The sequence below is a fragment of the Pelodiscus sinensis genome, chromosome 32 (assembly GCF_052426305.1).
Source record: "Pelodiscus sinensis isolate ZL-2025 chromosome 32, ASM5242630v1, whole genome shotgun sequence".
Classification (NCBI taxonomy): domain Eukaryota; kingdom Metazoa; phylum Chordata; order Testudines; family Trionychidae; genus Pelodiscus; species Pelodiscus sinensis.
The window spans coordinates 5,310,351-5,382,439 of record NC_143083.1 but is presented as its reverse complement, the minus strand read 5'-3'; the positions used below and the strand labels follow the sequence as shown (position 1 = coordinate 5,382,439).

Genomic DNA, 72,089 nt, shown 5'->3' with positions numbered 1-72,089 from the left:
GGAGAACGTCTCCCAAACACTCGCTTCAGACGACAGCAGATTGTTTTTGGGGAAAAATCCAGCCTTGACTTACAAACGGGCAGGTCCCTGCGTGCCCCCTGTTGCCAGGAGCCAATTTAAAAACAGGCAACAAGCTACAAGCCAAAAAAAACTGACATGCAACTCACAAGCCAACTTCCCCTCCTGCCTCTTCCACCCAAGGCCCCGGCCACGCTCCATGCTCACTCCACCCCGGCCCAGCCCCCTTTCCCCTCACCTTCCCTCATCTCTGTTGGCCAGGGGAGGGGGAGAATCCCTCCTCCCACCAGAGCGCTACAATTCCCCCTCTGCCTCCTGCACTGCTCCATCTTCCATGCAGCACACCCATTGTCCACAACCCCATCCCATCCTGCCCCCCGTCCCTGTTTCTCCTTCAGCCCCCTTTTGTCCACACCCCTGAAATGGCTGATATGCAGATTGTCCCAGCGATAGGTACCCTGGGCTCCCTTTATTGTAGATCAAGAGCCAGTGTGGACTTTACTGATTGTTTTGTGGAGAGAGCTGGATTCTGCCAGTATCCCACAATACCTACCCTGACGGCTGTGCTCAGTATTTTGTGATCTCTGCTGCCCTGCTGGCCTGTGCCCCTCCTCTTCCAAAGTTCTGGGAAGTGTCTGACTGCTAAGTGAGCAGCACTTAATCCTATGCTCTAATCCAACCCTAACACTAACCCGCTAATCCTAAACCCTAAAACAGGGCTGCGCTATTCCCTCGGGGGGTGCAGGCCCCGGGGGCCCAGAGCGAGGGGACTCCCCGAGGGGGGCCATGGCAGAGACAGACCTGCTGACGGCCTAGGCGGTGCGATCCCAGGAGGTGGAAAGGGAAAGAGTGGACTCCCCGAGAAGCGGTTGTTGCACTGGAGGGGGGGTCCAGCCCAAACGTGGACACTGCCTGTGAGTCCACGACACAGCCTGTCAGTCCGGCTCATTCTTTCCAGCTTTCTGGGGACTGGCTGCCTCAGCACACGGCTAACGAGCTACAGATCCTCCCAGTGTGACATTGTGAAGGCAGGCCATCTCAGGTGAGCTGTTCTCCCGTCCAATGGCTGCACGGTGGCCCTGACAGAAATGAGCCGGGTGGGTCTCTGCACTAATGGGAAAACTCAGCAGACAGGTCAAGAGCTGCCTCAGCCATGGAGACGGAACTACCCTGATGCCACCACGGCAGGGGGGCAGCCGGCTGGGTGAATGAAGCCCTGGGCTCGGCCACACAGCAGCAAGAGGGCAAACAGCTGCCACGGCAGCCAGCAATGGCTAGGCAGATAAAGTGAGTTCCAGCTGCAGGCCTCAAATGGCTGGGACATCGCTAAACCCACCTCACCTGCTGTTCTGTGCAACTTGTGAGCCCCTCGCACAATGGAGTCCGGACCCCGATGGGTAGGCTTAGACTCAGCCATAGTACAAATAAAGAGCTCTGCCCAGTAAATACCCTCTTGGGAATCTAGGAGCTTACCCCAGCTGTTTGCCCAAATTATTCCTTCAGCATAACAGCTATTCCTCAATAGCCACCTCACTCCGCCCCAGAGCTGGCTGCATTTCTGTGCTGTGGCGAACACCGTGTGTTTGGAAGGTCCTCAGAAGGCAAACAAAGGGAGCAGGGATGGAGACCAATGTTCCCTCTAGTTGTTTTCCATCCATGCAAGTCACAGAATCATAGAACCACAGAGCTGGAAGAGACCTCAGGAGCCATCGAGTCCAGCCCCCTGCTCTAGGCAGGACCAATCCCAACTAGATCAACCCGGCCAGGGCTTTGTCAAGCCGAAACTGAAACACCTCTAGGGATGGAGACTCCACCACTTCCCTAGGTAACCCATTCCAGTGCTTCACCACCCTCCTAGTGAAATAGTTTTTCCTAATATCCAACCTGGACCTCTCCCACCACAACCTGAGCCCATCGCTCCTTGTTCTGCCACCTGTCACTACTGAGAACAGCCTCTCTCCAGCCTCTTTGGAATCCCCCTTCAGGACGTTGCAGGCTGCTCTCAAATCCCCCCTCACTCTTTGCTCTGCAGACTAAACAGACCCAAATCCCGCAGCCTTTCCTCGTCAGTCATGTGCTTCAGCCCCCCACCTTTTGGTCAGTGCACCGACACGTGTGGATGTCTCACCACTAGAACACCGGCTGCAGGCCGTGGGCACTGAGGGCGCTCTGCTAATCAGCAGGGCGGCACGGGAATCACTCCTAGGTGGCCACGCCAGGGCTCAGCGGCTGACAACAGCGTCACTCCTGCTCCCGCCTGGACTCGCTTCGTTTCTGTTCTCTTGAAAGAGCAGTTTGCCTTGGAGCTCCCTGTCCAAACCCTGCCCTCTGGTGGGCAAGAGCCGAGCAGCCGCTTGGTTCCTCACGGACCCTAAACACCCTCGCAGCAGCCTGAGCTTCGAACCGGAACCCGGCGGGGCAACGTGGCCGGGCTGGGGGTCTGCGCTCCAAGCCCATGGGCTGACAGGCAACCCCTTCCCTTCTTCAGGATTTAAGCCCAGCCACCGTGTCCACCTCTCCCCACACAGACTGCCTCAGCCCCAGGCTGGCATGACAGGGCAGGGAGACCAGGGTTACCGAAGCCCTGCCAGGGGCCTTCTCAGGGCTGCAGACCCGCAGTGCCCAGGGCCCTTCTGAGCTTTGTGCCTGCGCAGGGCCTGGAGAAAGCATCCAGAGCGGCCCTACATGTGGTGCTGGCCACAAGGTAGAGGACTCAGTGCAGCTGAGACCTGCGTTCCAAGCGCTAAGGAAGCAGGATGCTAGTCCCAGCTCCTGCTTTTGGGAGTAACGTAGCGCGTGGAAGAAGGCATGTGCCTGGGAGTCCTGAGAGCTCTCCTGGCTCTGCTACTGACTTGCTGTGAGACCTTGGGAAAGTCTGTTTCCCTGCCTGGCTCTAACCTCTACCACACAGGGACTGCCCCTCAACATATCAGTACAGCACCCACCACCGGGCTGCTATTGTACCACAATAGCATGAGGAGAGGATAGCTCTGTTCCCAGCAGGCCTGTGGTAGCCTTGCATGCCGTATTAGCCACAGAAAAGTCTGGCTATGGAAAACCGCTGCAACACTGGATTAAACCGGGGGGGAGAGCAGATTTAGGTGGAGATGATCAGAAAGTGACTTGGGCGGTGTTGGCGTCGTACGGAGTGGATAACAGACTGATACGGTTGTTGAAGGGTATCAACTATAATGTGGAGGCAGCAGTGAGAACATGCGGAGAGTTGAGAAGCTGATTTAGAACGAGTAGAGGTCCGAGACAAGGAGAGCCGATATCACCGAGTATCTTCATCACACATCTAGAGAGAGCGATGGACAAGATCAAGGAAGAGGTAGAAGGGATATCGGTGCACAGGATGAGAACTAACAACTTGAGGTCCGTGGATGGTACAGTTATCATTGAGGAAGATGAAGAGAAGCTAGCAAGAACAGTGCAGGTGCTAAATGAGGAAGGGAAGCAGCATGGTCTGATTATGAATATTGATAAAATGAAGACAATGGTATCTGGAGATAAGGAAATAGGAAGGAAGATCAGTGGAGATGGGATCAAACTAGAGAACATAGAGAAGTTCACGTATTTGGGGAGCAACATGACATATGATCTAGACTGTAAGAAGGAAATAGTGAAAGCAAAAGCGAGTTTGAAGGTGATGGATAAGATCTGGAAAAGTAAAGTGATTAGCTTAGGAACGAAGCTGAGCATCTTGAAAATGTGTGTATTTAGCAGCATGTTGTACGGATGTGAGACATGGGTGATAATGAAAGATTCGAAGAGAAGGATATTGGCGTTCGAGAGGAGTTGTTATAGAAAAATTCTGAGAATAGGATGGCTGCAGGTGGTCACCAACGAGGAATTCTATAGGAAGATACAGCCGACAGAGAACCTACTGCAGAGGGTTATACAACAGAAGTTACAGCTATTTGGGCGTATCTGCAGAATGAATGACAAGCGAAAAGTGAAGACCTTGGTGTTGGGCATAATGGCTGGCCCGAATAGGAGAGGCAGGCCCCACGGAGAATGGGGAGATGACAGAGTGGATTGGTGGGGAGCTAGTCTACAGAAACTCAGCCACTCCGCACTGAACAGGGAATGATGCAAGGAAATAGTGAGGGAGGCATTGAGCCCATGCTTGTTGATGATGATGAGGAGGAAGAGGAGGAGGACAGCTGGCCAAAGATTAACCCTAAGACTGGAGCCCCCCACTAGACAGCTGGGTGGATCCCTCATAACCAGGCACTTGCTGCACCTCTTCAGCAGCTATGGAGGGTGCTCAGCATCCTCGCCCAGGCTGTGCGGAGCACGTCAAACGCTAACAGCGGGCTGCTGTGATTGCAGAGCCTTTGGCCATTATCTTGGAACACTTGCAGCAGTCGGAGCAGGGCCCAGACAACTGGAGAAAGGCAAATGTTGTGCCCATCTATAAAAAAGGGAAGGAGAATCGGGGGAACTACAGACTCCTTTGTCTTCTGTGTCACTTGTCTGAGCTCCTCTGTTTTCATGCGGTGCTGCTGGGTATCCTCGTCCCTCCTTGTGCGGTGCCATTATGGCCTGGAGATCAGTGCTTCATCTGCGGCTTCAGAGCTCTGTCTGCAGACCCCTCTCCCCACAGAGCAGTCAGACCAGGCTCTCCTGCATGCCCCAGGCTGGAGGTTGTGTGCGGCCCTGGGCATTCATGGTCAGGTGAGCTGCTGGGCTAGCAACGCTGGCCAAACGGGAAATGAAATTCAACATTTCCTGGGGCTTTTCTGTGCCCCTGAGAGAGCAGAGGCGTTCAAAGTGCTAGTTCGGCAGCTGACAAGTAAGTCTCTTGGCCACAGCTCCCCAGCCCTTTCCTGCCCCAACTCAGCATACCCAAACCCTCTGTCCCCCTCTTATATCCATACCACCTACCAGATCTGGCCCCCCAATCTCCTACCCCAGATCACAATCCCCTCCTACCTTAGGTCACATCCCAAACCCCTGCCCTAGGTCACAACTGCCTGCTTCATCCCAACTCCTCCCAGACTCCAGTCTCCCTCCTGCACCCTAAGCTCCCTTTTGCACCCAACCTCCATTCCAGACCCCGTATCTCCATCCATATCATGGAGATTTTTTACCACTTTCCAAAATCTTGGGAGTGGCCGCCCATCAAAAATTATTGCCCACCCCTGATTTAGCGGATCTAGTAATTGAACTCAGAGGGCACCCCTGTTGGCGGCTGGTACTCCTGCTCCTGCATAGAGTAAGGGGAGCGCATCCCCAGGGATACTTCAAAGGGCACAGAACCAGCTTTCCTTACATTCAACACCCCACTGACATCAAAAGCTAAGCATGGGACCAGCCCAGTATTAGCCTCATTAGCACCAGCACCACAACTGACAGGGTGTTTTTCTTTCCACTCTCCCTTCTTTTTCTATTACGTATTCTGAGGGTCCCCCTTTTTTCCTCCACTCAAGCTCGTCTGAGGAAGTGGGTTTTGCCCGTGAAAGCTCATGATACTACACATATATTTGTTAGTCCCCAAGGTGCCATGGGACTGCTTGTTGTTTTTAAAGATACAGACTAACATGACTACCCCTCAGAGTTCACCCTTAGAGTCACATAAATTATGCAAAATGCAACACCCTGCAATAAGGGAATATTGTCCTCAGTGAGGTTGAGCCTGCATTAGAGAAACCTCCATCTGGCCTTCCATCTCCGAAAGGCGCATTTGAGCACCATGCAGCCCCTGCGTAGCCTGCTGTTAAAATGGTCCCTATTGCTGTTCAGGTGCCCTGTGTTGCAATGGTGCCAAACTGGTGCGAGTAAACTGAACAGATGCAAGGGTACCTTGCCATGAATGAGAGTAACAGAGGATTCTGGGAGTAGCACCAGATCTTTGAGAAGGTAGGAGAGAGCCTGTTCCCACGGAGTTTCTTGCTAGCCATCTCCAGTTTGATTCTGGGTTTCTTTTTTGAAACTAAGCCTTAGCTCTGGATAGAGATTTATCCATTTAAAACCTCTTTGAAACACATGCTCAGTCATGGCCTTACCCCAAAGGATTGTGTGCTGCCAGTTTCACAAATATCACACTCTAGAACTGCTGGATGTACCTTTCACCCAGATTCAGGAAGAGACTGGGACGACTTCTTCATCCAACCCTCCTTTCTGCTGGTGACAATTCCACTATGCAACTCACCTCTGTCATGGAAGAGAAAACAGAGTCAAAGCACCAAAAAGCCTTTGCTGCAAAACCATTATTCTGAGGCTGCTTTAATGGAAGCAGAGAACGCTCTTTCATCCAGAGTCCGCTCCCCCTGATGTCCCTAGACTGTGTCGTTCAACACTGCGGCGGCAGGCAAGGGGAATGCTATATTCTTAAACGACTTCCTAGCTCAACACCTGTCAGAGGTGCTGGGTAGAATCCTGCAAATCCACAGATATCCGATCTGTTCTAGGGATGAGGTAGCATGCAAGGTACTTACTGGTATGACTGTACCCTCAAACCAACCATTCTCTGTTTACAAGAAGCAACTCTTGGAAAAATTTGGCTTTCAAGATCTCAGAGCAGGCTTCCTGACCATGCACTAAAATCCCAGGTTAATATGAGAGCCACAAAACTTGTGTTACCTGAGTCAATGGATTTTAAACCCATGTACAAAGCTGAGTCTTAAGCGCTGTACTGTCTCTAGCAGACTGTAATCTGGAGTCAGGGAGAGAGCGGGTACGTTAGATTGGGGTGGGCAAAAGCCACGCAAAGGGCCGGACGTGGCCTGCCTAGGGCTTTGATCTGGCCCACGTGGCTGTCCCAGGCCCCACCCACTAGCATGCTGCCTGGGAGTTGGAGACGCACGAGCTGTTTCAACTGCTTCTATTTAAAAGGCTTGTGCCTTCCCTGCACCTGTCAGGCAATGCGCTAGCAGTGCCAGAGCTGCGAGCCCTTTTAACTGTTTCTGTTTAAAGGGCTCATGCCTCCCGGTGCAGCTGCGTTGCTTGGCAGCCGCAAGCCCTTGGCATAGAAGCAATTGAAAGGGCTCGCCACTCCCAGTCCCATGCTAGCCTGTTGCCTGGGAGCCAGGGACATGCGAGCCCTTTCCCTGTGGCTGGCAGGCAGCAGCCACAAGGAAGGTGCAAGCCCTTTCAATAGTGCAGTTGAAAGGGCTCACGCATCCTGACAACTTAAATGTATACCCCAAATTAAAAAACATAGCAAAAGACCTAAAAAAGAGTCACCGTGGCTTAACCACCATGTAAAAGAAGCAGTGAGGGACAAAAAGGCATCTTTCAAGAAGTGGAAGTCCAATCCTAGTGAGATAAATAGAAAGGAACATAAACACTGTCAAATCAAGTGTAAAAATGTAATAAGAAAAGCAAAAAAAGATTTTGAGGAACAGCTAGCCAAAAACTCAAAAAGAAATAACAAAATGTTTTCTAAGTACATTAGAAGCAGGAAGTCTGCTAAAAAACCTGTGGGTCCCCTAGATGATCGAGCTATAAAAGGAGCAATCAAGGACGATAAAGCCATTGCGGAGAAACTAAATGATTTCTTTGCTTCAGTCTTCACGGCTGAGGACATTAGGGAGACTCCCAGATTGAAGTGTCATTAGAGGAGGTTTTGGAACAAATAGAAAAACTTAATGTTAACAAATCTCCGGGACCGGATGGCATTCATCCAAGGGTTCTAAAAGAACTCAAATGGGAAATTGCTGAGCTATTATCTGTGGTTTGTAACCTATCCTTTAAATCGGCTTCCGTACCTAATGACTGGAAGGTAGCCAACATGACACCAATATTTAAAAAGGGCTCTAGAGGCGATCCGGGCAATTACAGACCAGTAAGTCTAACTTCAGTACCAGGCAAATTAGTCGAAACAATAGTAAAGAATAAAATTGTGAAGTATGTAGAAGAACATAATTTGTTGGACAAAAGTCAACATGGTTTCTGTAAAGGGAAATCCTGTCTTACTAATCTATTAGAGTCCTTTGAAGGGGTTAACAAACATGCGGACAAGGGGGATCCAGTAGATATAGTATACTTAGATTTTCAGAAAGCCTTTGACAAGGTCCCTCACCAAAGGCTCTTGTGTAAATTACATGGCCATGGGATAAGAGGGAAGGTCCTTTCTTGGACTAAGAACTAGTTAAAAGACAGGAAACAAAGTGTAGGAATAAATGGTAAATTTTCAGAATGGAGAGGGGTAACTAGTGGTGTCCCCCAAGGGTCAGTCTGGGACCAATCCTTTTCAACTTATTCATAAATGATCTGGAGAAAGGGGTAAATGCAGATGATACCAAACTGTTCAGGATAGTCAAGACAGAAGCAGACTGTGAGGGACTCCAAGAAGATCTCACCAAACTGAGGGTATGTCTACACTACCACCCTAGTTCGAACTAGGGTGGTTAATGTAGGCAACCGAAGTTGCAAATGAAGCCCAGGATTTGAATTTCCTGGGCTTCATTTGCATCTTGCCGGGCGCCGCCATTTTTAAAGTCCCACTAGTTCGGACTCCGTGCCCGCGGCTACACGCGGCACGGACTAGGTAGTTTGGATTATGCTTCCTATTCCGAACTACCATTACTCCTCGAGGAACGAGGTGTACCAGTAGTTCGGAATAGGAAGCCTAATCCGAACTACCTAGTCCGTGCCGCGTATAGCCGCGGGCACGGAGTCCGAACTAGAGGGGCTTTAAAAATGGCAGCGCCCGGCAAGATGCAAATGAAGCCCGGGAAATTCAAATCCCGGGCTTCATTTGCAACTTCGGTTGCCTACATTAACCACCCTAGTTCGAACTAGGGTGGTAGAGTAGACATACCCTCAGTGATTGGGCAACAAAATGGCAAATGAAATTTAATGTGGATAAGTGTAAAGAAATGCACATCGGGAAAAATAACCCCAATTATATGTACAGTATGATGGGGGCTAATTTGGCTACGACAAATCAGGAAAGAGATCTTGGAGTTATCATGGACAGTTCTCTGAAAACTTCCACACACTGTGCAGCAGCGGTCAAAAAGGCAAATAAGATGCTAGGAATTATTAAGAAAGGGACCCAGAATATCTTATTGCCCTTGTATAAAACTATGGTACACCCACATCTTGAATACTGTGTACAGATGTGGTCTCCTCACCTCAAAAAAAATATTTTGGCCTTGGAAAGGGTTCAGAAAAGGGCAACTAAAATGATTAGGGGTTTGGAACGGGTCCCATATGAGGAGAGGTTAAAGCGACTGGGACTTTTCAGGTTCGAAAAGAGAAGACTGAGGGGGGATATGATAGAGGTATATAAAATCATGAGTGGCGTGGAGAGGGTGGATAAAGAAAAGTTATTTATTAGTTCCCTAAATAGAAGAACTAGAGGACACCAAATGAAGTTAATGGGTAGCAGGTTTAAAACTAATAAAATAAAGTTCTTCACACAGCATGTAGTCAACCTGTGGAACTCCTTGCCAGAGGAGGCTCTGAAGGCTAGGACTATAATAGAGTTTAAAGAGAAGCTAGATAATTTCATGGAGGTTAGGTCCATAAAAGGCTATTAGCCAGGGGATAAAATGGTGTCCTTGGCCTCTGTTTGTCAGAGGCTGGAGAAAGATGGCAGGAGACAAATCGCTTGATCATTGTCTTTGGTTCACTCTCTCTGGGGCACCTGGTGCTGGCCACTGTCAGCAGACAGGATACTGGGCTAGATGGACCTTTGGTCTGACCCAGTACAGCCGTTCTTATGTTCTTATCCTGGCTCACATGCCGCGCGCTAGCAGTGCGTTTAAACAGCAAGATTTGAAAGGGCTCGCAGCTCCCAGCTCCGGCTAACTTGATGCCTGGGAGCCTCAGGCAAGGAGTGAGGCCTTTCAACTCCTGCTGTTAAAAGCCTCTGCCCTGTCCACCCGAGGCCCCGCCCCTCTCATCCAAGGCCCCGCCCCTTCCAGGGCAGCCCGTGACCACTTGAAAAAAATGTTTGAAGTGGCCCCTGCTGAAAAATTATTGCCCCCCTGAATTAGATCAACTATTCAAACCCATTTACTACTACTACAAAAAGGAGTTTGAAGAACAGCTAGCCAAAAACTCAAAAAGTAATAGCAAAATGTTTTTTAAGTACATCAGAAGCAGGAAGCTGGCTAAGCAAGCAGTGGGGCCCTTGGACGATCGAGATGCTAAAGGAGCACTCAAAGATGATAAAGTCATTGCAAAGAAGCTAACGGAATTCTTTGCTTCACTCTTCACGGCTGAGGATATTGGGGAGATTCCCAAACCTGAACCACTCTTTACAGGTGACAAATCTGAGGACTTGTCCCAGATTGAGGTGTCATTAGAGGAGGTTTTGGAACAAATTGACAAACTGAACAGTAACAGATGGCATTCACCCAAGAGTTGTGAAAAAACTCAAATAGAAAATTGTGAACTATTAACTGTGACTTGTAACCTATCCTTTAAATTGGCTTCTGTACCTAATGACTGGAAGATAGCTAACAGATGTCAATATTTAAAAAGGGCACCAGAGGTTATCCTGGCAATTACAGATCGGAAAGTCTAACATCAGTGCCGGGCAAATTAGTTGAAACTGTAGTAAAGAATAAAATTATCAGACACATAGATTAACAAAATTTGTTGAGGGAAGTCAACATGGTTTCTGTAAAGGGAAATCCTGCTTTACTAATCTGCTAGAGTACTTCGAGGGGTCAACAAACATGTGGACAAGGGGGAACCAGTGGATACAGTATACTTAGATTTCCAGAAAGCTTTTGAACAAGGTCCCTCACCAAAGGCTCTTAAGTAAAGTAAGTTGTCATGGGATAAGAGGGAAGGTCCTTTCATGGACTGATAACTGGAAACAAAGGGTAGGAATAAATGGTCAGTTTTCCGAGTGGAGAGAGGTAACTAATGGGGTCCCCCAAGGGTCTGTCCTGGGACCCATCCTTATTCAGCTTATTTATAAATGATCTAGAGAAAGGGGTAAACAGTGAGGTGGCAAAATTTGCAGATGATCCCAAACTGCTCAAGATAGTTAGGACCAAAGCAGACTGTGAAGAGCTTCAAAAAGATCCCACCAAACTGAGTAGGCAACAAAATGGCAAATGAAATTTAATGTTGATCAGTGTAAAGTAATGCACACTGGAAAAAATAATCCCAGCTCTACATACAATATGATGGGAACTAATTTAGCTACAACTGCTCAAGAGAGATCTTGGAGCCATTGTAGACAGTTCTCCAAAAACATCTACTCAGTGTGCAGTGGCAGTCAAAAATGCAAATAGAACGTTAGGAGTCATTAAAAAAGGGATAGAGAATAAGACAGAAAATATCTTAATGCCTCTGTTTAAAACCATGGTATGCCCACATCTTGAATACTGCATACAGATATGGTTGTCTCATCTCAAAAAGAATCTATTCGCACTGGAAAAGGTTCAGAAAAGGGAAACAAAAATGATGAGGGGTTTGGAACGGGTCCCATATGAAGAGAGATTAAAAAGACTCTTTTCAGCTTAGAAAAGAGGAGACTAAGGGGGGATAGGATAGAGGTCTATAAAATCCTGACTGGTGTAGAAAAAGTGACTAAGGAAAAGTTATTTACATACAGTGAAACCTTTATCATCTGGCACTCTGTTAACCAGAAAATTTTGTTAACCGGCATTGCCCCCAGCCACAGTACTGTCACATCTTTAGGCATACAGGCCTGGCTTTGTTTACCATGATCAGCTTAACAATTTTTTTTATTTAAGTAGTACTAATCACCTGTAACTCAAAACAGAAATGTGAGACCAACTGCCTCACGCTACAAAACTACCAATAATAAAAACTTGAGTTTTACTATTATTGTCCATTGGTTTTTCCTAGGTGGATGGGACCCTCAGATAACCGGAATTTTTAGATAACCAGACTGCTCTAAATCTCCGAGCGTGCCAGATAACACAGGTTTTACTGTATTCCCAGAACAGAAGAAGTAGGAGGTCACCAAATGAAATTAATAGGCAGTAAGTTTAAAACAAACAAAAGGAAGTTTTTCTTCACTCAGTGCACAGTCAACCTGTGGAACTCCTTGCCAGAGGATGTGGTGAAGGCTAGGACTTTAACAGGGTTCAGAGAAGAGCTAGATAGATTCATGGAGGTTAGGTCTATCAATGTCTATTAGCCAGGATGGGTACGAATGGTGTTTGTCTGGAGGTGGGTAACAGGGATCATGTGAGGATTATCTGTTCTTTTCCCTCCCTTTGGGCATCTGGTATTGGCCACTGTCATCAGACAAGATACTGGGCTGGATGGACCATTGGTCTGACCCAGTATGGTCATTCTTATGTTGATCCTGCAGTATTTTCTAAGGCTTATAAATCTCAATACTATATTGAATACACCTGTTAAGGGTCTATTACTAACACTCTTAATTCCAGCCAGAAACAGTATCCTTATACATGAGAAAACATTCGAATCCCACAGAAAATGGTCCTTGTGTGACTGATTTCAAGAGGTTTTACATTAGCACAAACAGCACTAGATGTTCACCATAACATTCTATTAGCATCCCTCCAATATAGAGTTTCAAATCAATGCAAATACGTCAACTTCCAAGGTTAAAACTGTAGGGAGAGATCTTTAAATGATGACCTGGAAAGGAAAGGCAATTGAGTTTTATTTCACCTCATTTGTGTGTGCTATAAAGGCAAGACGAAGGCTCGAGGAGTTATCCTGCTACCTTAAATATCCAGTCCGGACTTTTCTGGTTTTGCTGAAGAGCACTAGGAGGCACGAGAAGACGCAGGGAATACTGAACCTGCAACAAAGATGTCTCAAATATACCCCGGAGTTTAAGATGCTGACTGGGTGCTCAGGGGCCCTGTGACAGTAAGCTTTGACAGACATTGGACATGTTTCCCAACTGCAGAACAAGGCTAATTCTTCCCTCTTCAGGATACATCTGAGGTAGTCTTATTGCAGTGAGGGGGCCCTGCTGGTTCTCCCAGCGCAGACAAGACCTTATTTTTGTGAGAAATGCGGGAGAAGCTGCGTGGACAATAGAGTGCTCCCTGACAGTTACTGCTCTACAGTAAGTCACTTCTTATGGCCAGGACAGGCCAAAGAAACATGCATTGCACAGTTGAAGATTAGTTTCATCTGAGCAGTGAACAGTTTGGCTATGTCTAAACTACATCCCTTTTTCGAAAGAGGGATGTAAATTAGATTGAAATTGCAAATGAAGCCAGGATTTGAATTTCCCACGCTTCATTTGCATAATCGCATCACGGCATTTTCAAAAAACGCTATTTCGAAAGTGAAACCGTGGTCTAGACACGGTTCTTTAAAAAAGAAAAGCCTTTTTTGAAAGCCTGTAAACCTCATTTTTTGAGGAGTACAGGATCTTTCGAAAAAGGCTTTTCTTTTTGAAAGAACCGCATGTAGACTGCGGTTTGACTTTCGAAATAGTGTTTTTTGAAAGAACGTGAGATGCGATTATGCAAACGAAGCATGGGAAATTCAAATCCCGGCTTCATTTGCAATTTCGAGCTGTCTAATTTACATCCCTCTTTCAAAAGAGGGATGTAGTTTAGACATGCCCTTTGATTCAGACACGCGATGACAAACAGAAAAGGCCACACATGCTAAATGCTGAGCAGTTACTGTTCCATGTTTAATGGGGCAGCTGACATGGCTCTAGACTATTTAATATTTGTTTCAAGTATTACTGATATTGCTGGACAGTTACAGGAATCATAATAAATTGATTATTTCAAGTTTAATATGTTACCATATTATTTTTCTTGGGGAAAATATGTAGAGGTCATTCTCTAGAAGAGCATTAACTTCATTCCTTCTACTTGGAAAGGTAAGAGAAACAACATACCCCATCAGATTTACTTTCCATCTTACTTTATTCACGTTTTTCTAGAAAACTCCTCCATAATTCCACAAATTTAACAAAAAGTTTAAAATTCAGGACAGAAACAATCCTGTAACTTATTACAAACATTATTCTTCTCTCTTTTAATCTTGGGGGCCAGATGAATTTCTTATAGTTGCGTGAAGACTTCATTTCCCAGTACAACCTTTCATATCCTCAAATGACAAGGTATTTAATACCTCGAGTTTCAAGGCAAATACAATTAAAAAAAATCTAGAAGCTGAAGTACTTATACACTTTTAGGAGTGCAAACTCATCTCTTTAGTTCTTGATGGCTATTTCATGCCTCATGAAAGCAATACCCATCTGATTTCAATTTATCTTTAAAAGTAATAACCATTACAAGGTGCACAATGGTTGTGTCTAGTTTTGACCCTTCAAAATGTCAACTAGCAAGTGCCAGGCACCTGAAATGATAAAGGAAGCTTCTTTTGAGTACATCAACTGTGCTATAGTACATGTCAAGCCATTAGTGGCTGTTGGACAACATTATATTTGAAATTTACTGAACCAACAATGACACAGGTCTCTGCATGCAGAGAATATGATGGGACAAGTTCCACAAGGGGAAGTTTACATGTTTTACCATCAAAATAAGTTAAAGGTCTCTGACAAGAACCGGTCCTAGATTGTTGCATCATCGCTCCTTACTAGTTCTGATGCTCCCACCTTGGGGAGCAGTCGAAGAACTTGTGAGGAAACCATTGCACTTCCGTGTGTTCAGGCACATCACAGCCCGTCTTACATGACTGTTGTGGCCACTGTTCTTCCTAACCGGCACTGCGACCTGCTCGCAACATTTGTCCATTTCTACAGTAAATGCCAGTAGTCCAAGCCTCCAGGCTTAATACAGATCAGACCAAGACAACTGGACAGTGTTCCTGCCCCCCTCTTTTGCCCTTTCATACAAAGACCAAGGACAAAGGAAAAGCTGTGTCTTGCTCTCACATCCATGTTACTCAGAAGCCTTCAGATGAATCATTACTTGTATATGCCCTTAGTAGCAAGCTGAAGGACATTTAGAGTAAACTACTGTTTTGTCAATTTTCCTTGGAAAAATCATTATGGCTAAAACAGTCAGACAATTGCATTTGCTTTGACAATGCAAGTAACTATGCATCGTCGTACAGATTTGTAGTGGTACTATCAGTAGCAGTATCAAAATCTCCTTTCTATTTTACAACTATCCATCCATGCTCTCAAGAGTGACACAAGAACAAACACTTTATCCACAAATACTTGTACATGGCATGTTCAGAATGCCAGTCAGCCTACTAGAGAATCTACAAGTGGAGCTTTTCTTATATGTAACTAAAAGGGGACACAAAGGTTGGGAGGGCCACGATTTAAGCAATTTTTCCTTGTTTGCAGAGGCATTCCTCATGTGGTCCCCAATCCTACCACTACCACCCCAAAAAACCTAATGATTTGGTAAAAATACCGGCAAAAGTCCTTGTGAGAAACAAAGTACAGCAGGTGCACACAAAGGAACACTATTGTTGGGGGAACATTTTCATTTCAGCTTTCCAAGATTATTATAAACAGTCTAAAAAATTCATATGTAAAATACCTTTTATAAAAAGAAGATTCCCCATGAAATAGTAATACTTGTTACATTTCACAAGTAAAGTAAAAATCGGGCACAAGACAGGACGGTGGCCACAGGGGGAGCCCTAGGCACTGCCACATGGCACAGCTCAGTTCAGGGACAAGCTCCTTGGCCCAGCTAGGCGCATCCTGATGAAGGTTCTGTTCTTAATACAATGGGGAAGTGCGTGCGTGCCCCTCTCTGGTCCTTTGTGCTATAGGTCTGGAAGCTATGTCATCCCAAGGCCAATACAGTGAAGTTGATTAAGAAGTGGGATTTGGGAGCAGGGAAGGGAGTTGATCAAGGGAGAAGAGAGTCTTGGGGACTTTTCAAACAGCTCAGTTCACACCGTTGCAGTTACAGTTTCAGGGAGGTGAAGGCCTCACTCACCATAGGACCCTTGAGTCTCTGGAGCGAGGCTGTTTGGGGCTTTGAATACCTCCATCCACATCCATACGCCCAACAAGTTTTGGAGTGGGGCTGGCTAGCATGCAACGGTATGGAATCCACTCTCTCCATCCAACATAGTCTGATCAAACACTGCTCTTCTATCCCCACTCAGCCCTGAGCAGCACAAGGGATCTGCAGAACATTAACAAGCTACGTCCCTGGGAACTTGCATATTGCGGTGTGATTTCCAGATGCAGAGCTTGAGACCAGTACTACAGCTTCATGCTTTCCTGGTACTCCTCTTAACCTTGCCATACCACATTCTTGTAACACAGTTTCTATCCAGGCTTGTAATTGTCCGTCAGAAAAAAGCCAGGTAAGATCTCCATCAGGTACCGGGATAGACCTGGCACGAGCGTGACGTTTCTATAAAGACATGTGACAGATGGTACAGACAGACAAAATTAACAGGAATAGGATCAACGTGACCCAACTCAAACAAGCTTATCATTATATTGCCACTTAAATCTCTTAGTTGCAACATTTCCATGATAAAGAAAGGGAACATCAAAACCAAGGGACTACGACAATTTCATGTTGAAAAGTGGGACAGCACATGGGGGAAGTCTTAGAATGATCTTTTTTTTTTTATACCTCATCCAGCTCCCCGTGGCACTGATTAAGAGGTTCTGTTTGTCTGTGTAGGTTATTCTGAGCTTTGCTTTCCTCATAGTTCTTTGCCAACAGCCCATTTACAACTGGCAAAAGCTTCAACTTGACTGGAAAAGTGAAAGTTATTTCTTTAAAAATACTGACTTTAGGCAAGAAGAGTTTAATGTATTTCTGAAGACATGACAGGTATTTCCCCCACCTCCATCTGGAAGTCAATGCTAGTTTAACTAGAATTAGTGTTTGCAATTTCAAACAGGTGAGAGAAAAACCTGACTTCACTCGCTTCAAGCCTTTGTTTTCTAGGGGTGTCCCAAGATAAAATACTCCCTTGTTTTGGTTTTCCCAGAGTATAGCCACTATTATAGGGGCTACTGTAGGAAAATTTCATCCTTGAGAACGCAGAACAAGAACCAATGACATATTTTGGCAAAGTTATTCAAACACTGAAGAATGAAAGTGAGACAGGTAAGTCCCTTCCAGAGCACAAAATGCTTTGAAGATCGCTGTTCAGCTTTCATACACTAAAAATTGTTCACAAGAGGCATTTTAACAAACAAACAAGTCAAATCTTATTAACCCCACCCTCCTTTAAAAAAACATAACAGAAAAATCACACCCTTAAAATCTTAAGACCAGCTAGGCCCTTCTTATACATACAGTACATACATATATATATATAATATATATATATAAAATATACAGCTTACAGTTTTGTAGTCCTATTACAGTTAAAGCAGACTGAAAGGAGTGAGACTTTGTTTAGGGGCTTGGATCAACAAGAAGTCTCAAAACCACAGCGGGAGACAGCAGATTCTGGAGGCCTCTTCAAAGAGCACAAACTGTCTCTCTGAGAAGCTGAAACACAGAAAAAGGTCCTGCACGCTGCATATTGAGCAATGCCTTCCAGGGATCAGATTGCAGTCACCATGCTGTATCAAACCGCTCTAGAATTTGCAAATGATCAAAAGTGGTAACTACCCACTTCCTCTGCAACAGACCAACAGGACCCATTGGGAAGCATTCTCTGTTGCCAGTCACATGGCTAGCTTTGTAAAAGCCAATCTTGCTTACACCACACAAACAATTCTTCACAGAGCTGGGTGCAATCCGACTCTCTTGAGTCACTCTGCAGGTAAGTTGGTCCCTGGATTTAGCCAAGAAAGCATTGTCCACATTTCTTCGGCTCTCAGAGACAGCTGCAAACGTATTCTTAAAGACACAATTTCTTGAAATAAAACAGAAAAAGGTCACACTTTTGTGTAGCTGGGAGTAGCACATCTTTTGCTCTACTCAGTACCTGTGCCCAAGCGTGTTTACGAAGCTAGGGAGGACAGACTCAGCAATGCGGGTGCTTGTTTGAAAAAAGTGCAGCAGGTTGTGCATCACAGAGCATGGCTGTTCTCTAAGGCAGTGCTTCGGGTGAATTGAGAGTAAGAAGGCCGAGTTCCACGGGTTTGTTTCCTGGTACCAAGAGATGGGATTTCTGGTTTCAAAAGCAGCCCGCTTCCAAGGCTAAGCGTCATGTTGCCACTGCTTCCAAATAACTCTGCAGCTTGCGGACGGTTGTTTCATCCAAGGAGAAAAGGTCAAAGTCAAAGGTTGTGTTGGTAACATTAAAATGCCCAGTTTCCTCAATGAGATTTACAATCTGAGGAGAAAGGAGCAAGGATGTGAGGAGCTCAAATTCAGCCATACCAGTACACAGGCAGGGAGGAAAGGTTTGCCCCCCCCGGTGCTCACAGTCACAAGGGGGCTTTAAAAGCAATCTTCTGACAGGGATAGGTGCCCAGCCATGTCATGCCTCATTTCTCCTATAAGTCTTGGCTGGCTCAGTCCGAATGAAGGCACTGGCAGGCCTTTTCTTTTTAAATCACTCAGGCATTTTAATGCTCTTGAGGATCCAGCGAGCCCAAGCTGGGTTTGGCTTGGACAAGATGGGGGGTAGGAAAGATCCTGCGCACCATATTTCAACCCCTTTTAATACAAGCAACTGATGTGCATCTGGATTCTCACTATGCTTGTTTGGTTTATTAAAGAGTGACCATTCACTTGTGGTAAGCTATACACTGCAAGTGAAATGACAGGTGCCACGTAAAACACCATGCCAATGTATCTGATGAAGTGGGTTTCACCCACGGAAGCTTGTGCCCTAATAAATCTGCCAGTCTCTAAGGTGCACAGGACTCCTCATTCTTTTTGCAAATACAGACTAACCTAGCTACCCTTCTGAGGCTTAGACCAGTGATGCAGGAAGACTCCCTAAGCTATGAGGATCTAGGTGGTGACTTATCACAAAAAAGACATGCTCTCTACCTGCTGTAGCACATTGCGCTCCCGTAACGCCATCAGCCGTCTGTGAAGTTCCACCAATTCATCAGTGTAGGCCTGTGAAAGAGAGATGGGCAAGACGAATAAAACAACACATCTGACATGTTTCCAGCACTGCCAGGGAAATAAAGCAGTTACTTCCTCAAAGAAGATTTTAGGCAGCTGTTTGAGGGCCTCCTGTCTTGTTTTTGTTCTCATTGCAAATCCGCCCCCCCCATCCCCCACCAATTCCATTCCCTCTTCTGCAGTCTAATTCATCAACTGTTGGTGGCTTGGGACTGAAATCCAGTGGCTCTGGGTCCAGACGCGTGTTTCATAGCGCACCATAAAAAGTCTCCCTCCAAACAAGCGGCTTGTGAGCCAAACCTCTGAACTCCGAGCCCCCAATGACAGGCTGAATGTCTCTTGGTGAAGCTCTGCGTTAGAGCCCTAGGAACAGTCTGTGCTGAAAGCTCAGGATGCCACGCAGGGGTGTTAACAGCGATGGGATTGTGACACTAATCCATGTTTGTATGACGCCTCCAGCCATACCCGAGGGAGAAACTTTTTGATCACACTGATCCCCAGGAAGTTTCGCTGCTGCCACATCCAGGAAGCAGGCGGACATACGCACTCTCCCCCACTTGCTGTTTTTAAAATTAGACCAGACTTTCAAGGAAGCCAGCCAAAAGGGCAAGTCTCTGATAGCTCACTCTAGCGCAGTGGTTCTCAACCCGCGGCCCACGCAGCACACAGCTGTGGCCCACGAGGATTCCTCAGGGCCATAACTAGGGTGAAGCAGGAGGGCGAGGGAAGGTAGGCACAAAAATGGCTGGCATGGGATCAGGCCCAGCAGCCCTAGCAGGATACCAGTGTGCTCAGTCCCCCACCCCTCTGCAGGACTGCTAGTTCAGTGACCCTAGCTGGTGCAGGCTCCCCAGCACTAGGACACAAAGGCAGGTGGGAAGGGGGGCTGCATGGTTGAGCTATGTGCTGCCAAGACAGGAGACCCGTGGGACAGGATGTGCAGGGGCCTAAAGCCTTGAGGGGTGCTGGGAGAAGGGCCCAGGGGAGTGGGGCTGTGGGGAGAAGGTACAGCCAGTCCATGGGGGACAGACTCTAGTGGGAGAGAGGGAGTGCGCATAGTTCCTGGATGGGGAGGTTAAATACTGGGGGGCAGGCAGGGTACAGCTGCCAGGGGGCAGTCCCCGAGTGGTGGATAGGATGCAGAAGAGGACAGTCCCTGGAGGGCCATTCTATCCCTGCAGGGTAGGTGTGTATGCACCAGTCCAGTGCTGGGGGTCTGGCTGCAAGGGAGTGGGCTGTCCCAGGCTGGTTGGGCATTCTCTGTCTGGGGGAGAAGGCTGGGAAGAGGCATGGGGTAGTCCATGACTGGGAGCATGGTGTACACACTGCACCAGGCAGGGCTTCCTAGCCACACTGTCAGCAGTAGCACGGAAGGGAGGGCGATAATACACCATGCCAGGCCACGCTCACAGTTAATTTTAACCGTCAATATTTTGTCTCGTTTTGCTAATTTAAAATGCTCTTGGTTGACACTTGGCAGTGTTGAAGTGAAAGGTGCTGTATCAATTGGAATCATACTGCCGCCATATGACCAATATTGAACCTTTTTCTGGTTTTGGGCAGATGCGCAGGTAGAATATATATAGTGTGTGGACATGGCCCACACAATGTAGAGAGAACGGCTTGCATGGCCCACAATGGCAAACAGGTTGAGAACCACTGTCCTGCTGCTTTCAATCAGAGGACAGGTTCTTTACCTATAAAGCTGTCCCAGAGTTATTCATGCATGTACCAGCAAAACTGAGCTCATTAAGCAACCCTACCAAGGCAAAGAAATCAGTCATGACACACACTTTAGCATAGCACTCATGTTTCACCTGGGGACAAGCATCTCACTCAGAACACACTAGGCTGACCACTGAAAGGATGTATTTCTGACCCTTCTGCTACCAAGTTCACAAGCAAACATGGTCTTTAATAGTTGAACATTGTTTTCTTCTGGTTTGCAGTCCAATAGGTAATCCTCACAGCGTGAACATAAAAGTAGTACAACGTGTGGCTCCTAAATGAAGGTATATTAAAGGATTTCTAAATAGGAAGAGCTTTTGTGGGCGCAACCCACTTGGTCATCTGAAGAAGTGGGTTTTGCCCACAAAAGCTCATGTTCTCATCTACATGTTTTAACAAAAGACAGGACTATGCAGCACTTTAAAGACTAACAAGATGGTTTATTAGGTGATGAGCTTTCGTGGGCCAGACCCACTTCCTCAGATCAATATGTGGAAGAAAATTGGCACAACCATATTTACCAAAGTGATACAATAAAAAAAAAGTGAACACATAAAATTGACGAATCAGACTTTGGTATATATGGTTGTGCCAATTTTCTTCCACATATTGATCTGAGGAAGTGGATCTGGCCCACGAAAGCTCATCACCTAATAAACCATCTTGTTAGTCTTTAAAGTGCTGCATAGTTCTGTCTTTTATTTCAGCTAGACCAGACTAACACGGCTGCATCTCTATCACTAATCTACATGCTTTGTTAGTCTTTAAGGTGCTATTAGTCTATTTGTTGTTTTTTAAGTTCTTCCTGTTACAGACTAACTGGGCTACCCCTCTGAAGCTTTTTTACATAGGAAGAGTTCTCCTACTGAAACCTTTCAGGATACTGAAGAAATCAGCCAATCACAGTTTGACTGTTTAGCATTTCAGTAACTTAAATAACGTGCGTGGTTCAAAAAACCTAATGAAGCTGTCCTCGAGGGGAGAAAGAGGTGTCCACTGAGCTAAAGAAAGATCTCGACAATGCAAGGTTCTGAGCAAGTGGAATGTGAAACAATAATCGACCTGCCATGCTCTAAAGCAGGGCTACTCAACTTTGGAAGCCCTGGGGGCCACAATGATACAGCACATGCCAAGGGCTGCAACTTAAGTGTGGTTGCATATACATGCAAATAGCTTCTTTCATACTGACAGGCATGAATGCAAAGCACTTCCCACAATGCCCTGGGGCTTCTGGCACCTCGTCCCTGGGGGCTAGACACCCTGTACCTGTCTGTTCCAGCCAGCCCATCTGCTTGTATCTTTCAATGCTCACCCCGCCTGGGAGTCGCCTCGCTGTTGGGGAGCATGTTCCCAGTGGAGGCCACGTTCAAATGACCCCATCTGCGGGCTAAGCCCCATGTAAACCCAAACTGCACCGCGAGCCGCAAACAAACAGGCCGTGTGTTGAGTAGCCCAGCTATAAAGCATCCTGGTAAAGATCAAACACAGCTTTAAACTACCTTGTCAATAGAGGACGAATGACAAAGAGCCAAGTAAGCAAACTACCCTAATAGGCAACACACGGAAAGGATGTGCTGTTCCTTTCTTACAAACACAACACTTCAGTCATTTCATTTTGAGCCAGTACTTCCCGCTTCAGTATTTCAGTGTGCAGCCTTTAACGGGCCAAAATCATTCCAACTCCTCCTGAGATCTTATTTTCATGGAGAAATGTCCTATTGTATCCCACTATACGCTATGCCTACTCTAAGCAAAAGTACCTTGTCATATGTTCCCTTCTTTAGGATCTTTTCTGGCTTGTTGCAAGATTCTGGACTCTTTCTTCCCGAGGCCTGAGAAGAAAACAAATAAGGGTGGGTTGCGACCAATAATTCAGGCAGGGCAGAACTGTCATGGTTTGGCAGTAGAGAACCCAGTGGGAGGAAATCCTCTGGCTGACCTAGGCAGGGAAGTAGATGAGCTGTGGAGACAGCTGCCTTTGGCACAAGACAGAACCGTGATGCAGGGATTTAAGATTGGGGGGGAGGGGGAAGGGGAGGAGTCTCTCTCCATCACTAAGTATTGATCAGAGACTTGGAAAACACAGTCTTGATCGACTGGGGCTAAGGGCATGATCACAACCTCAGCAGCTCTGCAACGTAGAGCAACAGCTCTTATTTTTCACAGTGCTGGGTAAAGAAGTGAACTGTATAACATGAAAATGTTACGCTTACAAGTAAGAAGTCCTTCATGCTGACAACTTTGGAACCTGTAAGCAAAGGCAAACATTCACATTGCTAGCCAGCTACAGAGAATCTGGTCAGGAAACCACAGCAGTCATGGCCTACTAGCTCCTAAGACCATTCTCTAGGAGTAGCAATAAATGGTTTCCTCTGTTCATTTTTCACTTGTTTGTGATATGACTTCCATCCCTTGACAAATAAATTCACAATTCAAAAGATCTCTCTCAGAAAACTGGTTTCAGAGAGGTCCTTGTTAGTCCGTTTCAGCAAAAATAAGGTGTCTGATGAAACAAAAAACAGGACTATGTAGCTCTTTAAAGACTAACAAGATGGTTTATTAGGTGATGAGCTTTCGTGGGCCTAATAAACCATCTTGTTAGTCTTTAAACAGCTACATAGTCCTGTTTTTTGTTTCAGCTACACCAGAGTAACATGGCTACATTTCTATAAGGTGTCTGATGGCACTTTCAAGACTAACAGATTTACATGGAGTGGTTCTCACAGTACAATAAGTAATTTCCCATTCAGGTACTCTCACCTTCTCACCACTGTTGGAGATAAGCCACATAGATTCTGATTTAATTAGCACCGTTGTTACCTTCCCATTTCTCACTCTTTCTTCAGCATCTGAGAAGTGAGTTCTAGCTCACAAAAGCTTATGCTCTCACCCTAATAAAGTTGCTAGTCTTTAAAGTGCCACCGGACTCCTTGTTTTTTCTTAGAAAACTCTTTCTGATGTTTAGAATGCGCTTTGCACTTACTAGTTGAACATCATTTCTAATGGACCTCCCAAAAAATTCCTTTCCATCTTGGCGTTGTTGTACGCACTTTTTAGTCATCGGCTAAGCTCTGTTTGTTTAATGGGGAGATGGAGAGCTTTGCTTACAATATAAAAACTAGTTTGTTATTCTTTTCTGAATTCCATGCAATTTGTTGCCCTTTTGCTGGCAAGATGCTAAGAACTGCATGCAATACATTAAGCCTCATTACTGCCGATATAAGACAGTTTAAAACTCTGCTCCTAATTTGCTCTCCATAACCATACAGTCCTCTGAGTTCCAAGGAGCCATACTGTACAGAGATACTGTACAACAAATCACTTCCCACTCAAAATACTTGATCAACTACTGTTAAAATTAATTTCAGATTACTATTATTGAACTATACTAGAGTAAAAGCTATTCCTATTTTCTACAAAAGCGACGAGGAGTCTTGTGGCACCTTATAGACTCACAGATGTATTGGAGCAGAAGCTTTCGTGGGCAAAGACCCACTTCGTCAGATGCACATTTGTACATTTCACATGCGTCTGACAAAGTGGGTCTTTGCCCACGAAAGCTTATGCGCCAATACATCTGTTATTCCAGTGGCCCCAACGCGGTGCCCGCAGGTGCCATGGCGCCCGCCGGTGCCATGGCGCCCGCCAGGGCATTTGTATGCGCCCGCCAACAACCCGGGCTGGCCCCGCCCCCCAGCGCGTGGCGCACTGGAGGCACCGGCCCCAGGCGCGCGACACTCACCGGCGCCTGGTGCGCGGCGCTCGGGCGGCCCCAGCCCCGGGGCACATGCGGGCGCGCGGCGTCGGTGCCGGCCCCAGGCGCGCAGCTCGGGCGGCGGCGCCAGCCCCGGGCCCACGGCACAAGGGGCTCGGGCGGCCCCGGCCCTGGCGTGCCCCAGGATGCACGGCCCCGCCCCCGGGCGCGTGAGTGGCCCCGCCCCCGGGCGCCCGGCGCGAGTGGCCCCGCCCCCACGCGCCCGGGAGCCCATAAAGGTCGGGGACCACTGTGTTATTCTATAAGGTGCCACGGGACTCCTCATCGCTTTTGCAGATTCAGACTAACATGGCTACTACCTCTCTGATCCTATTTTCTAGTTGGCTTACTGCATAGTAAGTTAGCCTTGGGGAGATCACAGTATTAGTGAGTCAGAAAACGTGCTGGTTGAATTTGTATGGAGCCTCACAAGTAGGTAAAGCACCTGGAACTTGGAACACTGAAACTGACTTGATGTTAAGTTGATAGTGCTCCTCCCCCCACTCCTGCCAATTAAAGTGAGCCCTTGAAGGGACCAGTCCCACAGTTCCTTCCACAGGCAAAGCTTCCAGGGTGTTCATTCTTGCCTATTTAGGAGATGCAGATCCAAGACAAAGTCAATAAAGGAGCATGGAGATATACATGTTGCAAATACCTTATTATTAGCTGGGGGCAGTTTCTGACTGGGAGGAGGTTCTCGACTGGGCAGGCAGGAGTCCGCACTGTTGTCACTGTCACTGTCGCTAAGACTCAATCTGAGAAGCAAGGAGCACAGAGTTAACATCACCTGTTATTAGGAAGCTGATATTTAGCTATATGAGAAATACATGGATCAAAAATCTTATTTTCATAGTTTAGGTTGCAGTTGTGTTTTGGTCAACGTGTGGTTCCAATTCTAGGGATGTTAAATTTAGATTAACTAATCAAATAGTTGATGGGCTTTCCATCGACTATTCGATTAGCCTATAAGGGCACCTCCGCCTTTGAACTGTAGCAAGAGCCCTTCTGGACCTTTGCTACAGTTCAAAAGCTGAAGCCCCACAGGGAGTATGGGACCATCAGGGGACTCCTGCTGGCTCTGCGCTCCCTGGCGTCTCAGCCTTTAAAATGTATAAGAGCTCTGCTGGGACGCTTGTACATTTCAAAAGCAGAATCGCAGCAGAAGCGGCGCAAGCAGAGGCTGCTTCAGTCCCTGCTAGCACCGTTTGCGCTGTGCCTCTGCTCCCCCCCAGCAAGGGGGAAGGGGGGTGACTAGTCACATCACTAGTTGACTATTCAATAAGCTTCTGCTTATTGGATAGTCGACTAGTCTCTTACATCTTACATCACTACCCAACAGAGCACACTTCAATGTAATTCAAACTAAATAAGACTCGAAATGATGATGTGCTATTGCTCCTGCACAGAGACTCAGCATTCCAGAATGCTGTCAGCACTGTATTCAAGTAGCATTAAACATTTACAATGAATAAGGAGGGAAACCAAGACATTCCCACTGAAGGCTTATCCTCAGTGCATAAACATGCAAAACCAAAACAACCTCAACTCGATTGACCAGAAATTGCACAGACCCGTAAAAAGCTCCAGAGTCCTTTTTTGTCACTGTGATATAGACAGAAGTTAATCCAAGTAGTATATTTTGTGGTGGATAGAGGATCCCATTCAAAACCTATAGCTGCTGCTTGGGCTAAGCGTTTGATTTCAAGTGTCCAACATGAGATTTCAAATCTTGCCTAGAGCAACATACCTTGACGGAAGAGACACAAAAATCCAACCATTTCTACTAAAGCAGGTAACTGCTTTGGGCCAAGTCCTGCAGAAACTCAGTCTAATCAGTGAGAGTCTGCAACAGGATTTAGAATTACCGTGTTTTAGCGTATATAACCCGCTCTCGTGTATAACCTGTGGTTTTTCTTTGCTGTGTAAAAAAACGTAGATTACCCACGGACGTGTATAACCCGAAGGTTCTATAGGCTAATTCACGGTAATTGCACATACCAAGATAAACTGCCAATGTCCTGCATTCCACCCATCTTTTGTTAGGTAGCCATCCTGCTGCCAGCGGGGGGAATGGAGAGCACAGCGCAGGCAAGCTGGCCGGCCTGTGGGAGGGGAGCTGCACTTGCGTCCTGGCTCTGCGCAGCCACAGCCAGGCGCAACCCACCCTCCTCCGGATGGGGGGGGGGGGACAGACGGAGAGCACAGCGCAGGCATGCTGGAAGCTCGTCAGGCCTTCCCTGCAGCGGAGCAGAGCTGAACCAATTCTAATGGGGCAGAGCTGCTTATGAGTAAAAATAAACTTGTATACCCCGTGGACATGTATACCCTGCAGGGGAGAGGGAGCTTTGTAAAAACATGTATAACCTGCAGTTTATATATGCTAATTTACGGTACTTCTGTGCTGTGTACTGCTAACCTGAGGTAAGGAGAAGATAATATGGCCAGCCAGCCTCAACATTTCCCTATTCTCTCCAGATCAAACTCATTTGGTGGAATGAGGTGAATTGCACAGTCAATTACAGCTCCCGAGTCAGAGCTTGAGTGAACTACTGCTTCCAGACCACACCATGGTCACAGGCAAGTATGGGGTTAAAAAAACACTTAGAAGAAAAACTTAAAAAACAGCTAAGGAAGTTGGCACGAATCCCATTGGAATTCAATGGAATTCAAAAGCCTTTATGCGCCCCTTAACGATCATTTTATCAGCTGGTATACTTAGGGTGCAAGCTCTGCATGGGTCACAGACTGTCTCTTTTCTGTTTTTCTACACCATCCAGGACAATGGGACCCTGTGTTACCATATAATCAATATTTACTACTGGTAATGTGACTGTTACCTTAGCCATACCCAGCATCACTCCATGGAAAACCATGCTTCCCTTTGGGGTCCCTACCATTTCTACCCTTCATTGCTTTTCTCTGTACCCTCCCCCGCTTTCCTCTCTGAGGTATCTTCAACATCCCAATGCCACCTTCAGTGTCCACGGGCTTCACTCTACCTTTAATATCCCATCCACTACAACGATCAGCAATGAAATAGTGCTGACATAAATATCATTAGGCACTGGAACCTGTTCACCTGGAAGAGCTCTGTGTAGCTTGGAAGCGTGTCTCTTTCACGAACGGAAGTCGGGCCAATAAAAGATACAACCTCATGACTTTGTCTATCTAATATGCTGGGACCAACACAGCTATCCCACCAGCGCACAGCTTAAGTGTCAACACTCTAGTGAGAGTAAAAGGGGAGTTTATTTGGCTGTGTCTGTAGAGTGCCTAGCAATGCAAGGCCGTGGCCCATGACTGGAGCCACGTGTTCCTCCAATGCAAAGAATAACGTCACACGCTGTCTGGAGCCTCAGTAGGACAAATGGCATTGGTGGAAAGTTGAAAGGTTTCCCAACTCTGAGGGCTAGTGGCTTTAATTAAAAAAGCCTACATTCTGTAGTGTCTTCTGTCAACCTCTATTCCTTATTGTCTTATCCCGGGGGCCCTACCAAATTCACAGCCATGAAAAATGTGTCTCAGACTATGAAATCTGGTCTTGTGTGTGTTTTCATGGGGGAAACCAACATTTCTTATACAGGAGGGCTGACCCAAAAGGGAGCTGCAACATGAGTGTGAGACAAGTTTTTTGTTTTTTGTTTTTTTTTTTGGGAGGGGGGGGTGTCCATTAAGTGTGCAGATGATACCAAGCTGGGAGGGACTGCGACTGCTTTGGAGGATAGGGTCATAATTCAAAATGATTTGGACAAATTGGAGAAATGGTCTGAGGTAAACAGGATGAAGTTTAATAAAGACAAATGCAAAGTTCTCCATTTAGGAAGGAACAATCAGTTTCACACATACAGAATGGGAAGCAACTGTCTAGGAAGGAGTACGGCAGAAAGGGATCTAGGAGTCATAGTGGATCACAAGCTGAATACGAGTCAACAGTGTGATGCTGTTGCAAAAAAAGCAAACATGATTCTGGGATGCATTAACAGGTGTGTTGTGAGCAAGACACGAGAAGTCATTCTTCCACTCTACTCTGCGCTGGTTAGGCCTCAGTTGGAGTCTTGTGTCCAGTTCTGGGCACTGCATTTCAAGAAAGATGTGGAGAAATTGGAGAGGGTCCAGAGAAGGGAAACAAAAATGATTAAAGGTCTACAAAACATGACCTATGAGGGAAGGCTGAAAGAATTGGGCTTGCTGAGTTTAGAAAAGAGAAGACAGAGGGGACATGATAGCAGTTTTCAGATATCTAAAAGGGTGTCATGAGGAGGAGGCAGAAAACTTGTTCATCTTGGCCTCTGAGGATAGGACAAGAAGCAATGGGCTTAAACTGCAGCAAGGGAGGTTTAGGTTGGACATTAGGAAAAAGTTCCTAACTGTCAGGGTGGTTAAACACTGGAATAAATTGCCCAGGGAGGTTGTGGAATCTTCATCTGTGGAGATATTGAAGAGTAGGTTAGAGAAATGTCTATCAGGGATGGTCTAGTCAGTACTTGGTCCTGCCATGAGGGCAGGGGACTGGACTCGATGACCTCTCGAGGTCCCTTCCAGTCCTAGTATTTTATGATTCTATACTGCAACCCTTGCGTCTTCAGAACTGGGCCAACCAGAGAGCAGTGGCTGTTGGCCACGTGCCCACCTCTTAAGGAAGGGATCCTCCAGCAACTCTGCCATTAAAGCTGGTCTCCCACTCAGCAGCCCCCACTCTCCAGCTGCCCACCTTTAAAGGCAACACCACCACTAGCAGCATTGCATAAATAAGGGTAGCAGCAATGTAACCCCCCCTACAATAACCTTGTGACTCTCCCTCAAACTCCTTTCGGGTCAAGATCCACACAATTACAACACCGTGAAATTTCAGGTTTAAATAGCTGCAATCAGGAGCGGCCCTAGACGAGCTGCCAGCAACTGGCACCCTAGGCGAAACGCGCGATCGGCGTCCCCGCCTTCAAACCCCTCAACACAGTTTAACTTTGGCGCCCTAGGCAACCACCTAGTTCGCCTCTATGGACAGGCCGCCAGTGGCTGCAATAATGAAATTTATGATTTTTAAAATCCTAAAACCATGAATTTGATAGGCCCGTACTTATTAGCCACAACTTTATTTCCAAGCTCCTTGGCCTTCTCCCTTTCATTTCTCTCCTCTAATTCTTCCAGCCCAAGTTCTGTCCTCCATACTCCAGTGAAACTGCTCTCAAGATTCTAATGACTTATTCCCTTTCAAGTCTAAGGGACTTTCTACCATATCAATTCGCCTTTGGCACTTTGTTGACCTTGAGTTTAGCAGCCACATAACACTCCTCAAAAGGCCCTCTTCTTCAAAATTCCATGAATTTGTTACTTTCAAAAACCAACCCTCCAGCACTCAAAACCATGACCTCATTTCCTTTCTCTTACAAAGTTATAGACATAGAAGTTATACAGAGATATAAACATAGGCAAAATGAAGAGATGGCTAGGCATCTTTCAGCCTCTTATCACCTGGAATCCCGACTGACTGGGTTGGCTTTGACTGCCGCCTCTTCCTCAGAAGAGGAGTCATCATCGTCCGATTCCTCTGACTGTAGATCCTCTACCATGGAGCGCAATGGGCCTGAGATTAGAGGTCAGGGAGGAAAAGGGAGAAAAGCAGTTTAACGCAGATGTGATATGTCTTCAGCAGGATTGCTACAGAATCCTATTTAACTGCCATGAACCAAACTTGGCTTAGTTTATCCATAAGTTATCTCCAGAGGAGTCATGATTTCTTCAGACGGGTGTCACAGAAGTTTTAAGTTCTAGCCATCGATATGTCATTCAGTGTATCTCAAGACTGGTGAGGTGTTGGAAATTCAGGTTTCTAACATCAGTTCACTGGAAAAAGTATACTAATTTACTATTAAAAACCTTTTTTTTTATTTTAAATGTTTTTTTTACTCTTCCTACTTGGTCAAAGCAAAATCAGACACTTTTTACATTGTGTGAGCCAGGCCTTAGTTTTAAGCATTTGCATCACCACAGAGTTAATCATGACTGCTGAAAGTAGTGATGGACACTTCATCTTTTTGGGTAATTAAAGCTGGACAAAACAAAGCACTGGAAGTATAATAAAGGGAACAAATCTGCGTTGGCAAGGGGATGAACTCAATATAAATAGTCTTTTCCATGTCTAATTTTTATTTACAGGGACAAATTGAGTTTGTGGGAGTCAAGTCATATGCCTAGCGATGCCACGAGATTTTAGTCAGCACTGAACAAAATTACAAAATAAAACCTCGTAAGCTGAATAAATCACAAAGTTCTTAAAGATTAAATAAAAGAGAAGCCAACAAACGGTGAAGGAAAAAGGCAATTCCAGATATATTCAGTGCCCACAGATTAAATACCAGAGCAACACATTTGTTTATGGCAAACACATCAGTTACTACTTTTTCTCTTGCAGAGAATCACACAGTAAATTCAACATGCATCAATTCCATTCAGCGAAGCCAAGTTAGGTCGATGGCCTTAGATAGGCTCAAGGAATCCAGTACAATGACTGTCAGTTATATGGTGGTGTGAAAAGGAGAAGATACGAATGTCCATGGTGGGTCAGACCAATGGCCCATCTAACCTCGTGTCCTGTCTTTCAACAGTGACCAAAGCCAGATGTTTCAAAGGGAATGACAAAACGAGGGCAATCATCAAATGATTCATCCCATCATCCAGTCCCAGTATCTCACAATCAAAGGTCTAGGGATACCCATCCTAATAGCCATTGATGGATTTATCCTCCATGAACATATCTTAATCAATCAATCAAAATATTTTTTACTCTAGTTATACTTTTGGCCTTCACAACATCCCCTAGCAACAAGTTCCATAGGCTGCCTGTGCACTGTGTGAAGAAGTATTTTGTTATGTTTTAAACCTGCTGCTTATTAATTTCATTGGGTGACCCTAGTTCATGCATTATGTAAAGAGGTAAACACCACTTCCTTATTCACTTTCTCCACATCATTCATTATTTTATAGATTTCTATCATATCCCCCCCCGTACTAGCCTTTATCATACCCCTCTGGGGAATTCCTGGACTGTAACATTTGGTTAAAAAAAAAAAAAAATCCAAACATACACTTTACATAAACCAAGTGAGAAGATTTTTGAAGAATATCACTTCTTGCAACACACCTTGACTGTGATTCTGAGATGGTTCAAAATCCGAGTCAGAACTGGAATCTGAGCTGGAACTGGAGTTGGAAGGACTGGAGTGGACAGACTTCACCCCCCATAGAAGGTAAATGAAAAAGGAAGAAGAAAAAAAAAAAGAGGAAAAAAAATCTTAACCTTTCAATCCACAGACAAGACAGACCAAAACGCAACATGATCTAGCAATGCTCAAGAACTTCACATAGAATGGAACAATCTCATTTTATCTACAGCACCTCTCTCTCATTAAAAAAGACAAAAGACATTTATGATGTAATTTCAATTAACTAATATGAGTGAAAGTTTCTGGAGTAGGATGACCAGATGTTCCAATATTCGGGGCTTTGTGTTATATAGGTAACAGCACCCTGCACACCCCTAAAAAAAGAAAAGAGTGTTCCAATTTTCACACTTGCCATCTGGTCATCCTATTCTGGGCTGACAGTTTTTGGGATTATGTAGCCTCAGGATAGCTGAAACTGTGGCAGCACACACTTCCAATACACACCACCCTTGTCTCATACCATCTCAAAAGGCATGAAATAGTATGTGACAACCTGGATGTGAAATTACTATTTTCACTGTGAAAGATGAAGCACAAAAATAAACTAGTATAAATTATGAAAATGAATTAATTTTTAATATTACTTTAATTCTCATAGCTGAAATTATTCTTTAAACTAAGACTATTTCTAATCAAAACTATATATTTTAAATTGACATTACATCTTTATAGCGTGCCTAGCAGTTACTGCTTTACAAGAAAACTGTGATTTGGCTCCTGACTAGATTTTCACAGAAACTATCTCAAAGACCAAAAATCAATAAAAATGTTTCCATCTTTTAAACTGTCAATGAACATAATTAAATATTCTCTTGCATTGTTTGCAATTCCAACACTGAGAATCTGATCAAACAGATGGAATCAACTTTACTGACATACAACCAAACAGAAATGTAAGAAGCAAACAGAATAAAATTGTGACAAGTAAACAGGAGTTTTAATAGGTGCTATTAGTAACATATGGAAATTAAGTATTAAAATATTTGTAGAATCTTTTGTATAGCATCAGATATTTGCTGAACACTTACGCTCTTTATTATCAGAGACCACAAGGTGGCAGTCAAGGCTAAATCAAGCATTCTAGTCTAAAACATCAGAAACTTAAAAAAAAATGCTCACTGTAAGGATTATTGTAATAGATAGTCCTTTAGGTCTAGATTTATTTATTAAAGTTCCTCTAAGTAACAGAACGCAGTGCTATTTCTTGGTAGTTCTTCCAGGAAACAGCATGTTAATTTGTTCTTACTCCTAGAAAGCCAATGGTTATTTCATGCAATGGAATACTGAGTCTTAAAGTCCTGCTTTTCTATTGGTTAATATATTTTATATACCAGGAAACATCAAGAAGGTTAATTCAAAAGGAAGGTTAAATACAGTTTATTCCATCCCGGTAATAGACTCATGAATAAACACCTTTGCGTTAATGACATGGACACCAAAGGAGGCGGTGACAGCTTTTTTTCTCGTTATATTTTTATCTTATAGGTTTATTATCTAGCACACCAGAGATGCATGCATCTCATACCAAAACCAGGGAAGTATTAAATAAGAGCTAACAAGTGTTAAATAAGATCTTAAGCGGAAGCAGACACTAAAGACCTACAGCAGAGCTCCTTCAAGATTGCTGGGACCAGGAAGTGCTGCTTTTGAAGTTGGATCTGCGAGCTACCCGTATAATCTAGTATCTGACCAACTAACAGGTGTTTTTTTCCTGTACACTGCACCATCTTGGGCCCTCACACAACTATTTAGGGAAGGGGTCATTCATCAGCACCATTTCCAAAACTTGGGAGGCAAACAGCACTGCAGTAGCTGGGCACACTTAGATTACAAACAACATTTCCCCAAGAACAAGGAAACAACAAAAAATAAAGCAAAAAATCCCATGCTACTCATACTGTCCCCCTGCTTCCTTGGAGGTCATTGGAAGAGATGACAGACGTATTCCACTTGAACAAAGAGGTGTGCTTAGGTTCCAACTTTCTAATCTCTGAAAACCAGACACTACAGCAGAAGCGCTGGGACCTTGCTCCATCTCTTTCCCCCAAAGCTCTACTCCTTCTAGGCCTCTTCTCTTGAGGGCCCCATTCCACTTACTCCTCTTTCTCCTCCTCCATAGCTCAAATCCTCTCCTCCCCCACAATTGGGCATTCTTTGTTCTGGGCCTGGGTCAGGAGCTGCAGCCCCTGACATACATCTGACCGGACACAGTATAGGTCCCCTTTTGATCAGACTTTCCAACAACCCTAACTGGATCACAGGGAAAAGCCTGCTTGAGCTACCTGGTCTACAAGCCATTTGGAAGTTGATAGCTAGTAAAGGTGACTACAGCAAAGCTACTTTCCAATTAGATGACTTTTCTCAGTCAAGTAGAGTCTTTATGGGCTGCATTTATAGCTACTGGATGAGGTTTTACTGGTCTCATTATTGTGAACATGGACAATCTAAAGCTGGGTTGAAGTTAACAGCTGAGTGAAATATTTGTCTTTATACAACAACTGATTCATCTAATTTCCTCCGATCATATTCCTCAGTATCTCTAACCTGCTGCATTTGAGAACTGATCCCTTACTACTTCAAGCAGCCTTTCCCCACCACATCCAGGGTAGACCTATGTGTGTTTCTAACCATCTGTGTGTGTGTACCTGCAATAAAACACCCCAGAAAGGTCATGGTTTTAAAATTTCCTAAACTTGTGAAAGCTGAACTTTCACTAAGGAAAAATGAAGCTATTCTCTCTCATCCTCTTTTGCAACTCTGCTACATGTTAAAAGACCTACATATGCAGCAAGGGGGTAGGGTGTGTGTGCATGTATTCATTAGGATTAACTGTTGAGCCCAGGTTTTATCATGTAAACAACTACATGCTAACATCCCTGGAAGCTAACCATTTTATGCTCCATTCTAAACAGGAAGTAGTGAGTTATGCTCAGGATAAAGCTGGTCTCAAAAGAAGGCTGCATGGACGCTACCAGGAAACTGAGTGGCTGCACAGGCATTCAACATGCTAGTCTCTTTGTACCCTTTTTTCAATTTTCCAAGCACCATGGAGCTCTCACCAAGGTATCCAGGGCCCTTCCTCAGTTTAATGCTCAGTCAAAACATTGAGGAAAAGAGCAGGGCTTGGAAAAAGTGCCCTCTTCCACAACCACCCAAACTGGCAAGAGGGCATGTGATATCCAGTCCTCATGGAGCTCTGCCTGAAATACACAGGCAGAAAAACAAGTCACAGAACACACTGAGCGAGCACTGCACAAGCTCCAGTAATTCAATGAAGTACACAAGGAGGAGGTAATGAATGATCGGAACTTTCCATTTAGCAAGGCAACCTCTGCACTAGAAGTGAGGGTGAGATTTGTCCTCCCATCTGAGCTAGCTTGCTAAAGCCAGTGACACAGTTGGGCTGGCACAGGCAGCAGCAGAATGAGCCAACTGTGCCAAACATGTGCCTTACGGGATTCAGATTGGCTTCTATTCAGCAGTACTAGTCCCATGCCGCTGCTGCTCCTGAAGACTATTTTTAGCACATTAGCACGGATGAGAACTAGCATGAGTATGTCTATGTGCACTGGGAATCACGCCCTACCTCATAATGCAGGTATAGCCCAAAATAATAGGAGAAAGGGGGTAGGAAAAGAGAGCGCAGAGCTTCTTCCAGCACTAGACGTCTACACTGGAAAACGGAACCTTTTCAGCCAAGATTAGTACAGGCTGAAACTCCTTTAAACAGGATTCTCTAGTCCAGCATGAATGTTGCAGGACCAGTAAGTCCCGCTGGAGGGCCAGCAGCAAGGAGTCCACTGCCCTGCCAGCCCCACAGGGATATCTGCATGGAGCTGACAGCGGAGCTGTCCAGTGTGTAGCAGCAGGGTTGGGAGCCCTGGTGCACAACGTGCAGGGCTGCTCATGGAGCCCCAGCACAACACACGAGGCTGTTCAGGAAGCCCCAAAACCCAATGCTGCCCAGGGAGCCCTGGTGTGTGGGGCTGCCCAGAGCCCTAGCTTTAGGCTGGCTGACAGAGTCACAGCAGTGGCTGCCCAGTGGGTCAGCAGGGCAGTGGGATCAGCAGGAAGTGGGGAGTCAGCTGGGAAGCCAGCAACTGGGCCAGGGGGGCTGGTGGCAGGGGTCCAAAAATGACCTTCCCATGTCTAGTAAAATCCCTCATCCAGGATCAGTCAGGTCCCAAGGGTGCCAGCTCAGGGAGGTCCAACCTATACCAGGGATTAATTATATTAGGAGGCCTTGTGATGATTCAGGAGCCATAACCAATGTCCATCTCTAGAAGAAGTCTCAGCTTAGAAAATTTAGCTAGCAGGCATCAGGTAGTTTCTGAGCCCTCCCTCATGGTACTTCTTGCTATCAGCCTCAGACAAGTCATTACAGTCCATTTTTGCATTTATGTTTTTCTAAAAGAAAAATTATTTACTAAGTTCTTTAACTAGGATCAGGGCATTACTTTGTGATGTTATCACCAAAGAAGATGAAGGCTCATCTAGATCTGCACCATGTACCATAACTGTCACTGCAAAGAAACTCAATCAGGTTGACAGAATATAACTTGGCCTGAAATTTCAAGGTTAATGGGATTTACAGGCAAATCCCAGAGTAGCACTGCATATGTGAAACAGTAGCTAAATTAGGGTAGGACAGATAAGGCAGTTTTGCTTGAGGTAGAATCATTATGGGGCATTAGCCAAACTGAATGCTCCCTTAAGGCCTGTCAACATGAACAATTTTTGGGAAGCTGAGGTATGAAGTCACCCCACACTAAGCATGCTGGAGACTGACTGAAGACACACATTGGCCGTTCATTAATGCACTCTGACCTAATCCTCTTGAAATCAGGACTAGATCAAAGACTCTGTACCAAGTCTACCTTTTTTCATGAAGAAACCCAAGCAGCATGCTCACCAGCCCTCTCTCACCTCGGATTTAAAAGAAGTTTCATCCTCTGAATTTGACTCCTCCATCTCCATGGGTTTTTTGATCTCCTTGGCTTCGCTTTCAGTTTTTACTTTCTCCACTTTGGCATTTATCTTCTCCTTGGTTTGTTTCTTCTCTGGATACGAGGAAGACGAGGTTCGGGGAGAAGTTCCTGGGATGTTCTTCGCCCCTTTGGAGCTGCTCTTTTTTTGCTTTTTGGCACTAGGCTTTGGTGATTCCACATTAGAGGGCCTCTTGCTGGAAGATTTTGACTCTGGCTGTGGTCCACCCTTTGGAGAAGTGTTCTCCAGTTTGGTCTCCTTCAGGGCCAGTTTTGGTTCCTTGAAAGCAGCTTTAGGAGGTGCTTTCTCCTCCTTAGGCAGTTTGTTCTCAGCTGGTTTCCTGGAGGAATCTTTCAAAGGTTTGCTTTGTTCTCGTTCAAGGTCTTTGGAGGAGTTTTTACTCTCCGAGTCTTTCCTTGGCCTCTCTCTATGCTCCTTGGTTACTTTGTGTGGTTTGGATGCTTTACTACTGTCTTTGTTTGCATCCTAAAAATTAGGGACAGAAACACAGAAACTATAAAAAAGCCTGAAATTCTGTACAGCACTATAACTAAAATTTCCAGACAGTGGTGGAGACTCTTTTCCTCATGTAAGTGTTAGACAAAAAGTGAACTTTTAAACCAACCTGTCCTTTTAAAACAGGCAAATCTTAGAAACAAAATTAAATGGAAGAGACATATTAGATCTTTTATCCTGTCAGAGCAAGCTGTGATCCCACCCAATGCCTCTCCAAAAATGCATTACATATCTAACATTAAACTATGCTGGATCTTAGGAAAATGACTAAAATCTCCACTGCTTCTATTACAGCAGATCTTTAGCCAAACAAGGAGCAAAAACAAAAACCAAAACCACCACACCGCAGTAGACACTTACCTAGCCTATCTAATAGGAGGAGTCATTTTCCTTTGCCACTTTTGGATGACTGGCCCCAATTAGTAGAGCGCTGCAAATCTGCAGACATTTGTGGGTATCTGCACTTGCGGATGTGGATGCAGATACCCATGGATCATTTTTGTGGATGTAGATACAAATTTTGTATCCATGCAGGGCTCTACCAATTAGTGCACATGTACTGTTGTGCATCATGGAAGCTGGAGAAAGAAAGAGGGCCTGTTTGGAATGAGACAATTGAGAAATTTAGGCCATGTCTACACTACCCCTAATTTCAGGAAAACTTGTGTCATTCATGGTGTGATAAAACCACCCCTCTGAGTGATATAAGTTTTGCTGGCATAAGTGCTCGCGTGCACAGTGCTATGTTGGCGAGAGACACTTCTGCACACATTGCTCCTGTTTGCTTGTTTAGGTGGTTTTATTACGTTACCAGGAGAGCTTTCTCTCAGCAGCACAGAGTGGCTACATGAGCAATCTTACAGGTCATAGTTTCTCTTCTCAGTTCAGCACTTTCTATCTATCTGCTGCCCAAAAAAATTCAGATCAGCCACTATTAGACAAGTAATACATGATTCAAAGTCATTTTTCCCTGTTGCATCACATAAGGATCAGGAGACAATACAGTAAGTTTAGAAGAATGGAGAAAACAGGTAGTAGGGCTGGATTGTAGCATGGAATGAACACTTTGGCCATTAGAGAGATACAGTGGATGAGGTAGTAGCTTTTATTGGACCAACTTCTGTTGATGAAAGAGACAAGCTTTTGAACTCAGACAGAACTCTTTTTCAGGTCATTTGAGCATTCTGCTTGGCCATTAATTTTTGTAGCTATGCAGACTCACAGAACACATGTAATCTACTTCAAGGCACATTGCCTGTGGGAATCAGGAGGGAATTGCCCTTCCCATGTACAAAAACCTATACAAGGTCAGCTGCATTAGGCTGGTGCAGACTGAAGGTGAATTTCACCTTCTTCGGGAGCCTTGGGGAACTAGCTATTGCTGCAGGCAGTCTATTAAAATCTTCAAACCAGTTGCTTGAGCAGGTACAGCTTAGCATATGCCCTTTGCATGGCCATCTCAAGCACTCACACTGCTAGAGTAAGTTTTGATTCTCTAGTCAACCTCTCCTGTCTGCTGCAAGGTTGAATTCCTCCAGGACTCTGACTGCCGCTATTACATGAGACAGAGAGCAAAAGATAAATCCTATTACTCTATGGAAACAAGTTATAACAACGGGAAACTACTTATGAAGAAAGCTGTACTAACGCTCAGTTTAAAGACATCAGCTCTAGCAACTGAACATATTGGCTTAGCTCAAATATTTCCAAATTTTGTCTGCTTTAATAAAAAAAAAAAAAACTCTCTTCAGAGAGGCCATGAAGTCACAAGAATTCTAAAGGCCCTTCAGACTTGAGACAGAGAGATACAGGAGCAGTGGATTCAATGGGACTCCAGAAGGATATGTTCATCTATGAATCTCCAAAGCACTCATCACTCTAGCATGTAGCCATTAAATAGAGCCTGTGTGGGTGAGCTACTAGAAAGAACACCTAGATTCCTAAGAGGCATTTACAGGGTTTTTAACATGTCAGGTATAGAGGATGCCAACAAAGGTTACTGAGTGCTGCATCTCCTCCATTAGAAGCTGAGGAAGTCACAAAGCCCTTGCTCAGAAGGGAATCCTACAGCTCAAATAACAGAGACTGCCCAGGGCACTAACTAATGAGTGCAAGGAAGAAGAAATCCCAGATGTTCTTAGAGTAACCAGAATTAGTTACTGCAGAGGAAACTTCATTTTTAGATGCCTTTTCAGAAGCAAAGTCCTGTATTCCAACGCTCCAATAATATATGCAGCATAGCACGCCTCACTGACCTTTGACCCATGGGATGGTTTGGTCTTCTTGGGATCAGAGAAGGCAGAGAGCGGTATTGTGGGTAACATAGGGTAGTCAGGACTTGGCCTGGACACCGTTTCTGCTCCTTCTGGCATTACCATCACCTAGTAATAGAGAAGAGAAATTATATACAAGTAAGGAGGAAAGTTGACACTTAACATGAGAAAGTGACTTATGATCATTTTTGGCTACTATTATCAGGTCTTTTTTCTCTTTAAAAATGTCAGATCTCTCCTGAATAATTCTAGCTAACACTCCCAGCTCCAATGACAATTTCTAAAACCAAGAACATTCAGATAAGTTTGGGAGCAATGTGAAGTTTCAGTTCCACGAAAGGGAACTTCAGCACCCTGTGTACAAACAGGATGCCTAACCAAGGCTATGACCACAAGAGGCTACAGACAGCAAGAGTAACATGCACAAGTCTCTCCCATGCCCTAAATAGTTTGGAGGCAAACTGGGGGCTGGGGAGAGCAAGATTTTACAGAGCACGACACAGTTGGATTCTTTCAGCCAATGAACATCCATGGAAACTAGTTAAATGGCAAGATCAGAAGTACAACATGTGGACAGCCACGAGAGGTTAGAATGTCTGTACGCTCCTCTGTATGTAGCTAAAGTAATTCCACTGAGAATTTGGGGCTGAAAGAAATCTTTTCCACATTTTTTGACAATGAGTTATGGGACTAATAAGATTTTTGAAGTGTCACATCAGACATGACTCACAGTTGATCCTCCTAGTTTCTAAATAACTGCCCAAACATGATTTTACTCCAATATTTGATGATCCTAGAAATGTGTAAGAAAAATGCATGACTAAAACCCTAAAAATTACAAGTGTTAAAAAGCAAATAGTGCTCAGCACCATTCTATGGTAGAAATAAGCCACTTCTTCTTTATCCTCATTGCAGGAGGATGTCTGACTTGTGGGGAAGTTCTGGATAGACTGACTTAGAACGAACCCTAATCCTAACCATAAGTAAATTAATAGCTCCACTTCTAGGCTGTTCCGCTTACAGACAATCTTCCTGTTGGAACAAGATTATTTCTACCATCCAGGCCAGAGAGGTGGGTTTAGGTAGACAACCTTTTTAGCAATTAATTTAGGAATACCTGGAAAAGAGTCATGTACCTGCTGAGGCCTAAAACACGGTCACATAGCTGTAGCTGAAAAAGACTAAGACTTGATGTCAAAATATTAGAACATTAGAATAGACTGTGAATTTGCCAGGTCTCACAGGGAATGTAGGACAAGGTAACTTGCTTAGACCATGTACAACTATTTGACAATATTCAGTGACTGATTCCTTAGGTACCAATTTCCACAGATTCCATAATGTACCCATTGTGGCTGCCCATGTCTTTATCACTGCAGCTTTTCTAGCTAGCCATAGCTTTACTTTTACTATTTACTTCCACTTTTTCCTTTCTTTTCTGCTTTCACTTTTATTTGCCTTCATTTTCCATCACGTAATCTTGATAGCACATATGTCCCATTCTCCTTTAATTCAATTTTCCTCTTTCTTGGCTTCTCCTGTATTTGGAGCCTCTCTAAATTTACTTTCATTCTAATTTCAGTCTCTATTTCTACAAATTTAAGTTTCTAAACCCTCCACAAATTGCATGCTACATGGGCTTTTTAAAAAGCAGACATGATTACATGGTTCGATTCCCCTCAGCAACTGGTGGTTCCTACCGGTAGTGCAGGGAAAATGATCTCTCTCATGCTAAGACAAATTCTCCTATTAGCCTGCTTTAAACAATGTGGCACCCCAAACTTTGCCCTTGTTCTGCTTCCTAAGTGACAGGCAGGGGATGTCTGGATGCAGGGCCACTTAATGGCCAACTATTAAGTCTACTTGTGAGAAAAAGGAACAGAGACACTGCAGAATCTCTTTTTTCTTAACCCTCCAGCTCTATACTGGTGCATCTGGAGGACATTATTGATACCAACCAGTTCACAAAAGAAACTCATACAATCTGAGAACAGCAAGATGGACCAATACAAAAAGTCATCCTCCTCAGGGTGGTTTCTGCAGTCACAGGTTTACGGCCTTCATACTACAGAGACACAAATTTAAACTGAAAATACAAGTATATCAATGACCCACACAAGTACGTCTTGCAGCTGGTAGTGTTGCAGTTAGGTCATCAGAACCAGGATTTGGGATGGCACCAAGACAAATGCAGCAAATGACCAGTTGAGACTGTATACAATAAAGGTATCCAAATAGCTAAGTTAATAAGAAAATAGCTGGATTTCAAGTACAGTGAGAACCCCCAGAACAGAATTAGTAGGCTACACCTTTTCACTACAAGCCTCTTCACATCCCTGGTTCTTCCTGCACTCACCCCTCCAGCCTTAATAAGTTTGCGTCTGAATTCTTTCGTGGGGTTGTTGAATGTCAGTTTCTCACAGCGGAGGTGGTTCACGGGTGGGTTTCCCTCCAGATTCAGGAAAAGGTCATATGTGAAGCAAACTTTCTTCGGCTCCTCCTAAAACCAAGGAAGCAGAAGACTCGTGAAAGTTTTTGGCAAGGTTTTGGCGAATGGTCAATCCTAGGGATGCTGAACAAACACTTGAATGTCACATTCATAACAGAGTTTTACATCTTGGGATCACAAAATTTTGAGAAACTAGGTACAAATATCTCGTTTTCCAGAATGCCTGCAATGATCACAGTTGCCAATACCTCCCACCAGAAACTTCAGACAGAAGTTTTTTTCCTAGAGTGACAATCTACAGACAAAGATATTGATGAACACCTGCCAGAACTGACTGTTTATAAGGATGCTGGCCTTTGTAAGGCATCCCAGGTCCAGCAAAGTGCAAATTTTATCCATACCAATCTGGTACAAATGCAGAATCATTTGGAGAATATCACCATCAGAAACACATTTTGCTTTATCATTTATAGAAAGGACAACTCCTGCACTCCAAAGGGGCAAGGGTTCTAGAAAGATTAGTCATGGTGAGGGAAGTAGTCTTAGCTTTGCAAAATCTTGTTTGAAACAACAGAATGAGATGGATGGCAGCTGATGACTGGGGAGAAGCAGCTCATGAATGGGCAAATGCCCTAGTCTTTTCAGCTTTCCAAGTACTATAAATGAGCCATCTTTAGCTGATGAAGTCTGGGATTTGTATACAAGTCAGACCCTTTTCCTATATGTGGCCAACTCGCTCTGTTCCACTTGCAGCCTCAGTGAAGATAATTCTCATGCATTTGCAGTACGGGACACAGACAGCATGAAGCAGAGTACGGATGGCACCCTTTCCACAGAGAAAAAGCAGGAGACACACATTTCCTCTGTCACTCATCCTTGTAATACTTGAAGCTACAATACAAGGTTAGCAAAAGGACAGACATTTACTAATTTTAGTCCCTAGGCTTACATCATATATATAGTAGCCCAATGTCTATGACTTTGTAATGCTGAAATGCTGGCTGTTCCCTCTGGGCGGCGCTGTTGCCTGAGTCACGTCCTTCGCCTCCCGCCATGGCGCTCGGCTGACTTCTGCGCCACTCAGCCGGGTCGCTGTGAGGGAGCCCAAACGGCTGCTTGCTCCCTCATGGCGGCCCGGCTGAGCAGCGCAGAAGTCAGCCAAGTGCCATGGCGGGAGGCAAAAGGGGGCGGAGTGGTGACGTGCGGTGTGACAGCAGCTCCAGGCCCCGCACCCTGGCTGTGAACATCATCGCCCTGCTCCCCCTTCTCACCTTCCGCTATGGCGCTTGGCTGACTTCTGCGCTGCTCAGCCGGGCCGCCACGTGGGAGCAAGTGGCGCAAGCGACCATTTGGGCTCCATTCTCTCCCGAGTGAGAGGCAGGAGAGGGAGGAGAACAGAAAGAGAGAGTGAGAGGCAGGAGGGGGAGGAAAAGAGAAAGTGAGAGAGGCAGGAGGCGGAGGAGAGCTGAGGGGGGGGGGGGGAGCAGTAGGAGAGAGAGATACACGGAGTGAGAGACCGGAGGCTCAGGAGAGAAGACCGACGTGGAGGAGACACCTGAAAATCCCATCTTATGATGGGCTAATTGGCTAGTTGTTAAAGGTTTCACAAAAGATAACATGCATATTGTTTGTCTTCTGTGCCATGGGGGGAGGAGGCGAGAACCATCTCCTACAATTGAGTCCATATACTATGTCAGGAGAGCAGAAAGTGAAGATGTACATAAAAGTAAAACTGATACGTTTATTTCCATCATCCAAGATAAGGCAATAGGAGACAAACAATGCAAGTGGTGAAAAACAAACCACATGTTTAAGACTGAGTTAGTAATCCAAGATGAAGTTAGTTACCAGAAATAAGGGTTTTTAATTTGGAGTTTAATGCTGCATGTTCATTTCACTTACCATTGGTTGCTAGTTTTTTGGCTGCTAATAACACAAGTGCAGCCTAGTGGGAAGGGAATCCTCAGCCACTGTGACGTTTTATCAGCATATGTCAGTGGAGTGTCTAATTCTACTGCTAATGGAAAGACACACTTTGCTGTAGGAGTATCACAATACACACACAGATAAGTATCAGAGGGGTAGCCGTGTTAGTCTGACTCTGCAAAAGTGACGAGGAGTCCTGTGGCACCTTATAGACTAACTGAAGTGTAGGAGCATAAGCTTTCGTGGGCAAAGACCTACATGCATCTGACGAAGTGGGTCTTTGCCCACGAAAGCTTATGCTCCTACACTTCAGTTAGTCTATATTATAGACTATATTATAGACTCTATAAGGTGCCACAGGACTCCTCGTCGCTTACACAGATAAGTGTAAGTGTCTGTCTACAATACAGTCACTACTGGGAACGTTTGCAATGCTGTAGATATGCTATGTAGAATAGACACATACTACGGTAACAGAAAGGGGTTTTCTGTCAATGCAATTAATACACTTCTCTGTCTTTTGTCAACATAGCTGCACTTCACTCTGTGTGTGCACGCACGCACGCGTGACAGAGAGAGAAGTCAACCTAACTACATCAAAGAGGCTGTGAAATGCTTCACAGGTCTAAATGAGGTAGCTATGATGTTCGCCTAACTCAGATGATGATCCCTATAGTAGCACATGTACAATGGCAATAGATTTCACTAGAAAAATAAAATGTAATGGCCATCAGGCCCAATTTGCATCCCAGGCAGCGATAATAAAGGAAGGAACTGTTTAATTGGCAAATTGCCTAGATAATGGACTCTAGGAAGAGAAACCGTCCCCTATTTGCCTATTTAAGGCTATGTATCACCTTCAATGCTACAATTTCAAGTGCTTTTCTTTTCTATGGGGATTTGCAGCCCACATGTCCACCCTGACACCACCAGAAATTAGGTATGTCCTATTTATTACAATAGGGAAAAGCCTCAAGAAAGGGCTTTTTGCTTACAAACACAGGGAGCACAGAAGCATGTTTTAGATCAACATTCTGTTCCCATTTTAAAGAAAGAGTAGGGAGATTTTGGCTCCCCTGACAAGACTGGGTCCTCCTCTCCCTAGTCCTTTTGTTTTGCCCTTATCTCTTTCACAGAACTAGAAGGGACCTCCAGAGGTCATCGAGTCCAGTCCCTTGTGCTCACAGCAGGACCAAGCACTGTCTAGATCATCCTGACAGATGATTATCCAACTTGCTTTTAAAAATCTCCAATGATGGAGATTCCACAATCTTCCTAGGTGATTTATTCCATTGGTTCACCCTGATAATTAGCAATTTTTTCCTAATGTCCAACCTAAACCTCCCTTGCTGCAATTCAAGCCCATTGCTTCTTGTCCTATCCTCAGAGGTTAAGAATAGTTTTTCTCCCTCCTTCTTGTAACAATCTTTTACATACTTGAAAGCCGTTATGTCTCCTCAGTCTTCTCTTTTCCAGACTAAACAAGCCCAATTCTTTCAATCTTCCCTCATAGGTCATGTTTTCTAGACCTTTAAACATTTTTGTTTCTCTTCTCTGGACCTTCTCCAATTTCTCCACATCCTTTCTGAAATGTGGCACCCAGAACTGGACACTATACTGCAGCCGAGGCCTAATCAGCATGGAGTGGAACAGGAGGATTACTTCTCATTTCTTATTTACCAGATTCTTGGCAATACATCCTAGAATGATGTTTGCTTTTTTTGCAGTAGTGTCACACTTTTGATTCATATTTAGCTTGTAGTCTACTGTGACTCCAGATCCCTTTCCACAGTACTCCTTCGTAGGCTGTCATTTCCCATTCTGAATATGTACAACTGATTATTCAGTTGTAAGTGGAATACTTTGCCTTTGCCCTTATTGAAGGTTATCCTATTTACCTCAGACCATCCATTTCCCCAGTTTGTTCAGATCATTTTGAATTTTCATGCTATCCTCCAGCGTGCTTTCAACTCCTCCTAGTTTGATATCACCGGCAAAACGTTATAAGTGTACAGGAGGCCCACAACTTGCAACCGTCCAAGTTCTGACCCCCCTGCACTTACAACCATTTTTATAAGTGCGGAAGGGGCCAAAAACCCCGGACTTACATCTTCGGCCCACATTTATGATGGCGCACGGTGCCTATCATAAATGAGGGTTCGAGTTACGATGCCCCCGACTTGCGACACTTCCCCAGGAACCAATCGCGTTGCAAGTTGGAGGTCTCTGGTACTCTCTGTGCCATTATCTAAAACACTGATGAAGATGTTGGACAGAACTGGACCCAGAGCTGATCCCTGAAGAACCCCACTCGTTACACTCTTCCAGCATGACTGTGAACCACAGATAACTACTCTTTGGGAATGGTTATCCTGCCAGTTATAAATGGGCCTACAGTAGGTCCACCTAGGTTTTATTTCCCTCATTTCTTAATGAAACAGTCATGCGAGATAGTATCAAGCACCTTAATAATATCTAGAAATGCCACATCTACATCCACCCTCTTGTCCAGAAGGCTCACTACCCTGTCAAAGAAAGCTATTAGGTTGGTTTGACACAATCTGTTCTTGACAACTCCATGCTGTTACTTATCACCTTGTTATTGTCTAGATGTTTGCAAATGGATTCCTTAATTATTTGCTCATCTTTCTTGGTACAAAAGTGAAGGTGACTAGTCTGTAATTCCCTGTGTTGTCCTTATTTCCCTTTTTACAGATGGGCACTATATTTGCCCTTTTCCAGTTTCCTGAAATCTCTCCTGTCTTCCAGGACTTTTCAAAGGAAGGATACTATCAATTGACTTTGATTCTTATCTGCTTCGTTTTAACTACCCAATCTTCAGATACCTACCGATTCCCTCTACCTTCCTGATTTTCCATACCTTCTGCTCACTGTCTCCCCTTTTCCTTCCCCCCCGCTATTTATTTTGGGTCTGCACATCCTAAACTCAAAACCCCGGTCATCTGAAGAAGTGGGCTGTACCCACGAAAGCTCATGATACCATCTACATGTTTTGCTAGTGCTACCAGATCATTTGTTGTCTTTTTCTCTACAGGCTAACTCGGCTACCCCCTGAAGTTTTCAAAGCTAATTAGCTAATGGCTCATATCTCCTCAGTCAGCTCCTGGATATTTCATCAGACCCTGATAAATTGAACAAATCTAACATGTCGTCTAAATAATTTTCAACTTGTTCTTTTCCTATCCCTTTTTCATTGGCATTCACTATGTTAGGTGCCCAATCGCCACCAACTTTCTTGATGAAAACCGAAGAAGCACCTCTGTCATTTCCAAATTTTCTGTTACTGTTTTTTTCCCCTCTGAGTAATGACCCTACCCTGTCCTTGATCTTTCTCTTGATTTTAGTGTATTTGTAGATTGTTTTCTCGTTGCCCTGTTTTGAGCCCTGGCCTTTCTAATTTTGCCCATATATTTATATTCATCCTTTGTAATTTGACCTAGTTTCCACTTTTTGTAGGATTCTTTTTTGATTTTTAGATCATTGAAGATCTTCTTCTTAAGCCTTGCTGGTCTCTTGCCAGACTTCCTATATTTTCCATGCAGTGGAATAGTTTGCTTGTGCCCTTAAGAATGTCTCTTTGAAAAACTGCCAACTCTCTTCAATTGTTTTTCCCTCCAACTTACTTCTCCTGGGATATTCCCTTGCAACTCCCTGAATTTGCCTTCTTGAAATCCATTGTCTTTATTTTGGTGTTGTCCATCCTACCATTCCTTAGAATCATTAAGTCTACCATTTCTCGCATTAGTATATAGACATCTAAGATACTAAGTTGATCCCCCCTCACCAGTTCTGTCTTGTCCCTCCTTTATCCCTGCTATTACAGTCCATGTTCCCCCCAAATTCTGATCCTTCTCTCATTTCCATGGTTTATGACTCACCTGCCCCCCTTCAAACCTAGTTTAAAGCCCCACTCACTAGGTTAGCCACTCTGTATCCAAATATGCTCTTCCCTTCTTTGATAGGTGGACCCCATCTCTGCTTAGCAGCCCTTCTTCCTGGAATAGCATCCCACGATCAAGGAAGCCAAAGCCCTTCTGGCGATACCATCTTTGCAGCCAGGCGTTCAGCTACAGGATGCATCTGCCTGCCTGGCTCCAATCGTTGATTGGAAGGACTGAAGAGATCACCATCTGCTCTCCAAACTCCTTCACCCACACTCCCACAGCCCTGTAAATCACTTATGATACTGTGACATATCACTCTCAGCAGATCATTAGTGCTCACATGGATGAGTAGCCTGGGGAACAATCCCCCCATAACATCTTGGATATGGGCTCCTGGAGGCCATTACCCTATGTTTCTTTTCTTGGGAGTTGTAGCTGCACCCCCTCCCCCCCCCCGCCTTGGGGGGCACATGGCTTCTCCTCTTCTGCCTTAAAGGGTGACTCCTCATTTCTCATTGCCAGGGCAGCATAATGGTTCTCAATCTGTATGTGGAGTGGGTTGGGAGCAGAGGAGGAACACTGCCTGCATCAAGAAATGCTAGCGAGCATAGCAAAGGGGACCTTTCTGCAGCTTAGTGAGGCCTTACTTGCATGTCTCATTCAGTCCATGACATTCAGCAACTCCACAGCAGTCTCTCTTACTACAGGTTATATCCTGCAATTTCATTCCCCAGTTCAGAGCAGCAGATATAGAAACCTTGGGCCTCTAGTTCAGTGTTTCTCAACCTTTTTTAATAAAGTACCCTTTTTTAAAAAAAATTATAAGTATCCCCAGTACCTACAGTTTTCAGACACACACATTTTTTTTTCTACCATTGCAACACATTTGTTTAAACTACTTAATCGTAGCCGGGCAGGCAATTAAATTTTTGGGTGTAAAAAGTGCAAAAATAATAAAGTGCTGTTAAACAAAAATTCAGTTTTCTCAAAATTTCAGCTGTGTTGACATACTCCCCCCCCCCAACCCCAGACTTCTCTGGAGTACCCCTAAGGGTACTCGTACCACTGGTTGAGAGAAACTGCTCAAGTGAACCTATTTTCAGCTGATCTAATGAAAGGCTGACAATTCTCAGACCACACAAATTGTGGAAGTTTGCCAGGGAGATGCTATTGTATCTATATGGAAACCAGACCCCTAAGAACTAAGCAACTGTTAACCTTGAAACAAACATCTGTGACCACAGCTGGCCTTTCATCAGCATGAGAAAGCTTGGGACCCAAGTGTTTAGTTTCTTACTTCCCAGGCCAGAAGAGGACTAACGTGCAGGTAAATAGCTACAGCACAAAGATATTGGGGCTCTCAGGTAAAGACAGTGTAAACAAATTGCATACAAACTACAAGACAAAGGCAGGGTCTTTAGTATCCAAGAAACCGCTACGTTAAGTTTTGGAGAGTGCAGCTTCTCAGTGTTATGTTGACAGGCCACCGGTAACTCAAGGGAAAGCGAAACATACATATATTTAGCAAGAGTGCCAGAGTGCAATTTTCTTCTCATTTTGTCAAAAAGGAAATTTTCACGAACAGAAAGTTTAAAGACCTCTGCACTTTCTTCCTTCCACTAGTTGGAAAGACATAGCAGCCGTGGAAGGTATCTCAGGTACAAAATATGCAGAGTAATTCTGGCAAACACATGCAATTGCCTCATGTAACTTAAATAGATGAAGAGAAACCCAGAAAATGTGACTTAGAATTGTTTCTAGAAGACTTCAAGTTTTGTCACATGTAATCCATGGGACAAGGACATAACCTTAGCATAGGGTTTCCCAGACCCATGGGGTCCTGAAAACTTGGCAGACCCCTTGAAATATCATGATTTTAATTTAATAGGTACCAAACAGACCAAGTTTTGGAATTCTTTTTTTCCTTTCTTACATATTTCTTATAAATTCTCCCCCCCCCCCAAAAAAAAAATAGTAACACAATAACAGGGTTGTACAATTGACATTAATATTTTGTCGTGGAGCCCCCGGACCCATGGCACGAAGCCCCAGGGCTCCACGGAGCACATTTTGGGAAATCTGCACTAGCAGAAGCAGGCTTTATTCAAAGGCTATTATCCTGTAATACTAGGCACAGGAGGAAGCACAGGAAATTTCAAATTACTCCAAAGCAGAAGAGACAATTCCCTTTCATCTCATGTATCGAGATATTTATATGGTCCTCAAAGTATATGAGGGTTTCCCAGGAATTTGTTCTAATAGCTCAGAAGAATCTCCACCTTTTACAGATGAGGAATTGAGGCAGAGGATTTAAGTGATTTGCCCAAAGTCACAGACTATGGCAGAGCTGTGACTCAAACCCAGTTTCCTGTGAACTAGGCAAGATCACCTGCCCTCTCTTTTCTAAACGCAAACAGTCCCATTTGGGTGAATAACCCTTTTGGGTAGTCAGAGAAACATTAAACATGCTCCATTTCACACAGGTTTTCAACTGCAGAACAAGCATTTTTAAATAACAAAATCATACCAGAGAAGTGACTCCAAGCAGTTTTGAACCAGGGAGTTGCTATCAAGTATCTGTTTCTTCAGTGTTGTCTTTACTGACAGCTACGGCTTAAGAATCCTGAGGATCCCAAAAGTTTAAAACTGTCCAGTACTTCCCTCCCCTCCTCCCCCGGACACCTAGGAAACCCCAAGAGTGCATTTGCAACATGATTTATAACAGGCTAGTCACCTTCCAATTCTAAACTGAAAAACCCAGGTGTGTTTATAAGGCCAGATTTCAAAGTCATTCTAAATAAGAAACTGGGTTTTCCATTCTTCCTGTTGGGAATTGCTTTAGGCGTGCAGCTTCATGCACCGCTGCTCTTCTCTCAGGCTTCAACTGCCTGGCCCTGTGGCAAGAGGGCTCAGCACCGTTTTGCTCTAGTAGCTGAGATAAGGGCTGGTAACACTGCAGACTCAAGGAATTGACTATATAGAACCCAACTTCTGATGTTGATAAGTATGCCATGAAAGGAAGAACCAACTAGTGACATTCAAACAGATATGGGGCAAGAGTCATTTTTAAGAAATGACAAACAAGTGCATAAGGGGAATGGCAAGATGTTCTCAGAGTCCAAATCCCTTCCTAATCCAAGAAAGCAGTTAGCAGGGCTGTTTTAACAGTGTCTCTGCAATGATAAAACTTGCTAGAACTCAGGTTCAAGTCCAAGAGTTAACTCAGCCCTTCTTACTGTTAATCTTTTGTGTGGATCTTTTTAGTTAGAGGCCTTGGAAACTGAGATTCTCTCTGCTCCATGTGCACAATCCTGACACACCATTAAAGTAGAAGACCAGGAATAGCCTACCCCAAAGCTTAAGACAGGTCCTAACCTATTTGCACTCCACTTTGAGTTCCATTCAGTGGATAACTCTGCTCCTCCAGGTGTCACTTATCTGTTCACCTTATGCTCAAATCCTCACTATTCTAGCTTCCATGTACATGCAATCAGTTACCAGCATCTACTCCTCATTAGTTACTAACTTTTAATTTTTTTAATAAAGACTTCAAGGTCTCGTGGCACTTTTCTGTGTCCTTGATCAAAATTTCCCCTTCCCTCTTTTTTTCCATCCATGAGTAGAATAAATGTTATGTGCACAAAGGCATGAATGGATGTGCACCATATGGGCTCCCTGCTAATCAGCTGGGTTGCACCTGAATCTCTCCTGAGTGGCCGCTCAAGCGCTCATCTTATAGGGAACATTGGTCAACATCTACAAATGCTGAAAGGGATATTGCCCCATTTAGGAAAGCTGCTACATTTGATAATATTTCTCTACCTGACAGCGTGATAGGGATATGTAACATACTGAACTGTACCATGTAACTCCTTGAGCACCAAACTGAAAGAGCTGTGAAAAGCAGCAGGACCCGCAACAAGAACATTTAGGCTCACAAAAAAAAAAACCAATAAATATGAACTGAATACAAAAATAAAAATATTGCTCTCCTCATCACCAGTACAAGCACTGCAGGGTTAATAGAGAAACAGATAAAGAATGGTAGGCACTGAAAAATGGAAGACCACAATGTGTTCTGATTGAAAGCATGAACAAAATGGTAAACTAAACGCTTGTTCTTTTCAGCATATGATTAAACAGCAGATGAAAAAAGGTCTAATCATTCCTTCTGAACCCTCACCCAGACCAGGAATTTTCCCTTAAAACTTTACTAAAAAGAAAGCACTGTAAGTGTCTCAGGATTTTAAGTAAAATCATATCTGTATTATATGCGCTAGATTTAAGTGGGTGCTGTTCTGAGACAACTAGCAGGCTATGACAACCATCAGACTTCTGGGGAAGGAGTGGGAGAAAGACTGCAATGCATTTACTGTAACTAATTCATACTGATCCAATTACAGGAAGAAACAGAAAGGGTTTAAAAATAGAAGTGAGTAGTAAGCTAACATTTTCAGTCAAATAATCCCATATGAATTGGCAGTTACTATTAGTCAATTTCGCTTTCACAAAACATTCTCACAGTCTGCTGAGAACTTTCCATTTTATTGTCAGGCTTGATTCCAGAGACAGGGGATCTACTAGTCACCAGTATTAGAGTAGAAAATAGAAGGACTCCTCTTTATGCTATGAAAGTCTTATTGTTGTTCACAGGGGCTACTTTGACATTATGGCAAGTATTTGAGGGATAGCAGTATTCGTCTGTAGACACAAAAATGAAGAGGTCTGTGGCACCTTAAAGACTAACAGATTTATTTGGATGTAAGCATTTGTGGACAAAAACCCACAAAAATATATGATAATATGAAAGCTTATGTTAGGGATGTAACATCTTGTTTAATGGGTTAACCAATTAAAGGGGATGCAGGCAGGGAAGGGGCCACTGAAGCAGCACCCCACTCGCCTCCACTGAATCAGTTAACCAGTTAAAATTTAATTGGTTAACTTATTAAATGGGATTTTACATCTCTGGCAAAAATGAGAGACTGAGGGCATGTGAAAGACAGGTGATTATAAGGCAGCATGGAAAGAAAATGCAAGTTGGTGAAAAGAATAGCAGGAAGATGGCAGAGAGGGAAAGACGATGATAAGAGAGAGAAATAAAGAGCAAGTAGAGGACTGTCCCCATGGATTAGGTGAGTCCCCTCCAAGATGCCAAGGGGGAGAGGACCACGTTTTTGTGTAGGTAATTAAAGGTGAATTCTGAACCTGAAGTGCAGGGAGGGGGGAGCGTGGCTTTCACCTAAAAGCTTTTCAAAATCAGCAGGAAAAGCCAAACTTTATCTATTTAAAATCTCATTTTTGTGGGTCTGGGCAAAGTGGTTTCTATCCCCCACCCTCTGCAATGCCCACTTCTCTTGACACAGCTTGGCCTCACCCCATTTCCCAGACTCATAACACAAGGCAAATGGGAAATTTTTTGGACTTGCTCACTGACCCATTACCGCTTCAGTAATAAAGCTCAGAGCTCCACAAGCTACGAAGGGTAAACAGACAACATCAAACAGTCACATATAATAGTGTCGAGAAGAGGGAATGTGATGGAGAGGTGCAGAAGGAAAGAATGAAGGCAGCCCAGTGTATTCAGTAAATGAGATGCTGGAAGGCCAGACAGGCAGAGTTAAAGTACTGGTGTGGTGTAGAGAAGTTATGGCAATAGCAAGGTATCTGCCCATGGATGGGAAATAGGGATGTGAATGTTTAACTGGTTAACCTGTTAACCGGTGGGGGCTGGAGCAGTGCTCCCCACCTGTCATAGGCAGAGGGCTGCTCCAGCCCCACGGGGGCCCACTGCCGACAGGGGCTGCCCTGGCCAGGATGCCACAGCAGCCCCGCCAGCAGGGCATCCTGGTCCACTGCAGGCCTGCTTCAGCCTGGCCGGTAGAGCCCCAGCTCCAGCCCCCTTGCCTGCTCTCCCCTTTAACCAATGTCATCAGTGGGGAAGCAGACGTTATATACTGTTAGATGGCTTGATATTTATTTCCTGGGTTTGTTTCAGCTACGTTATACACAACAAACCCAACTGGTGCTCATCACATTTTTTGTGTAGTAATAAAAAGGGAACACACAGTACACGGTCACAACAAAGAATGAATATGAAATTGAATATACAAGTGCAGTTACTCTGACAAATCCCTAGTTTTTGTGACCTTCTTCAAGCCATGTAGCATAGGACTTTTGAGGAAGGCCTAAACTTTATTTTCATCTTCGGTATATGCAATTAATACTGCATTTTAACAGTCATAGTTATTGTGGAATCTTATGATCTAAAAGTTTCAAGTACAGGTTGAGCTTCTCTAGTCTGGCAGCACCCTCAGGACCTGACTGGCACTGAACCAGAGAATTTGTCTACCCATGGGAGGTCAATATTGTCTAATGGTACTACCAACACTTCCACTGCTTACAGGGCTCTTACAAGACATTTTCTCTACTAGACAGGAATGTTTCCTTTCAAAGTCTGGCAGAAAGCTTGCTACTGCTTCCAACAATCACAGCCAATTTCTGTTTATCACAGCAATAAAAAACACACATAAAACGGTCACATAATTTAGCATCTTTTTGCCAAGCAATTTAACTGTCTGGTGTGGTTCAAAGTAATCAAAACAATTACATGAATAGGAGTCTACCTTATTTTTGAAGTATACTTCAATAGGCATAATGAAACCAGCGTAGCCGGACTCCTCCACTTTGTAAGGAGGCTCCTTGCACACTAAGAAGAAGAAAGCAAAATAAACATTAACTTCAGACAAAATGCAACACTATTCAAGATCAGAGAAATTACAAAGAAGTGAAATGAGCCTCTAACAATTCAGGGCAAACCTTTGTCCTTCATAACACAGAATAGGATAATGTACTTAATTAAGAAGTAGGAATTGCTCTCCCACTACTGTCAAAACAAACAAACAAAAAAGATGACTTACCTTGTGTTGTAACTGTGGTTTTTTGAGATGTTTCCCCTATGGGTGGCTCAACTTCTGGCTCACGGGTGCTTTTTGAGCCCTTGTTGAGAGATTTTCCATTAGCAGTGTCTGTTTGACCTGCACATGCAACACTATGCACTCAGAGGGCACATCTACACTGTGGGGCTTAACTTAAAATAAGCTACGCAAATTGAGCTACTTGCATTGCATATCTTATTTCAAAACAGATTATTTTGAAATAGGGAGCATCTACACAGCACTTATTACAAAATACAGCACTCTTCTTCAGACTTCTCTTATTCCTCGTACAATGAAGGTTACAAGGGTCGGAGTAAGAAGTCCTCCAGCTTGACAGTATTTTTACACTATTTTGAAATAACTGCCTGCTGTGTATGTTAGTTCAGAATAGTGCTAGTATTTTGAAATAGTGTTGCAGTATAGATGTACCTTAAGCGTACATAGGGCTGTGCAGGGGAACCATAGTCCGTTCTTTCTTTAGCAGAGTGTCCAGTAAGAACAGTCTGAAGCACAGTCTGAAAGGAATGGACCATCCAAAAAGGACAAACATCTCAAAGATCCACAGCTACTGAACCAAGTGAGTAACCTTGTCTTCTTTGCTCTTGTCCTCCCCACCTGCTGTGGCCAGGGGGCTGCTCCAGCCCGATTGGGCCTACCGTGGACTGGGGCGCTCCAACCCAGCTGGGGCTATACAGGGGTTAACTTGCATTTTGTTTAGCTGGGGACATAGCTGGAAGGTGAGAGCTGTCTGAGTGAATGTTAGTACTGATTGAGATACAGGAAGACTAAAATTACTTCTCGATGAAGGTAAGCAGTCACTACTGCTACAAGAACACCCATGGTGCTGAAAAGAGGCTAAAGGAAAGAACTCGAGACTAAAAATGGTACTGGAACCTGGTGAAGTGAAGGTATCTTCTGAGTGCGAGCGGTTTCGCTATATAGAAATAGGTATTCTGTAGGTTAAAGGCAGACACTAATCTGCCTCTTGGGAAGGGATTACAGTTGCCAGAGTCATCCTCTGGAATGTTTAAGGCTTTACAAATTTGTTCGTTTGTCTTAGATCTACATCAGCCTTCATCCACAAGAAAATACTTTGAGTAAAACCCTTTTCACTTGTGAGAGGATGGGACCAGTTCATCAGCTCCTAAACAAAGGAAAGAGTATACTTCTTGACTCCATATAGTCTCATAAAAGGGGTCCCTGAAGAGGAACTTGAAATAGATGATGTAGTGCAATGTTATAAGCACTATGACTGCTATAACATACTTCCAGACCTGTAGGAAATGGGAAAGGCATCCTCCAGAAGTGAGGAGGTAGATAAAAGGCTGCAGCTTGCAAACTAGAGGTGAGAGAGCAATCATGCTCTCAACCAACTTGTAAACATTATTTTAATGACTGGGGACTTGCTGAAGACACATAGGAAGCACTTTTCCTCTGAAATCTCTTCTGCTAGTGTGTTCAGTAGGTCTGTAAAAAGTAGAGAACTGTGCTGCATGCTATCTCTGAGCAGTTTGAGACTTGCTAAATGTCCTCATATTTGTAGGAGTATACATACCAAAATATCTCAATGGAATCGTTCAGGGTGTACAGGGACTTGTTCAAAGTCCCTGAAATGAGCTTCTGACCATGAAAGACAAGGGCTTTAACTGTATTTTGAACCTCTCTCAGGAATCCTGACAAATGGATGCACATGACAACTACTGTGGAGATGCATTTAGCAGCAGTGTCTACAACATCCAGGTTTGCTGGTAGAGAGGTTCTGGCTACTAATTGACCTTCCTTAATGTCAGCTTAGAAGTGTTTTCTATGATCCTCTTGAAGATCTTCAATAAAGGATGCAAGCTTGTTGCAATTCATATAGCCAAACTTGGCCATGAGTGCCCAATAGTTTGCTATTCAAAACTGGAGAGTTGCAGATGAGTAGGCCTTCCTTTCAAAAAAGATCTAACTTTTTCTGGTCCTTGTCATAAGAAGCTATTGTAAAGTAATGCTATCTACCCTGCTCGTTTAAGGCACTCCTGGGAATTGGGAGGGTGTGTGTGCTTAAACAAAAATTCTGAGTCTTGGCAGGAAGGGGGACATAGTATGATATCACCCATTTATGAGTTACCAGAACGGTGGCAGAAGTTTTCCACACAGTCTTTGCTGGATACAGGAGTGCTTGCGTACATGTAGATTGCACTCGCATGCCATCAGGCTTGGGGTATGTTGGATTGTGTTGTAGCATGTGGATGTGGCACACCAGGGTCACCAGGAGAAAAGACTTGGCCCTTTGCTTGATAGCCATGGACACAAATAGTTTCAGCAATGTGCAAAAGGAGTGAGTCTTGTGGTTGTAGAATGCCAGTGCACAGCAGATATCAAGGGAGCGCAGACCCTGACTGTGTGAGAGGCATGTGGTTTGGGGGAAGAAAACAGTAGATAGGAGGATATACTGATGTAGGTGGAATTCTGACAATACTTTTGGGAGGAATTTAGGATGCAGCCTTAAGGACACTTTGTCCTGGTGGAATAGAAATACATCATAGCCAGCCACCAGTTCACTGATCCAATTAGCTGAGGTAATGGTTACCAAGAATATCCTTCATGGAAAGGTGGGAGAGGAAGCACTTTGCCAGCAGCTCAAAGGGTAGCTCTGTGAGGGTGGAGAGAACAAAGTTACGGATCCACAGGGGTCTGGATTTGAGTATTGGTGGCTGGGTGTGTAAACAATAAAGGTGCCACCTGGGGGGGAGGGGGGGAGAAAGGCACTGAACACTGTCAATGTTTTGAGATTGAAAAGGTAATCCAGGATGATAGATGCAGATATTAGTGGTGGCAAGCCTATGATGTGAAGCATCTTCATTCATGACATGAAGTATCCATTCTCTGTGGATGCCCACTTGTGTGGTTAAGGATGTGTCACACTGAACTGAAGCATGCTCTTTCTACCCTTGAGTCTCATTCAAACACCAGGACGTGAGGTGAAGAGGCCAGAAATTGGGATGCCAGATCCAGCTCCAATTTTATGTGTGGAGGACACTGGAGTGCTCGGAGACATAGCAGTGTGCGGGTGGAGAATATGAGGAGGTGCATGGAATAGAATGCACAGACACAGAACAGGGCTCTGAGTACCATGGTGTCCTGTTCCAGAGGATCTTGAGTACCACTTGTAAGAAGAGGAGAATGGGGGAAAAGACATAGCAGAGGTCATCTGTCCAGGAAAGGAGCAAAACATCGCCTGGATAGTACTCTCCCATTGCTCCCCTGGAAAAACAGGTTCTTGTAAATGGCAAAGAGATCCCACTGAAGGGTGCTGCATTTGGCAAGAAGGTACCAGAGTGTACGTTGAGTAACTCCCATTTGCAGCTGAGGTAGAAAGGTCTGCTGAGCATGCTGGCTACGGAATTCTGGGTACTTGGGATGTACATGGCTTGGTGGTTGATGCATCAGTTCCAAAGGATGGACGGACTCGGAACAGAGGTGGGGAGCCTTGGTGCTGCCTAACTGCTAATGTACACAGATGCTGTGCAGTTTAGTTGGAGAACAACTGTACGTGGTGGGATCAGATAAGAGAAAGAAATGCTTGGCATGTAAACTGGACTGTCCGCAGTTCTAGTACATTTATAGGCATCTTCCTCCTGTAGCTGTGTTATGGTTTAGATAGGCTCTGTCCCATGACAGAGGCAGCGGTTGTGACAGTGGCCGTGTGTGTGTGTGTGTGTGTGTGTGTGTGTGTGTGTGAGAGAGAGATATATATCAAACTGGACCTTGAAAGTATTGGTCCACCATTTTGAGAGAGGTCAGCACCATGTGGAGAACAATACGGTCCATATGGGGAGAGGATGCACATCTAAGGGCAACGTGTATGCAGACATGTCTCATCTCAGATGCAAGCTGCTATGTATCCAAGGAAAGAGAGAACAGTGGACTGTGGTACACGGGCTGTAAGACACGTCCACAAGAACAGTCCTGGTTGTGAATCAGCCTGCCAGAGGAAAGATCTGTGTTATGATGGAGCAGAGCCCTGTTCCGATAAAGTGGACTGCCTGTGTAGAGATCAACACTGACTTTTCCTCATTGACAAATATCTAGAGATTCCAGGAGAGCACAAAGGGCACATACAGGCAAGGTGAGTTCCCATCAGGAGAGTACGACAGGGAACCAATCACCTGGACAGTGGTATAGCAAATAGCTGAGGTGGCGCACAGAGAAGACTCGTGCAGCCATCACTATGCTGAAAAGATCTGGAATTGGTAGTGGTTGGGTCCTACCTGAAAATGGAGAAATTTACAATGGGCTGAGAGCATAGCCACATAGAACTAGCCATCCTTCATGTTGAGAGTTATGAACCAGGCTCCTTGGAGGGGGAAAGAGATGGGACAATCAATGCCAGGGTCACCATATGGAATTTGGATCATTTCAAAGATGTTCAGCACCCAAAGATTGAGAATGGGGCCATGCCTTCTACCCTTCTTCAGGATGAGGATGCATGGTGAATAGGAGCCTTGCGCCATACATTAGGTGGGCCATGCTCTATGGCTCTTGTGAAGAGAAAGAAAAGCATCTGTTTCTTGTTGGAGAATGCATTGATGGGGAAGGTCCACAGGGAGGGAAGTAAGTGGATGGAGGGGAGGGGGAGAGAAATGAGAGAAATTCTATAAAATATCCATGGTGGATGATCTCCAGCACCTTATTGTTCATCTTGATCTTGACCAATTGAGGGCAAATAGGGCAGGATGCCCCCCCAAAGACAGTATGGAACACCATAGGTGGCAGCAGGGGAGGTTCACAGGTGTAGACTGGCATGTCCAAAATGGGCTTTTGACTGCTGGTGAAAGGTGGTCAAGGAGGTGACAGTGGCAGAGGCAATTGTGGAAGAGGCAGGGAAGTGAGGTTGTTGAGAGCAGTTCTGCTTCCTATGTGGGGCCTCCTTCTGACACCTGGTAGTAGACGGGGTAGGAAGTGTGAGAGCCAAGGATACATATTGAGGGTCCTTAACATTGCCCAGGGATGCTTCAATGAGTGAGGAGATCCGTTCGTTTTGTCATATAACAGTCTGTTCATCAAAGGAGAGGTCCTTGATTGTAATTTGGATTTCTCTGGGAATGCCGGACAATGGGACCTAGGAATGTCACTGCAGAACTCTTGTGAGTTAGATAACTTTATGGCATCCACAGCGCACCTTCTCACTAGGCGCCCCTTGTCTGCCCAGGACTGAAACTGCTGCTGGTAGTCTGGAGGTATCTTGTCCCAGAACTCTTCTAGCCTCATGTAAAATCTTACAGGGCTAGCAGAGCCTGACAGTTCTCAATCCGGAACTGTATTGCTGCTACAACTGCCATATAGTTCACACTGGTCAAAGGATGGCCTCATCAATAGGTAAAGCCACCCTTTCGTGCCCCTGAGGTTGGAGAATGTTCAGGAGCTGATGTCGGTCTTGAATCCCTGAGTCCACTACTATCTTCTGGAGCAAATCCTGGTATTGCCAGTGGTCGTCCAATAGAGAAAGCAAGAAGGCAATAAGCACCTCACCTAATGAAGAGCAAGCAGTGGTTGGGGCAGGCAGTGTCAGTTCAACGATTGCCTCTTCCTCAGAGATTAACAGTGCTGGAGAAAGAGCAGGGCAGGCACGACAGGATACCTGGGAGGGTGTGCGCTGCTGGTGGAAGGGGTACCAGAGGGCCCAAGATGGCCATGGGAAAGGTTCCCATGGATGTTGTGGACCTCCTTGGTAACGGTGCCAGACCTTTGCTTCTGGAGTGCATGCTGGTGGATAAGTCTGAATGGCAGGTTTGAAAGTATCAGCTCCACTGCTGACAAGAGATGCTCTAAGTGGCCAGGAGTCCTTGGTGTGGCCATGGAGATACCAAATGGCACTAGTGGTACCTGTAGGACCAGCTTCTCCAGGAGCCACGGGGCAGCAGCATTGTGTGCATGCCAGCAAGTGTTCCAGACACATGGGTACCACGGTTATCGTTTAATCCTGTTTGTGCTGAGCTTTACCCTCCACCCAGGGAAGTCTGTATGCTGGTCCAGCCCGATCCACATGGAACATCTCTCCCAAACAGGTCCAGGCTGCATTGGAAAAGCTGAGCTTGGGAGCAGTCTGCAGAAAGGATCTGTTCTTGTGCCCATGAGAGTGTCTTATGTTGGGGCTTGCTCATCTTTGGTGCTTATCTGGGGCTTTCAAGATGATCACAGGGTCACTCACCACTGGTAACAGCCATTGTACAGGGAGGTCTGTCAGTCCTGGATCCAAGCATGCATTTGGTCACAGCTTATGCCACTTACACAGGTCGAGCTCCCAAAGTTCCCAAGTTCACGCATGAAGGGCTTACAAATGGATCAAAAAACCATGATATGAGCCTCGCCCAGGAAGCAAACCCATTTTTGGTGCTTACTGCTCACAGAAAATGGGCTAGGGCAGAAGTCAGTTTTATTACCCAGAATCCCGGGAATAGTTCTTGGGAGGACAGACTTCAAATGGAGAAAAAATTTAATAACTAAATTATCTTCTACTCTAAAAATATAATCTACAACAACTATATGCATCTACAACAAATGACCAAAGTAACTCTCTTTGCAAACACTTAGAGCGCTAAGGAATGGGGTTCCAACTTAAGCCATGTGACACAAAGAGAGAACTGGAGACACATCAGTCCGCACAACCTACTATACCTTCAGCTGCAAGCAGGAGGGGGACACATAATATACCTGCCACCCATGTGCACCCATGTATAGAACATGTATAGGGACCATCACTTGGAGAATTTTAAATTATTAGCTTGATTAAGAAATTGCAATATTCTCAAAGCTAACAGCATGCAAGTTAATTTCCCCACTTCCAAACTCTTACTCCACTGATGTAGCTCAATAATTGCCCGCACTCCCAACAATAAACAAGCCTGTTTGAAATAAGAGTCAACTGAATTGATTTTAACTCTGGTTTCATATTAAAATCCTACCATGAAATGATTTTAGACTTTTTGACTATTTGGCAGGCAGCTTTTTTTCTTTTACTAAATTGTTTCAACACTATTTTAAAGCTGTTAAAATAACCTATTAGTAGCGAAGTCCAGCCCTTGTCAGTAATCTCTTGCTCCAGATTTGGAAAAGGGTCATTTGCAACAACCCTTCAGCCAATCTAGGAATGGTTGCAAAACCCTTCTATATTCCAACCCCTGTTGGGTGAAAAGCAGAGTGGTATGATGCTGAACCTCAAGATAATGTGAATCGAGAAGGGAGAAACAACCATTTTTAGAGCTGAGTGACACAGTGATCTGATTAGCAAAAATGTATAGTCATCATAAAGATGTTTGTTTTAAAGGTAATTATGTTGTCTAACAAGAATCTCAGCACTACAAACAAACTTTTACTCAAGTCTTTCTATAAATTAGTTTATGGTTCAGCAGTCCAGTTTCCTACCATACATCAATTTTATTGCCAACAACTTGTGGCAGCCATAACCACATGTATTACCTGTACAGGTTTACAGACAGAATAACCACCTTTCAAGCTGCTTTTCTTAGCATCAGAGCATCCCCTTAAGACAGCTGCATAACCACTATGGTGGTTCTCACCATGTAACATGATAGTCATTTACCCCATTCTCTTGACACTAAGTGCACTGAAAACAGACATATACTAATTCTTCACTAACAAAAAAAGAGAGGAAGGAAACATTTCACCTTTGACCCTTTCACTAGAGGAAAGGTCAAATTCTTTCTAATCTTCCTCAAACAGAAGTGGCAAAGCTTAAGACTCAAGTGTATGCAATGTGTGTTTTGTTCCACCTTAAGAAAACGTTCCACAGAAACAACAGTGCAATGCCAGACCCAGACTGGACGGCAATCCCCCAGAGAAAGGAGACTGCATGCTCATTAACATGGACACTCACCACGTTTGGGTTTAGGGAAGCTTTCATGTAGCCGAAAGACCACCTTCTCCACAAAATGCTGGATGTCGCATTGTTCTGGGCCACGGACAAATACCATCCAGTCGTGAGTAAACCCTTCGGTGGTGGGCTTTTTCCGGAGTTGGGCTCGGTGCCCAAGCTCCAGCTTCACTTGCACTGTGCACTGGAAGGGGAGAGAGGTGTGGGACACTAGTCAATATAAGCCAGGTGGCATTGTTTTACAGAGCTTCCAGATGTACAGACAGAAGGTACTGAGTATCAGAAGGAGAAAAAGAGAATTAAGTGTCTATCACAATGAAACTAAGCTGCCATGAAAGATCATGGTGATTCTTTAAAACTAAGTTGCGGTCAGTCAGAAAAGTGACTGCAAAAATGGTTTCTATCATCATAAATCTATTCTGTATATCTGATTCACACTTAACTCTGCAGAGTAAATACAGCTGTAGAACACAGATAAATGAACTAAGTTGTAAGCCAAGTTCTGACTCCATAATCTTTATTACGAAGGAAGACAGAGGTAGAATGATTGGATTTTCAGTTCCCAATAGTTTACACCATTTGCTGTTAGTAAAATATTCCTAAAAGGAGTATTAGGCATTGGCTCACTAGTTCGAATGTTATGAAAGCTCACCAAAAATAATTACAGCACTTGAGTTAGTAACATTCTAATACTATGGATTTTCACAGAAACTAGAATTTAGTTGCATTATAAATTTCATACATTAGTTGATTTACATGGCCTACATTCACATGGATTTCTACAGATATTATACTAGTGTGTGTTTTCTAGTAGAAGAATCATGTAATTCACAAAAGAAATGTAACCATGATGTTTTATATTTTACGAAATAATGTATGTAATCTCTTTCAAAGAAGGATCACAAGACTCTTTAAGGGCAGGGATTGTATTTTTGCATGTATTTGTACAACTCCCAGCACTATGAAGACCTAGTCCCGATTAAAGTTGCTGAGGTCTAATGTAAATAATATTAAACAACACAAAACATTAGAAAAAAAACTATGTACAGTGCCTTATACAATGAGCAAAAAACCTACTACAGAGTAAAAGAAACAGCTGAAATTAAATTAAGATGCATTACTGTAAATAATTTACATCTATGAGACAGTGAGGAGATAGGTGGACATAGGAGAGGGAAGCTAAGTGTTAATTAAATAAACACTAAGCACAGCAAAGGTTTCAGGAGAGATTTGAAGAGTCAGAGACTCATCTGAGAATGTGCGCCATGTAAGTACTACTCTAGTTTGACATATGCCCTATACAAACTAAAACCATCTCACACTAAATTTAATTAAATTATCAGATTAAGCAAGTAAAAGTAAAAAACTACATGAAGGTTTCCAGTGCTTGGTTCTGATCCACATGCAACTAAGATTTATGAGGAATAAGGGACTTGATTTCACATAAAAATTGTATGTGTAACCTAGTCAAGTCTCTGGCATTTTTAAGGGGAATGTTATCTGTATTACAGCTGCAAGCAGGGACCCGAATGAGATCAGGGTACCCACTATCCTTAGCATTGACATATACACAGTAACAGTCCCTTTCCTGAAATACTTCGTCTAGACAGACAATAGGTGAAAAAAGTATTTCCTCCATATGTGAAATAGATAATAGTGATTTTGAGTGTCCAAACTTGACACACATTGAAAGGACTTGGTTTTCAGAAGGTGTGTGATTTGCAATTTCTAATAAACTAGACCAGGGGAGGCCAAACTGTGATGTGCAAGCCATATGCAGTTCTTTTATTGTTGAAGTGTGGTTCACCAAAATCGCCCCTGAATTCTCCACCTACCAGATTGAGGTGGTGTCTCAGGACCTCTGCCTTGCAGTGGGATGGCGGGGCTAGGAGCTTCTACTTAGAAGGAAGGGGAGCATCAGCAGGTGCACAGCAGTTGCCTCTCACGCAGCTGAAGCCCTGAGATCTAACAGATAGATGCACCCCAGCTCTTGAACTTCTAAAGATTGTCACATGCAGCTCAGAGGGTCAGTGATCTGGCCAACCCTGATCTAGACTTCTTATTGAGAGGAACCAAAAATCAGACTACATTCTGAAATTTTGGCCTAAGCTACTTGCTGAGGATCACACAGGAAATCTATGGCACAGGAATTTAATTCTGCTCTCTGAGTCTCAATCCAGTATCTCAGTCACAAAAGCAATCTTCAAAATTGTTTCTCTAAAGCAGAAATATTTTTTATTTTTTCTTCCAGATAATTTAAGAGATCAGCAGCTCATGCATCAATCACAAAATTCCACTCTTCTAATTAACTGTTTAATTCATGTTACTAAAGTCTGTCTCGAGTCACCTTCCCCTTAAAGTTATCTTAATAGGCTGTTTTCTTCTGCTGCACATTGGACCTGTCATTTCTATGAGCTGCACCTCTGTATTAAAAATGAAGGTGCTGTGTTGTCAGATATTTCTGTCTCCTAACAAATGTTTCTCTTTCATTAGACTTAAAAATCATGAAGGTCCAAGGAAAGAGGCAAACTGAGTTTTAACCAACACACAGAAACCTAGTGCAGATAGTTTACCTAAATTATGACGTTAATGGGGGAACTTCTTGAAAGCAAGTTTATATGGGATACTTCCTGTGAAGTCCAAATAGGAATTATTTTCAACAAATTTCATTCGGCAGCTTCAACTACACCTTAAATTTTGCTAATAAATCCAACATGTTCTACTCTTGAGAGAAGTATAAATGGCTATCACCCTGTGGAGGTTCTCCAATTTCAGTGAGTGAAAAGTCCCCTGTAGTTCTCAGCTAAAACCATACGGATGAGAGGGAAAATTAAATATTGAAATGAACTGTTCTGAGTGGGAGGTATTCTCAACTTTCTCTTCAGGTCCTGGTCCAGTTAATAGCTGAAAGAAAATCCAAATAATCCATGCTATGCAGTCTGGGGGACATGAAGGTTGGTTGATGGAGGCTGGCTCTAGATCTGCCTCATCTGCCTGCGGCACCACATTTCCCCGGAACCTGAAGTATAGCCCTTTCCACAGCGAGTCCGGTATATCATACTCCCCACTGCCAGGTGGTGAGGGACAACAGCCCTGCTCACCTCCCAAGAACCTCAGAGGCCAAATGGGAGGCCCACAAGCTCCACTGCTAGCCCTCCCACCTCTGAGTGGACTGTCTCTCATACCTCTTAAGGGAAAGAATAGCCCCATTGCTGCTCCTCTTATACTTCTACTTAGGCAGGAGAGCAACAGTCCTGCTACAAGCCTCCCATTATAACTCTGGAAAGGATGGGACAGCTACTTTCCCTCACCCCCATTATGCTGGAGGGGAAGGGGAGAAAACGCACTGTTGCTACGTCTCCTCCCATTATGCCACTGGAAGGGGAAACAGCAGCAGTGCCACTCCTATCCCTCCACCCCCATTATCCACTGGGTAAGACAGGGGGTGGCAACAGCCCTGCTACTGTTCCTCCTATTACTCCTCGAGAGAAAGCCATAATAATGAAAAAAGTGTCAGGACTGAAGCTTTTTTTTTTTTTACTTTCATAACTGATGCAACAACCTGAGGTGCTGTAGCTGCGAACTGTCAAGGCCAGAAGTGCCAGGCAAGCCCTGGGACAAACTAAGCGCTGAGGGATTAGAGTCCTGGTGCTGCCCCAAGTTACATCTCTGCAGGTGCAGGGAAAATAACTCGGCTGCTTCCACCCTCCTCCCCTGTTGATAGCTCTGAAGGGAAGGGGGGGGGAGTCCAAATGTTGCCCCTCCCCCCACTATGACTCGGGGGGGGGGGCAGGAGGACAACTGCCCTTTTCCTGCCCCTCCCCCCACTATGACTCGGGGGGGGCAGGAGGACAACTGCCCCTCCCCCATGAATGTCTCTGAGGGGGCGGGGGGACGAGAGCCCCGCTGCTGCCCCTCCCCCCACGCCGCTGAGGGGGCGGGGGCCTCGCGCCTCCTCGCTCTGCCCGCGCGCGGGCGGCCGGGTGGCCCGCTCCTCACCTGATTGTCCATGGCTGGGCCGCCGCTGCCCCGCGCTCGGTCCCGGCCCCTCACGGCCTCGCCGCGGCCCCTCGCCTCATTGTGTGTCACTCACAGGCACAGTCCCTGCCTCTCCCCCCTCCCACCCGCCCCGCGGAACCGGAAACAGACGCGCCGGACGGGCAGCCTCCCCCGCCAATGGCAGCACAGCGCGCATCTCGGGGGCGGGGCTCCCGTCGGTTTTAGCGGAGGCTCTACGCCGCAGCTGACTGGCCAGCGCGCTGGCGAATAGGAGGCGGTGGAGGGAGGGGGCGTGGCTAACGGAGCGTTGCTGGGGTCAGGCCCGCAGGGGACTGAGAGAAGCGAGGGGCGGAGCCGAGCGTGCCCTGCCCCTGCAGCCAGCCCCTCGCCGCCCCTCCCCCCCCAGGCCCTGGGGCCGCGGCGCCAGGCTCCGAGTCTCGCCCCGTGTAGTGCCGGGCCCGCGCGCCCCTCACTCCCCCCTCCCCTCGCCCCTCGCCTGGCCCGCGCGCCCCTCACTCCCCCCACCCCTCTGGGCCCGCGCGCCCCTCACTCCCCCCTCCCCTCGCCGGGCCCGCGCGCCCCTCACTCCCCCCTCCCCTCGCCGGGCCCGCGCGCCCCTCACTCCCTCCGCCCCTCTGGGCCCGCGCGCCCCTCACTCCCCCCGCCCCTCCGGGCCCGCGTGCCCCTCACTCCCCCCGCCCCTCCGGGCCCGTGTGCCCCTCACTCCCCCCGCCCCTCCGGGCCCGCGCGCCCCTCACTCCCCTTCCTTTTCCCCCTCTGGGTCCATGTGCCCTCACTCCCCCGCCCCTCCCCCCCAGCCCATGTCCCCCTTCCTCCCCTCCCATGTTCCCCTCACTCCCCCTCTACTCCCCCTGGGCCCGTGTCCCTCTTTCTCCCTCTGCCACCCTGGATCCATGTCCCCCTCATTTCCCCCTCACTCCCCCTGGGCCCAGGTCCCTCTCTCTCCCTCTACACTTGCCCTGCCTGGCCCATGTCATTCACACTCACCCTGCCAGGCCTGCATCTTTCTCACTCTGCTTGCATTGCTGGGGCCATGTCTCTCTCATTTCACCTTCTCTGCCAGTCCCAGGCCTGCTACTGCCCTGCTGGGCCCATGTCCCCCTCACTCCGCCTGCCCTGCTGGGTCTGTGTTCCCCTTACTCCTCCTTCCCCAGCCCTGCCGGCTCCATATCTTCAAATCTTAGTATACTAGAACTGGATGTGACCGAGCACCATATTCCCATCACTCCACCTGCCCTAGCCCTGCCGGGCCCATAATTCCCAACAGCCCACATCATACCATAGATTTGGGGGGAGGGTGGGTATATTGCAGCACCTGGCTTGAAGTGGTTTCCATAATTTGTGGGGTTACAGTTTGCTCTAATGGCTTTCCCCCACTGTATAAATTGTTCCAGCACTTCTGCCTGTAGCAATCCAGTATGGCCCATGGCTCTCAGTAGGTCCCATGGCAGCAGGGTAAGACTCCATTGGCTAACATGAATTACCCATGTTCAGTCAGCCAGAGGCAGTTGATCCTCAGAACACAGTGCTCCAGCAACAGTACAGTTTCCTGTGAGCCCCACGTGCTAGTCTCATAGTGTGGAGTGTATCAAATGTTATACCAAATAGAAGCAAGCAGGATCTTATGAGGGGGGCAAGGCAAAAAGCCACATTTATTGTAAAAATGATAAAGAATAAATAAAAGATAGAAGCAAACAACATTGTTTAACTACTTAACCCTTATACATATAAACATTCATTCATCCATCCATTCAGGTTCTGTGTATTTGTTATAGTTACCAGCCTGGAAGTTGCTTGTGACAGAATACTGGCCAGGTATTCTGTACACAAGTGATGGTAGTGGGGAGCGAAGTCCTGATCAGATGCGCATCTGAAGCTCCTGGTAGGCTGGCAGCAGAACCTTGGACTCTGATTCCATAGTCTTTTAGTCCAGTTCTTATAGGAATTTCTTCCTATGCCAGTCTATGGAAATTGCTGCATCATGCTGATGTCTCCAGGGTGGCTGCCAGGTGCTCATCAGTGATCTCATCGGGTGGACCTCCAGTACTTGGTTTTCTCCACTTGACACCTTTTGGTTGCACTGGCACCTGACGCCTTCTTCAGCCCTTTGTTGCTGTATTCTCAGGCTGGCACCTCTCAGAACCATTCACTCATCATCCAAGCACTCTCTCTCTTACATACATTCCTTAATTAATGTTTCCCATACAATATTTTTGTATAATAATAACTTTACATATATCAGAGTTGTAGTTACAAAAAGTTTCTGGGTGGTATTGCTTAAAACATTCTCTGAGTGCTGAGTAAAGTTACAATGTTTTAAAGAGAACAGGCATCAATTATGTAACAATGCCCTTAGTCAATTACAGGGCTTGGCTCCCATAGCACAGTTAGTGGCTTGACAATGCATTGTTACAATGTATCTCTGCAATGTCAATTTCAAGCAGCCCCTTGCACAAGCTTGAGCATGCCCTGGGGCACAGAGGGGGGCTGTTTCTGGCTACATAGGATTATATTCTTAACAGTTCTAAATTACATGACCTAATACATTATATTCTAAAGGGGCAATAATAATAATAAATCTAAACATTTAACAATCTTAACAAATAATAATAATAATAAGAAGAATTAATAATAAATCTAAACACTTTAAGTTGTGGGGAACAAATTATGGGGAGTCACTTCCATTTGGGGGAATCACATTTTTAATACATTGATATGTTATCCCTACATCATCTTCATCTGAACTGGCTTTCCTGTTCCCTGAAGACTGCTGATTCAATTCTGGGAGAAGTCAGTGTGCTCCAGATTGCTGTGCATGAGAAAAATGGCACTGAAAAGGTGATTGCATGTTCAATGTACATCAAAAAGCCTTGTCAATGCAACATCCTACAAAGTGACTCCTGGGAAATGAGTGATTACTAGTTACAGTCCCAGCTGTGCTTTCAGATGCAGCCGTCACTAGCCACGTTGCGGCTGAGGCACCTGAAAGGAACTGTCATCTGTGGGCATGCAGTTTACTGAGAAAGGCCCCCTCAGATGTGGTTCTCAGAGCTGCTGGTGAGTTTGTGTCACATTTACAACCAAAAACCAGAAGTTTTTAATGTTTTTTAAGCCTCAAAGACAAAAAAGTTATTTTCCTCAGTTGTATAATCCTGATTATCATCCTGATAGGATCCTGATTATCCTCTAAATAATCCTGATTATCATATTTTGGAACTTTGTTGAGGTCCATAGGGGAACATACCAAAATACATGTTGCCCTCACCAATTAACGTAGAATGGGAGCCCAACTCATAGGCTGTGTCTACACTGCACTCCTTTTCCAGAAAAGGGATGCAGATGAGACAAGTTGGAATTGCAAATGAAGCGGGGATTTAAATATCCCCCGCTTCATTTGCATAAACATGGCTGCCGCTTTTTTCCGGCTCGGGGCTTTGCCGGAGAACAGCACCAGTCTAGACGGGATCTTTTGGAAAATAAACCCTTTTCCAAAAGATCCCTTATTCCTGATTTTAAGAGGAATAAGGGATCTTTCGGAAAAGGGTTTATTTTCCGAAAGATCCCATCTAGACTGGTGCTTTTCTCCGGCAAAGACCTGTCACGTTACTGGATCTTGAGGGGAGCAGCCAGATCACTGATGCACCCATAGGTGGGGGTGTTGGCCCCAAGAATGGTATAGAAGGGGGCCATGTGAGGTAATGAATAGAAGCTTACTGTCTGCTGATCCTGTGGACGCTATTTATGTGAGTGTATAATGTCTGTGTGTGTAGGTAGCAATCTGTAATCTGTGTGGAAACTGAATATTTCTCTGAATGTGGTAGAGCATTGGGCAGAGCCTGACCTATGGACATGCTAATTAGTGAGGCCCTATGGGACAATGGCACTCGATGGGCCAAGGACACACCTAAAGCATGAGGGCGGAGGCCTAAGAGCTGCAGCAGAGAGAGGCTGACTGCCAGGTGACTGGCTGCGGCCAAGGAGAGGCCAGGAAGGATGTATAAAGAGGCCATGTGGGGGACTCCATTTTGTTCTCAGCTCAGCACTTCATCCCAGAGGCGGCATTGCAGGGATCGAAGAGCCTGGAAGACCTGTGAACCCATCCTGATCGTAGGATGTGCAATAAGAACTTTTAAACCAGCAGCTGTGACATCTCTGCTAGAGCCTGCATCGAGAACTGGGAGATTCGGTGCATGTAACGTACTATTCCTTTAATAACCTTACTCTCATGCTTTTCTTTGTTGTAATAATAAACCTTTAGTTGTTAGATGCTAAAGGATTGGCCCAGCGTGATTTGTGGGTAAGGTCCAAAGGGTAAATTGACCAGGGATCTGTGGCTGGTTTCTTGGAACCGGACAGGACTTGTTCGGGGTAGGTGGGATTGGGTGCTAGGACCTCCCACCTGTGTATGAGGCCCGGGGCCATCTGGGGCATGGATATTGCTGGGGTGCCGGAGGGGTTTTGCTCGTGAGGCTTCAGGCAGGCTGCTGGAGTGCTCTGTGGGACTGGTTTGTGGCCTGTTTGGAGAGGTCACCAGTCTGGGGGCTGTAAGGAGCCCCGGATTTGAGCAATTCGGATGCCCTCAGCTGTGCCCAGTCATAGCCCGGTCCGTCACAAGCCCCGAGCTGGAAAAAAGTGGCAGCCATGTTTATACAAATGAAGCAGGGGATATTTATATCCCCCGCTTCATTTGCAATTCCTACTTGTCTCATCTGCATCCCTTTTCCGGAAAAGGGGTGCATTGTAGACACAGCCATAGGGAAGAGGCAGGGAGGAAAATGAGAGTAAGATCAGTGACATCTGCAAAAAATTGACATAAGATCCTCAATTATTCTAAACACAAAAGCTGTTTCATTAGCCTGATGTCAGATGCTTGCAGAGTAAAATAGACTAGAAGGCTGCGTCTAGACTGGCATGATTTTCCACAAATGCTTTTAATGGAAAAAATTTTCCGTTAAAAGCATTTGTGGAAAAAGAGTGTCTAGATTGGCACGGACGCTTTTCCGCAAAGAAGCACTGATTTCAGACAGTAGAAAGTTAGTGCTTTTGTGCAAAATCAAGCGGCAGTGTAGACAGCTGGCAAGTTTTTCCACAAAAGCAGCCGCTTTTGCAGAAAAACTTGCCAGTCCAGACACAGCCAAAGTGTTTAATATCAGTTGTCAAAGTCATAGCCATGAGAAGCCACTCTCTTCTGGTTTGAACTTTACTGAGAAATACCACTATTTTTGTTTTCCATATTCCCTTCTGCTAGAAAGGTGATCTCAAGACTCTCTTCTTCTCCACAGAGCATCTTTTTGTGGGTGAGCTCATTGATAGTTTCAGTTGTGAGCATCACTTCCATGCCGGGTAGTGTTCCAAAAGTCCATTTGTAAGTTGATTGTTTGGAACTCGGAATACACTTTCCCATAGAAAGAATGTTAGATTCCCAGACTAGCCCACAAAAGCCTATTGAATCCATAATAAGAACATAAGAATGGCCATACTGGGTCAGATCAAAGATCCATCTAGCACAGTGTCCTGTCTTCTGACAGTGGCCAATGCCAGATGCCCCAGAATAAGTGAACAGAACAGATAATCATCACATGATCCCTCT

At 45.0% G+C, this 72,089-nt stretch overlaps 1 protein-coding gene across 3 annotated transcripts; it reads right to left on the bottom strand.

Annotated features, from left to right (window-relative positions):
* Positions 1-13,813: 13,813 nt before the first annotated feature.
* Positions 13,814-66,630, bottom strand: MLLT1 (MLLT1 super elongation complex subunit). Of its 3 annotated transcripts, XR_016348190.1 has the most exons (13): positions 66,479-66,630; positions 62,483-62,663; positions 54,292-54,374; positions 41,742-41,885; positions 39,368-39,493; positions 36,538-37,082; positions 31,529-31,626; positions 29,860-29,971; positions 25,043-25,142; positions 22,394-22,465; positions 18,825-18,896; positions 17,219-18,159; positions 13,814-16,265 (listed from the first exon to the last, which is right to left on the bottom strand). XR_016348190.1 is itself a non-coding variant. In XM_075903165.2 (12 exons), the coding sequence occupies exons 1-12, from the start codon at positions 66,488-66,490 to the stop codon at positions 18,031-18,033; spliced, it is 1,665 nt and encodes a 554-aa protein (XP_075759280.1). In that variant the 5' UTR covers positions 66,491-66,630; the 3' UTR covers positions 13,814-18,030. The 3 variants fall into 3 exon arrangements, 2 of the variants coding, with proteins under 2 accessions (XP_075759280.1, XP_089631035.1); XM_075903165.2 differs by having other exon boundaries at positions 13,814-18,159; positions 31,529-31,616; positions 36,537-37,082; XM_089774909.1 differs by having other exon boundaries at positions 13,814-18,159.
* Between the last annotated feature and the right edge of the window lie 5,459 nt (positions 66,631-72,089).

What these genes read in the sequence shown, in the direction of transcription:
- MLLT1 (XM_089774909.1), bottom strand. An exon ending in CTTCCCTAAACCCAAACGTG is followed by an intron (nt 54,375 to 62,482) that starts GTGAGTGTCCAT and finishes TCTTCTTCTTAG; the next exon opens with TGTGCAAGGAGCCTCCTTAC. An exon ending in AACTTATTAAGGCTGGAGGG is followed by an intron (nt 39,494 to 41,741) that starts GTGAGTGCAGGA and finishes CTCTATTACTAG; the next exon opens with GTGATGGTAATGCCAGAAGG.